The 72,089-nt window shown below is 49.7% G+C and overlaps 1 protein-coding gene across 4 annotated transcripts; it reads left to right on the top strand.

Annotated features, from left to right (window-relative positions):
• Positions 1 to 28,296: 28,296 nt before the first annotated feature.
• On the top strand, positions 28,297 to 69,120 carry LOC100136119 (platelet-derived growth factor subunit A). 4 transcript variants are annotated; one of them, XM_090194476.1, is made up of 7 exons: positions 28,329 to 29,191; positions 30,243 to 30,342; positions 41,330 to 41,455; positions 43,240 to 43,427; positions 64,329 to 64,455; positions 65,328 to 65,459; positions 66,678 to 69,120. In XM_090194476.1, the coding sequence occupies exons 1-6, from the start codon at positions 29,129 to 29,131 to the stop codon at positions 65,402 to 65,404; spliced, it is 681 nt and encodes a 226-aa protein (XP_090050602.1). In that variant the 5' UTR covers positions 28,329 to 29,128; the 3' UTR covers positions 65,405 to 65,459; positions 66,678 to 69,120. The 4 variants fall into 4 exon arrangements, with proteins under 4 accessions (XP_036797633.1, XP_090050602.1, XP_090050604.1 ...); XM_090194477.1 differs by lacking the exon at positions 28,329 to 29,191 and adding an exon at positions 29,842 to 30,088; XM_036941738.2 differs by lacking the exon at positions 65,328 to 65,459 and having other exon boundaries at positions 28,297 to 29,191.
• Positions 69,121 to 72,089: the final 2,969 nt, after the last annotated feature.

Below are 72,089 nucleotides of genomic sequence, written 5' to 3'. Positions count from 1 at the left end.
TCGGTCACAAAAACAAGTGGGCTGAAGGAGGACAGAGTATGAGGAGAGGAGGACAATATGAATGGAAATATCAAACTATTGCTCTTTGCCCGTATTCATAGAGCACCTCAGAGTAGGAGTGCTGATCTAGGACCAGGTCCTCCCTGTCCATGTGCTCTTATTCTTGATGATTTAAATACATCTCAGAGTAGGAGTGCTGATCTAGGACCAGGTCCACCCTGTCCATGTGCTCTTATTCATTATGATTTAAATACATCTCAGAGTAGGAGTGCTTATCTAGGACCAGGTCCTCCCTGTCCATGTGCTCTTATTCATTATGATTTAAATACATCTCAGAGTAGGAGTGCTGATCTAGGACCAGGTCCTCCCTGTCCATGTGCTCTTATTCATTATGATTTAAATACATCTCAGAGTAGGAGTGCTGATCTAGGACCAGGTCCTCCCTGTCCATGTGCTCTTATTCATGAGGATCTAAATGGTGAAAGTGTTCCTGCAGTACAGTATATCAGCACATATAGGTCAAGACTTTGTGTCAGGTTCTGTCTGAGCATTTTCTCTGTGGGAGAACCTCCAACAGCTACAACATTATGTAAGGCTGGTATTGGTGCAGCATTGCTTGGTTCTGAAGAGGGTAAGACTAAAGCAGCTCCTAGATCAGATCTGACATGATTACAGTTTTTTGCGATTGCTGACACACTTGTTGCAGAATTTGGCTCATACACACAAGCCAAATAAGACACAACACTTGGAGATAAACATCTCACAACTATGTCAAAATACAACTCTGCAATCAAAACCAAACAATCCTTTTTCAAAATAGCATTTTTTTGCAACAAAATGATACACACGTGCACCATTTGAATAACTCTTTCAAAGCAGCAACACATTGATGTACTTCATACAAAACACTGCTGTCTTTCGTACTCTGTAAACCTTTTGACTGTTCTCATACAGGCTGCTGTGAAAGATTGTTCCAGTACAGTACATCTAGTCACATTTCAATCAACACAACAATAGAAAGGCTTCAGAAAACAATATATATACAGCTTATTTTTGCCATTGCAGGTTTTTACAACAACAAAACACAAAGAAAAGTAGAATTACAGTACAGTAATCAATACAATATGTTACTGTAAACTCACAGAAACAAAAATTATTACAGTAAAATTACAGTGTAATGGTAAACGAAAAATAGTAATGTAAGGGATTGTAAGGGATGGGGTGGATGATTTATGGATCCAACCTTCTGTTAGGGTCTGGCCACATCACCTCATCCACATCACAAGCAATGTCATCCCTGGCTAGGCAACAGGGAAAATATCTCCTTGCGTGCCATATCCAACACGGGACAGACCCCACCTCAATGTCTCTGCATGCCTCTCCCCTTGCTTACAGAAGAGGCCTGCGGGCCTGTGGTTGGCCAAGACGAAAATAATACCTCAACCGGTTTGAGAAATGGGGAGTAAGGGGGCAAGTGTACAACTGTGAAGTTGTGGTTGGTGAACCAGTCCCTGACCAGAGCAGCCCGGTAGAAACTAACATTATCCCACATGACAACAAACCTGGGCTGCTCTGGTCCGTCCTGTACAACTGTGAAGTTGTGGCTGGTGAACCAGTCCCTGACCAGAGCAGCCCGGTAGAAACTAACATTATCCCACATGACAACAAACCTGGGCTGCTCTGGTCCGTCCTGTACAACTGTGAAGTTGTGGTTGGTGAACCAGTCCCTGACCAGAGCAGCCCGGTAGAAACTAACATTATCCCACATGACAACAAACCTGGGCTGCTCTGGTCCGTCCTGTACAACTGTGAAGTTGTGGTTGGTGAACCAGTCCCTGACCAGAGCAGCCCGGTAGAAACTAACATTATCCCACATTCAATCAAGCTTTATTTATACTGCACATTTCAGACAATGCAATGTCCTTCACAGGAAAGAACGAATAAAAAACAATAAAAGTTTAAATATTTACTACACTACAAACATATGATAAAAAACAAGAAAAATAACTTTATATAACCAAGATATGAGACTGTGTGTGTGTGTGTGTGTGTGTGTGTGTGTGTGTGTGTGTGTGTGTGTGTGTGTGTGTGTGTGTGTGTGTGTGTGTGTGTGTGTGTGTGTGTGTGTGTGTGTGTGTGTGTGTGTGTGTCTGTGTGTCTGTGTGTGTTGTGTGTGTGTGTGTGTGTGTGTGTGTGTGCAGATGTCTAGTTGTTGCATCTCTTAAACCAGACACAGCATCCTCGGTCTCGTGAGAAGATGTTTTATTTGGTTGCTCAGTTTTAGCTCTGGCAAGAGACTAGTGAACACAGCCTCCGGGCCTGCGATCCAAGCCCCCTCTGTCTTTCTCTCTCACTATCTTTTGTTTCTAGCCCTCCTCTCCTCCTGTACTTTTTCCCCATAGCAGTCATCCTCTGCACCCCTCTGTCCCTTGTCTGGAAGACCCAGGCTAATTAAAATGCTTGCCACCAGATTCACCGCCATGACCCAGAGAAGGGAGGGGGACCTGGGGCTATAGACCCCAGAGAAGGAAGTGGGACATGGGGCTAGAGAGACCAGAGAAGGGAGGGGAACCAGGGGCTAGAGAGACCCACAACCCCTTGAAAGAAGTTAACCCCCAACCGTCTCTCCTAATGACCAGTCCTTTGATATGGTCATCCAGCTGGTCTGGCTCTAAAGGCTGAGGTGGGTTACCATGTTAGTGACCTGCCAGGCCAATCCCACTCTCAGGTCAGAGATGAGCTTAGCCTGGCTGGACCTCAGACATCTCCGCCTGGTTCCCATACTCTTATTCAGTTTTTTTTTTTAATCCTGACCTGACGACGTCAGAGTTCAACACCCAGGCAGGGGTCACAGGTGATTGAGCATTGGATTGGCTGATGCAATTGGGAGGAGTTTAGGGATGGGGGGGTCCAGACAGGGCGGTCTGTGGGGATGGAAAACCAAAGACCAGACCAGATCAGGAGACCAGGTCAGGAGATCAACCACAAGTTTCAGTTCAGCGGTCCACCCCCAGCTCAGCGGTCCACCCCCAGCTCAGCAGTCCACCCCCAGCTCAGCGGTCCACCCCCAGCTCAGCGGTCCACCCCCAGCTCAGCGGTCCACCCCCAGCTCAGCGGTCCACCCCCAGCTCAGCGGTCCACCCCCAGCTCAGCGGTCCACCCCCAGTTCAGCGGTCCACCCCCAGCTCAGCGGTTGGTTTGAGATGACAGTCGTCCCAGAGTGAATGTGGGATTGAGTTGGTAGTTCTAATGCATGTTTAAAATTGTGGTGGATGACACTATGATGCAAATGGACTCATGACCCGGTCTGAGATCAGATTGTAGTGTCTGTAGAGTTGGACTCTGTACAGCTGAGGACTTCATGACCCGGTCTGAGATCAGACTGTAGTGTCTGTAGAGATGGACTCTGTACAGCTGAGGACTTCATGACCTGGTCTGAGATCAGACTGTAGTGTCTGTAGAGATGAGAGACAGTAGAGAGGCTATCATGTTGAGAGTTGAACGTTTTTTGAACATGGTCCTGGAAACTTCACTTGAAAACTTGAGTCCCCCGACGATGACTAACGTCTCAAGCATCGGAATGAGTGAGATGAAAAAGAAGAGGAAGAAAGAAAGGAGGAAGATAGCATCTGTTTGTTTTTCTCTCTTTCTTTCCCAAGCTTGTTATCGTTCCTCATTTCCTGCTGGACGACAAGTAAATAATTCACATGTTCTGCATGTTCAACACTGGGATGTGTGTGTTAGTGTGTGTGTGTGTTAGTGTGTGTGCCTGTGTGTGTGTGGGTGCGTGCAGGACCAAATTGAACCCAACCACCCCCCTCTGTGTGTGTGTGGGTGCGTGCGTGGGTGGGTGCAAGTTTTGTGCGTGCATGCAGAACCAAATTGAACCCAACTACCCCCCTCTGTGCCTTGGTTGACTTCTGTCAGAGAAATGTCTTTATAAACTGTCCCACAAGTCATCTAGAAACCATGGAGGGAGAGATGGGGAGAGAGAGTGAGAGAGGGGGAGAGACAAGACCTCTTCTTTGAGGCAGAAAAATGAGGTCATCATTCTGAATTGTGAGATGTTCCCAATGCACCATGCTGGATTCACATGACTCTGCACATTCCTGCCCACATACAGTGCAATGTGCATGTATGCAGGGACACACACATATCCCCCCCCCCCCCAATCCACTCCAGTCCCCAGGGGAGACAGCCAAGGGATTGTCTCAATCAGTCTTTCATTGTGACCCTGGAGTTCCTACTCTCTCAGGGACAGAGAGAGGATTGACAGTTTAACCATAGATCATAACAGTGCTCAGACAGTGGTCAAAAATCACCTCTTTAGGAGATGGTAGAGAAATGAAGCAGACCTGGGTTCAAATACTATTTGAAGTCATTTAAAATACTATTTCTGTGCTTGATAGCCTGTGACAATAAAACCAATAGAAAAGTCCTGAAAGTGTAAATCAGATATCTCTCAGATGGTCGACGAACAGGGTTAACTTCTGCATCAGCACATGACTAGCTGGCACAACTGGGGGCGGCCATGGAAGAGGTTATTTACAGTTTTCAGTGTCTCAAGCGTTGCCCGTTATCCCTCCCAGAGAAATATGATGGTACCCTATCCAAATGCTGTGGCTTCCTACTTCAGTGCTCCCTTTATTTTACACACCAGATGGGAGCCCCCACCACCGAGAGGTGTAAGGTTGCCACGGTTATTTCTCTGCTGACGTCTGGGAGAGAGGAGGAGCTAAATTCCTATGAGGGGTTCATGGCACTGTTTAAATGTATTTTCGATCAGTCCAATCATCGGGAGAATATCCCCTTCATCACCAATGCACCAGTTCACAAGAACATCCTCGGCCTCCCTTAGCTTCAATGCCATAAACCCACCATTTATTTCATGGTCGAGGATGAGAATCACAGACTGGTCACCTGAATGCCGGAGGACCCGCTTCCCTGTTCCCTGTGGTTCCATGTCGGTTGTGAGTCCTTTGTTTGCCCTTCAGCCCAACATCCCGTAGGTATAACAGGATCTGAGAGAGGTATTCTCCAAGACCCGGACACCTGTCTCCCTCCTCATCATCCCTGGGACTGTGCCATTGACCTGCTTGCTGATGCAACACCTCCGCACAGATGCATCTACCCTCTGTCTGTGCCTGAGCTCCAACAGGGGTTCATCCGCACGTCCACTTCTCCTGCGTTCAGCTGGTTTCATCTTCGTGGCCAAGAAGGATGGAGGATTACGCCCTTGCATTGATTACAGAGGACTCCATGAAATGACCAATGAAGTATTGGTACCGCTTACCGTTGGTGCCATCGAGCAGCTCCGTGGGGCCCGGTTCTTCACCAAACTGGACCTACGGAGTGCCTATAATCTCATCCTGGAGGGGGATGAGTGGAAGACGGCGTTCAGCACAATGTCTGCTCACTACGAGTACTTGGTCATGCCCTTTGGCTTAGCCAATGCTCCGTCAGTGTTCCAGAAATTTGTTAATAAGGTGTTCAGGGACATGCTCGGACGCCAGGTGATCGTATATATTGACATCTTGATCTACTCAGTTTATCTGGAGGATCACATCACACACATTGGAGCAGTCCTGGAACGCTTCCTGGCCCATCACCTGTTCGACAAAGTGTCAAATTGTCTATTCCATCAGAGGGTGGTCTCCTTCTTGGGTTACCAAATCCGCCCGCAGGGAGTGAAGATGGATGACAAGAAGGTAGATGCAGTCAGGTCATGGCCAGTCCCAACAATGGTTTTTGGGGTTTGCCAACTTCTACCGTCGTTTCATCAGGAATTTCAGCTCTGTTGCCGCTCCTCCCACATCTCTCCTTAAGGGAGGCCCCCGTAGGTTGGTGTGGGGTCCATCAGCCAACGAGGCGTTCCGTCTTCTCAAGGGTCGTTTCACCTCTGCCCCAGTGCTGAAACATCCAGATCCCACAATATACTTTGTGGGTGAGGTGGACGCTTCCGAGGTAGGCGCGGGGGAAGTTTTGTCTCAACGACAGGGGAACCCACAGAAGTTGTACCCATGTGCGTTTTATTCTAAGGAGCTATGACGTCGGTGATCGGGACCTCCTGGTGGTGAAGTTGGCATTAGAGGAGTATAGACACTGGCTGGAAGGCGCCAAGGAACCATTCATCATTCTCACCGACCACAGGAATCTGGAGTACATTAGGAAAAGCGAGGAGGCTGAATCCGCGCCAAGCAAGGGGGCCGCTTTTCTTCACAAGGTTTAACTTCACGCTAACCTATCGTTCAAAGAACACAAAGGTCGATGCCTGGTCCCGCCTCTACGATTCGGGAGAGGGCCCTGTCCTGAGTGAGCCAAAAATCCCATCCTCCCGAGTCGTAGCTCCTGTGGTCCGGGAGGGAGATGTGGAGATCCGCCAGGCTCTGGAGAGGGAGCCCGCACCCCTGAACTGTCCTCCCGTACGCATCTACGTTCCCACAGGGATAAGGGATCGGCTGTTGACCTGGGCACACACAGCTGTCTCAGGACATCCAGGTATTTCTCACTCCATCGCTGAGAAGTACTGGTGACCCACCATGGTGCAGGATGTCAGTCGATATGTCAACTCCTGTTCCGTATGTGCCTAAAAAAAGTCTCCCCGGAATGCTCCAGCAGGGAAGCTCCTACCATTTCCCATGCCTCAGCGACCTTGGTCTCATCTATCCATTGACTTTGTAACCAATCTCCCCTCCTCTGACAGGTTTCACCACCATTTGAGGTAGTGGATAGATTTCAGTCATGTCATTTAGTTCCTCTTCCTGGTCTCCCCACTGCTCTCTAGATCGCTGAGGCACTCGTCCAGCAGGTCTTCCAGCATTATGGCCTTCCGGAGGACATTGTCTCTGACCATGGCCTCCAATTCAAATCAGTTTGACGGCCTTCATGGAGAAGCTCGGGGTCACGGTCAGCCTCACTTCCAGGTACCAGCCTCAGTCCAATGGGCAGGTGGAGAGGATGAACCAGGATGTTCCTGAGGAGTCACTGTCTGGACCGGCAGGGTGAGTGGGCACGATTCCTTCCATGGGCAGAGTATGCCTAGAATTCTCTGCATCACTCCACTGGGTTGACTCCCAGTGTGTTCTGGGTTTTCAGATGGCCCTGGCTCCGTGGACTCCGGGCCAGACTGAGGCTCCTGCGGTTGAGTGGTTCCGGCGCGCAGAACAAGTGTGGAGCGACGCTCACGTGAGACTCCATCGTCGAAAAGAACAGGCAGACCGCCATCACAGTGAGACCCCTGTGTTCTATCCTGGGGATTGCGTCTGGCTCTCTACCAGGAACTTCCCACTCTGCCTGTCCTACAAGAAACAGAGCCCCCGATTTGTGGGTCCGTTAAAGGTTCTCTGGCAGGTCAACGAGGTGATGAAAAGGTTACAACTGCCCAGTCACTACCATATCTCACCCTTGTTTTCATGTCTCCCTTCTCAGGCCGGTGATTCCTGGTCCCCTAGCTGATGCAGTCCCCCACGACACCCCACCACCCCCCCTCGAGGGCAGTCCGGCGTATGCTGTCAGATCTCTGCTGGACACCCGGCGTCGTGGGGGGTCGGCTCCAGTATCTGGTAGACTGGAAGCGGTACGGCCCTTAGGAGCGGTGTTGGGGCATTCTGGATCCCAACATAATCCGTGATTTCCCAGGGTCCGTGCGTCAGAGGGGGGGTCACGTTCACATCTGCTCCTCCCCTCCGGGGTGCGACATTACCGGAATACTAACCACTGGTTCTGGGACTCGTCATGATTCACACCTGGACCTCATTACTTCCCCTTATAGGTCCCTTCCTTTTGTTCATTCCTCAGTTGGTATTGATCCTGTGTTCATGCCATCTCGCTTCTGTTACACTGTCTTGTTTCATGTTTTTCATTTCATTAAACGTTCCACCTGTACCTCCTTCTCGACTCCGTGTCATTGTTACAGTAGTGGACACACAGGTCTGTAGTGAGCTACCGATCCATAGAGAGTAGTTAAAGATAGAGTCAACAACATTCTTTCAGTGCAGCTCTCTAAATCGGCTTTAAAAACATTTTTTTTTTAGAACTGACAGCCCTACTTATTCAGATATTTATTTTCAGATATCCGGGTCATGATGATCCAAACCAGTCTGTCTAGCCATGTTTAAGCAGTCCTGAAAAGCCATCTGGTCAGGAACACTTAAGTGGATATAGTCCCTAGATGTTCTACTAGCTCTAGGCTATACTATACCAACTAGGCTATACTATACTATACCAACTAGGCTATACTATACTATACCAACTAGGCTATACTATACTATACCAACTAGGCTATACTATACTATACCAACTAGGCTATACTATACCAACTAGACTATACTATACCAACTAGGCTATACTATACCAACTAGGCTATACTTTACCAACTAGGCTATACTATACCAACTAGGCTATACTATACCAACTAGGCTATACTATACCAACTAGGATATACGTATCTCAGTTGGTAGGGCATAGAGATTACAGGGGCAGGATAGTAGGTTAGATTCCCAGAACCACCCGTACGCAAAAATGTATGCACGCATAAGTCGCTTTTGTTAAAGTGTTGGCTAAATGTCAAATACTATATCTACATGGTCACTCATTGGGTCTATACATCCCTTGCCTATTGAACTGACAGCCATGAACTCTCTATGGGATAGTCCTAGATAAGTGCAGGTGTCCTACGTCACATGACAGTGGACTGTCAGTTGTTTCCCTGATTGTCAGCCCACCCCAGACATCCCCCTACCCCCTTCTTTCCCCCTGGGAGCCCCAGGATCCCACCTGATATCCTGATCAATGCCCCTTCGGCAGCTAGTCCCGGCTCCCCCTTTAAACCCTGGTGGAATGTGTGGATTTGAGTGAGAGCTGTAACCAGAGAGCAGCATTCTTCTTTCTAAGCCCATAATGGAGCAACTCTCTTCACTTCCTGTTGTTAATCAGTTTGTTTTGATTTCTTGAGGTTTTGACACTTTGAGATCTTTGGGAGAGAGGAAGTACGAGGGAGAGGAGAGAAGGAGAGAGGGAGGGGAGATTTGGGAGAGGGGAAGGGGAGAGAAGAGAAGGACCATGACATTATTCCTACTGGTGTGTTTCTGTGTGGGGGATAGGTGGTGTTTTCCATATAACATAGTACACACACAGAGTCCACTCTTCCCCCAGTCCCCCTACCTCATCATCATTACCTATATGGGACTCCCACCTCCTGCCAGCACCATTTGCACTAAATTCCAGATGAGAAGCTTGCCAGTGGAGGGGTGCATAAAAAGGTAGAGGGGGTCTACCTCACCTCTCTCAGGCATGCATACCCCCCATCTCAACTTCCCCGTTCCCCACCTCTTTACGGCTCCAATAATAAACAACAATAAAATAATCCAAAGCTAGTCTAATTAGTTTTTAAAAGCAGCCGTAGCCTTACAACTTCCAGAGCAGCGAAGGCTAATGGCCGCAGGGGGGAATCACATTAAACACAGTTAATCGCTACCATGATGCGTGCGAAAACACACTGTCATGTTATGGCCCGTAAACTGTGTAGGGTGGTTCTCACTCGGAGGTAAAGTGCTTCCATGGTTTCATCAGGTGTGGTATAGCAGGGTTGGGGAGTAACTGATTACATACAGTTTTATAACCCATCCTCTCCTTCTCCTCTTCTCCTCCTCCTCTTCTCTTCCTCCCCTCCTCCTCCCCTCCTCCTCACCATCCCCTCCTCCTCCTCTTCTCCTCCTCCCCTCCTCCTCACCATCCCCTCCTCCTTCTCTTCTCCTCCTCACCTCGTCCTCACCATCCCCTCCTCCTCCCCTCCTCCTCACCATCCTCTCCTCCTCCTCCTCACCATCCCCTCCTCCTCCTCTACTCCTCCTCACCATCCCCTCCTCCTCTTCTCCTCCTCCTCCTCTTCTCCTCCTCTTCTCCTCCTCCTCCTCCTCCTCACCATCTCCTCCTCCTCCTCTTCTCCTCCTCTACTCCTCCTCACCATCTGCTCCTCTTCTCCTCCTCTCCTCCTCCTCACCATCCCCCTCCTCCTATTCTCCTCCTCCTCCTCACCATTTCCTCCTCCTCCTCTTCTCCTCCTCTCCTCGTCCTCTCCTCCCCCTCCTCTCCTCTCTCCCCTTTAACCTTATCCTCCACATCCTCTGCTCCCCCTCCTCTCCTTTCCTTCCCCCTCCTCTCCGTCTCCCTCCTCTCGTCTCCTCACCCCTCCTCCCTCCCCCCACCTCTCCTTCCCGTCTTTTCCTCTAATCCCCTCTTCTCCTCTCCTCCCATCTCCTGTTCTCCACTCTCTGTGGTGCAGTCCTGTCAGTCCCTGCCTGCCTAGCAGATCTCCAGTGAGGCATGGGGAAATCCTGCCTTAATCCTCCCCAGCACACCAACACCATTAGGACTGTAGCCTGGAACTAGGGACCAGAAGGATTGGAAGGAGGAGAACAAGAAGAGAATGAAGTGAAAGCCCCACCTGGCATGCCAATTGGAGGAGTCATTATAGGCTTATAGGGACCTAATACATTTCTAATACATTTCTGAGGACAGCTGTTCCCCTCCTGTAGAGGTATCCAGGAATTATTAGCTGGGTCCCTCTCACCCTCAACCCCGAAATCTGCCACTGATTAACCCCAGTCCACATCATTGTTGCCTCCCACCCTCCTCCCTAACCACATAACTCCACATCTCATTCCAAACAGTTTGTTACAAATGGATCTTAAGTTGGGTTGGATCCACTGGGACCAGCGACACAGAACGCTCAAGAATCATTGCGCTCCCGGGTAGCGCAGCGGTCTAAGGCACTGCGCCTCAGTGCTTGAGGCGTCACTACAGACAACCTGGTTCGATTCCAGGCTGTATCACAACCGGCCGTGATGGGTAGTCCCATAAGGCGGCGCACAATTGGCTCAGCGTCGTCCGGGTTTGGCCGTTGTAGGCCGTCATTGTAAATAAGATTTTGTTCCTAACTGACCAGCCTAGTTAAATAAAGGTTACATTTTTTAAATAAAAAAATCCAGTCTTCTCTTGTTCATAAGGGCACAACGTTTTGCAACGGTCAATGAAAACTAAAGTTTCTCTCCAACCTGCTCCCTCCCTAATCCCTCCCAACCATAGTGTGATTCCAGTGTTGGCTGGTGGTACTTTAAATGGGGAGGACGGGTTTATAGTAATGGCTGGAACATTCCATTCACTCTGTTCCATTCATTATTATGAGCCATCCTCCCCTCACCAGCCTCCTCTGTGTGATTTGTGGGTTTGCAGACATCTCCATATTCCCCCAATCCCCACACCCCCGCCACTCAGCATGTGGACTCTCCCAGTGGGGGAGTTCCCATGGTTAGGGGGGTCAGACCACCATGGTGTAGAGGGGAGACCCGAGACCCCTGTCTTCCTCTGAACCGGTTCCCAGCAGTCTCTACACAGCCACACACATGTTGAAAAGGTCAGGGCTTGATAGACAACAGAGCACCAGCCATTACACTGCTATATCTCAAGCCCCTCTGTTTCTCTCTTGCTTCTATGCTGGAAGTCCCCCTGTTTCGTGTGACTGTGTGTTTTTTTAGCCAGCCAGTGAATAAAGAGGTAGTGTTTTAGGGTGTGAGACCCACCAAGGGGGGAACAGGGGGAACTGACTTAACTGCATGTTAAGGCTTGTCCTAGGCTGAATGGCTGCATGTCTGTGTGTGTGTGTGTGTGTGTGTGTGTGTGTGTGTGTGTGTGTGTGTGTGTGTGTGTGTGTGTGTGTGTGTGTGTGTGTGTGTGTGTGTGTGTGTGTGTGTGTGTGTGTGTGTGTGTGTGTGTGTGTGTGTGTGTGTGTGTGTGTGTGTGCGTGTTGGGTTGCGCATGCCTGCGAGTGCACGTGTGTGTGTGATTCCCACTGCTCAGTTCTGGTCAGCTGAGGTTGGTGTCTGCTGCTTCCCAGTTCCCACCCAGTGTAGTGGTCAGCCACTGTGGTCAGCGCTCCCTCCTCTGCCCCAGCAGCAGGGGTCAACCAAGAGCACTGGAACACATGACTGAAACCCACACTGGAACTGGACACAACGGACTGAGGCCAAGCGCGCACACACACACACACACACACACACACACACACACACACACACACACACACACAGGAACCGGACACAAAGGACAAAGGCCAAGCATACACACATTCCTTCATTCCTTCCACATTTCTCTCCATTCTTTCACTGTTATTTCATTTTGTACACACAGACGTCCTTATTTCTAGCCCTTGCCGATCTCTTGCATCAGAGGGCAGCCTGTGGAAAGGTTGTGGGAGAGGTATGACAAGAGATGACCGTAGGCTGACAGGGCTGGAGCTTCACACATCCAAGACACCATCATCACTTAGCTGGACTTAATAATGAAATATTTAGCAGCTGTAGAAAGGCAGCAGTGTGGCATATCGGTGAACCTGTACCCGTACCCGTACCTTGACCACAAACCACCAACCTCACCCTAACTCTGGCAAGGGGGGACTGGGGGTTCTGCTCAACAAAATAACAGGTGTTTGTGGGGAGAGGATGTGTGTGTGCGTGTGTGTGCTTGTGTGTGTGTGTGTGTGTGTGCGTGCGTGCGTGTGTGGCACAGTAAACCACTCCAACCTCCTGTCCCTCTCTAATGTTCCATCGCTCCTATTCAGTACAGACCAGACAGGTGAGTGAACTAATTAATGCAAGAAGAGGGATGGAAGGGAGGGGTGGAGGGACAAAGTGAGGAAGGGAGGGGGATGGTGTGTGTGTGTGCTGAGAGATTAAGAAGTGCTAAGTGCATAATGCATAATGATAATAAGCCAGGTATATTCACCTAGTCTCTAAGTCCATTCCTTATACAGTATAACACCTCTGTCTGGAATGTGCCTTTGCTCAGGGAAACTCTGCTGAATCATCTCCTTAGCAGTGAGTAATCCCAAAGGTGTGGTCCTATGGTGTCCAATAGGACTAGAGCATTATACACTGGTGTGTTTAACAGTGAATGATACACAAAGCCGTCTTCATGTGTCAAAACAATAACCACTAATGGTATCTGCTTTATCATCATAGACACAGACTGATGTGGTGGTTGGAGCTTTGGTCCTGGGTGGTTTAGCCCAGAGAGATGGAAGGAGGAGATAGAGTACTGTATATCCCACCACTGTGATCCTCTGGTCTAGCTCATGACATAATGGTAGGCAGGGAGACACCAACATTTTACAATGGAAAACAAAAACAAACATTTCTTATTGGGACAACTCGAGGTAGTCCCTATACCTGTTTCAGTACGTTATGTTCCGTTTGGTGCCTAATGAACATGCCCCAGCTCCGTATGATGCAACCTCTGGTAAGATGAGGGGTGGGGGTGTGTGTCTATTTGTCAATAACAGCTGGTGCGCAATATCTAATATTAAAGAAGTCTCGAGGTATTGCTCGCCTGAGGTAGAGTACCTTATGAGAAGCTGTAGACCACACTATCTACCAAGAGAGTTCTCATCTATATTATTCGTAGCCATCTATTTACCACCACAGAGTGAAGCTGGCACTAAAACCGCTCTCAAACAACTCTATAAGGCCATAAGCAAAGAAGAAAATGCTCACCCAGAAGCGGCGCTCCTAGTGGCCGGGGACTTTAATGCAGGCCAACTTAAATCAGTTTTACCAAATTTTTACCAGCATGTCACATGTGCAACCAGATAAAAAATATCCCAGACCACCTTTACTCCACACACAGAGATGCATACAAAGCTCTCCCCCGCCCTCCATTTGGCAAATCTGACCATAATCCTATCCTCCTGATTCCTGCTTACAAACAAAAACTAAAGCAGGAAGTACCAGTGATTCGCTCAATATGGAAGTGGTCAGATGATGTGGATGCTACACTATAAGACTGTTTTGGCTAGCACAGACTGGAATATGTTCTGGGATTCATCCAATGGCATTGAGGAGTTCACCACCTCAGTCATCGGCTTCATTAAAAAGTGCATCGACGACGTCATCCTCACATCCTCTCAATCGCACTCCACACTGCCCTTTCTCACCTGGACAAAAGGAACACCTATGTGAGAATGCTGTTCATTGATTACAGCTCAGCGTCCAACACTATAGTGCCCACAAAGCTCATCACTAAGCTAAGGACTCTGGGACTAAACACCTCCCTCTGCAGCTGGATCCTGGAATTTCTGACGGGCCACACCTAGGTGGTAAGAGTAGGCAACAACACGTCTGCCACGCTGATCCTTAACACTGGGACCCCTCAGTGGTGTGTACTTAGGCCCCTCCTGTATTCCCTGTTCACCCACGACTGCGTGGCCAAACACCATCATTAATTTAGCTGATGACACAACAGTGGTAGGCCTGATCAACGACGAGACAGCCTATAGGGAGGAGGTCAGAGAACTGGCAGTGTAGTGCCAGGACAACAACCTCTCCCTCAATGTGAGCAAGACAAAGGAGCTGATCGTGGACTACAGGAAAAGACAGGCCGAACAGGCCCCCATTAACATCAATGGGGCTGTAGTGGAGCGGGTCGAGAGTTTCAAATTCCTTGGTGTCCACATCACCAACAAACTATCATGGTCCAAACATACCAAGACAGTTGTGAAGAGGGCACAACAAAACCTTTTCCCCCTCAGGAGACTGAACAGATTTGGCATGGGTCCCCAGATCCTCAAAAGGTTCTACAGCTGCACCATTGAGAGCATCCTGACCGGTTGCATCACTGCCTGGTATGGCAACTGCTCGGCATCTGAGTTAGGCGTTACATAGGGTTGTGCGAACGGCCCAGTACATCACTGGGGCCAAGCTTCCTGCCATCCAGGACCTATATAATAGGTGGTGTCAGAGGAAAGCCCATAAAATTGTCAGAGACTCCAGTCACCCAAGTTATAGACTGTTTTCTCTGCTACTGCACCGCAAGCGGTACCAGAGTGCTAAGTCTAGGACCAAAAGGCTCCTCAACAACTTCTACCCCCAAGCCATAAGACTGCTGAACAATTAATAAAATCACCACCGGACAATTTACATTGACCCCCCCCCCTCCCTTTTGTACACTGCTGCTACTCTCTGTTTATTGCATAGTCACTTGCATAGTCACTTCACCCCCACCTACATGTACAAATTACCTCAACTATCCTGTACCCCTGCACACTGACTCGGTACCGGTGCCCCCTGTATATTGCCTCGTTATTCTTATTCTTATTGTGTTACTTTTTATTATTACTTTTTACTTTAGTCTACAGTACTTGGTCAATATTTTCTTAACTCTTCTTGAACTGCATTGATGGTTAAGGGCTTGTAAAGTCAGCATTTCATGGTAAAGTCTACACCTGTTGTATTCGGCGCATGTGACAAAGAAAGTTTGATTTGATTTGACAAGGAATGCCAGCATTCTCCTTTGTTTAATCAGCACAATGTCTGTGTTGCTACACTGTAAAATGCCTGACATTTCTACGGTAAAGAACTGTGGATAACAGAAAATGATCTTCTACACAGACATGGATGGTTGAACTTAGTGGTATTTAGTCAACTAGAGTGTGATGATGACTGTGGGGATTACGCTGGGTATGTACATATAGCATTCCTGTCCTCTATCGGTTGTGTCTTCTCTGACACGTCTATAGTATGAGAATCGTGGGTTCAGTTCCAGGTGGTTGAGAGTATTAGATGAACTGAGCTGAGAGGAAGATAGTCTTCTGGTCAAGATAGTGTGTTTGTTATAACGCCTAATGATAAATAGACCACGGCCAAGAGGTCCATCCATCACTGACTCAGCAACACTGACTTGTCATTCTATTTGTCTGCTCTCCTCCGCATCCACAGGTCGGACGGACTGACAGAACGGACATTCCCATTCAAGTCAAGTGGTGGATTTTCTGTAGTATTTATAATTCTCTGCTCTTCTCCACACTCCCAGGTCAGACAGACTCATATCCACCACATCCACTACTTTCCGGAGCAGGAATTCTTTCCTTTTCCCACTCCCTCTTCCCTCCTCCCAGTTGGGAGCTGTGCTATGTGTGGCCCGGGGAGAAACAGGAGTCATCTCCTTACTCAGAGAACATGTCTTCTCTTCCGCCACGTCTTTATGGCCACAGGTTTACTGTGCAGCCAGCTTCCATAAAACTATTTATTGGGGTTGATGTTGTTAGGTACACAGACCTCAGTTGCCAGTAAACATGTTGTTAAATAGCCAGTGGAGGGGGAGACTGAAGGAGAGAATGAGAGAGGGGGCTAGATGGAGAGAATGAGAGAGGGGGCTAGATGGAGAGAATGAGAGAGGGGGCTAGATGGAGAGAACTGCCAGCCCCCCCCCCCCCCCCCCCCAGACTTCTTACTACTCATCTCATCTCCTTTCCGTTCCTATCCTCATCTCACCATTCCACCTTATTATTGTTCTACTCCTCTTATCTCCTTTCCGTTCCTGTCCTCATCTCACCATTCCACCTTATTATTGTTCTACTCTTCTCATCTCCTTTCCGTTCCTATCCTCATCTCACCATTCCACCTTATTATTGTTCTACTCCTCTCATCTATTCTGTGATGATCCCCCTCTCTTCCTCCTCTATCTTCTCTTACAACCTCTCAGTTTCCCTCCAATCTCCACCTCCACTCCCCACCTCTACTCCCCACCTCCACTCCCCACCTCTACTCCCCACCTCCCCACCTCTACTCCCCACCTCCACTCCACACCTCTACTCCACCTCTACTCCCCACCTCTACTCCCCACCTCCCCACCTCCCCACCTCCCCACCTCTACTCCCCACCTCCCCACCTCTACTCCCCACCTCCCCACCTCTACTCCCCACCTCCCCACCTCTACTCCCCACCTCCCCACCTCTACTCCCCACCTCTACTCCCCACCTCTACTCCCCACCTCCACTCCCCACCTCTACTCCCCACCTCTACTCCCCACCTCTACTCCCCACCTCTACTCCCCACCTCTACTCCCCACCTCCCCACCTCTACTCCCCACCTCTACTCCCCACCTCTACTCCCCACCTCTACTCCCCACCTCTACTCCCCACCTCCACTCCCCACCTCTACTCCCCACCTCCACTCCACACCTCTACTCCCCACCTCTACTCCCCACCACTCAACACCTCTACTCCCCACCTCTACTCCCCACCTCTACTCCCCACCACTCCACACCTCTACTCCCCACCTCTACTCCCCACCTCCCCACCTCTACTCCCCACCTCCACTCCCCACCTCTACTCCCCACCTCCACTCCACACCTCTACTCCCCACCTCCCCACCTCTACTCCCCACCTCTACTCCCCACCTCTACTCCCCACCACTCCACACCTCTACTCCCCACCTCTACTCCCCACCACTCCACACCTCTACTCCCCACCTCTACTCCCCACCTCTACTCCCCACCTCCCCTCCTCTACTCCCCACCTCCACTCCCCACCTCTACTCCCCACCTCCACTCAACACCTCTACTCCCCACCTCTACTCCCCACCTCTACTCCCCACCACTCCACACCTCTACTCCCCACCACTCAACACCTCTACTCCCCACCTCTACTCCCCACCTCTACTCCCCACCACTCCACACCTCTACTCCCCACCTCTACTCCCCACCACTCCACACCTCTACTCCCCACCTCTACTCCCCACCTCTACTCCCCACCTCTACTCCCCACCTCTACTCCCCACCTCCACTCCCCACCTCTACTCCCCACCTCTACTCCCCACCTCTACTCCCCACCTCTACTCCCCACCTCTACTCCCCACCTCCCCACCTCTACTCCCCACCTCTACTCCCCACCTCTACTCCCCACCTCTACTCCCCACCTCTACTCCCCACCTCCACTCCCCACCTCTACTCCCCACCTCCACTCCACACCTCTACTCCCCACCTCTACTCCCCACCACTCAACACCTCTACTCCCCACCTCTACTCCCCACCTCTACTCCCCACCTCTACTCCCCACCACTCCACACCTCTACTCCCCACCTCTACTCCCCACCTCCCCACCTCTACTCCCCACCTCCACTCCCCACCTCTACTCCCCACCTCCACTCCACACCTCTACTCCCCACCTCCCACCTCTACTCCCCACCTCTACTCCCCACCTCTACTCCCCACCACTCCACACCTCTACTCCCCACCTCTACTCCCCACCACTCCACACCTCTACTCCCCACCTCTACTCCCCACCTCTACTCCCCACCTCTACTCCCCACCTCCCCACCTCTACTCCGCACCTCCACTCCCCACCTCTACTCCCCACCTCCACTCAACACCTCTACTCCCCACCTCTACTCCCACCTCTACTCCCCACCACTCACACCTCTACTCCCCACCACTCAACACCTCTACTCCCCACCTCTACTCCCCACCTCTACTCCCCACCACTCCACACCTCTACTCCCCACCTCTACCTCCCCACCACTCCACACCTCTACTCCCCACCTCTACTCCCCACCTCTACTCCCCACCTCTACTCCCACACCCCACCTCTACTCCCCACCTCCACTCCCCCACCTCTACTCCCCACCTCCACTCCCCACCTCTACTCCCCACCTCCACTCAACACCTCTACTCCCCACCTCTACTCCCAACCTCTACTCCCCACCTCCACTCAACACCTCTACTTCCCCACCTCTACCCCAACCTCTACTCCCCACCTCTACTCAACACCTCTACTCCCACCTCTACTCCCCACCTCTACTCCACCTCTACTCCCCACCTCTACTCCACCTCTACTCCCCACCTCTACTCCCCACCTCTACTCCCCACCTCTACTCAACACCTCTACTCCCCACCTCTACTCCCCACCTCTACTCCACCTCTACTCCCCACCTCTACTCCACCTCTACTCCCCACCTCTACTCCCCACCTCTACTCAACACCTCTACTCCCCACCTCTACTCAACACCTCTACTCCCCACCTCTACTCCCCACCTCTACTCCCCACCTCCACTCCCCACCTCTACTCCCCACCTCCACTCAACACCTCTACTCCCCACCACTCACACCTCTACTCCCCACCTCTACTCCCCACCACTACACACCTCTACTCCCCACCTCTACTCCCCACCTCTACTCCCCACCTCTACTCCCCACCTCCCCACCTCTACTCCCCACCTCCACTCCCCACCTCTACTCCCCACCTCCACTCAACACCTCTACTCCCCACCTCTACTCCCCACCTCTACTCCCCACCACTCCACACCTCTACTCCCCACCACTCAACACCTCTACTCCCCACCTCTACTCCCCACCTCTACTCCCCACCACTCCACACCTCTACTCCCCACCTCTACTCCCCACCACTCCACACCTCTACTCCCCACCTCTACTCCCCACCTCTACTCCCCACCTCCCCACCTCTACTCCCCACCTCCACTCCCCACCTCTACTCCCCACCTCCACTCCCCAACCTCTACTCCCCACCTCCACTCAACACCTCTACTCCCCACCACTCAACACCTCTACTCCCCACCTCTCTCCCCACCTCCACTCCCCACCTCTACTCCCCACCCTCTACTCCCCACCTCTACTCCCCACCACTCCACACCTCTACTACCCCCACCTCTACTCCCCACCACTCCCACACCTCTACTCCCCACCTCTCTCCCCCACCTCTACTTCCCACCTCCCCACCTCTCTCCCCACCTCCACTCCCCACCTCTCTCCCCACCTCCACTCCCCACCTCTACTCCCCACCTCCACTAGACACCTCTACTCCCCACCTCTACTCCCCACCTCTACTCCCCACCTCTACTCCCCACCTCTACTCCCCCACCTCTACTCCCCACCTCTACTCCACCTCTACTCCCCACCTCTACTCCACCTCTACTCAACACCTCTACTCCCCACCTCTACACCCACCTCTACTCCACCTCTACTCCCCACCTCTACTCCCCACCTCTACTCCACACCTCTACTCCCCACCTCTACTCCCCACCTCTACTCCCCACCTCTACTCCCCACCTCTTCTCCCCACCTCCCCACCTCTACTCCACCTCTCTCCCCCACCCTCTACTCCCCACCCTCTACTCCACCTCTACTCCCCACCTCTACTCCCCACCACTCAACACCTCTACTCCCCACCTCTACTCCCCACCTCTCTCAACACCTCTACTCCCCCACCCTCTACTCCCCACCTCTACTCCCCACCTCTACTCCCCACCTACTCCCCACCTCCACTCCACACCTCTACTCCACCTCTACTCCCCACCTCTACTCTCCCCACCACTCAACACCTCTCTCCCCACCTCTACTTCCCACCTCTACTCCCCACCTCTACTCCCCACCACTCAACACCTCTACTCCCCACCTCTACTCCCCACCTCTACTCAACACCTCTACTCCCCACCACTCAACACCTCTACTCCCCCACCTCTACTCCCCACCTCTCTCCCCACCTCTACTCCCCACCTCTACTCCCCACCACTCAACACCTCTACTCCCCACCTCTATTCAACACCTCTACTTCCACCCTCCACTCCACCTTCTCTCCCCACCTCTACTCAACACCTCTACTCCCCACCTCCACTCCCCACCTCTACTCCCCACCCTCTACTCCCCACCTCCCCACCTCTACTCCCCACCTCCACTCCCCACCTCTACTCCCCACCTCCACTCCCCACCTCTCTCCCCACCTCCACTCAACACCTCTACTCCCCACCACTCAACACCTCTACTCCCCACCTCTACTCCCCCACCTCCACTCCCCACCTCTCTCCCCCACCTCTACTCCCCACCTCTACTCCCCACCACTCCACACCTCTACTCCCCACCTCTACTCCCCACCACTCCACACCTCTCTCCACCTCTCTCCCACCTCTACTCCCCACCTCCCCACCTCTCTCCCCACCTCCACTCCCCCACCTCTACTCCCCACCTCCACTCCCCACCTCTACTCCCCACCTCCACTCAACACCTCTACTCCCCACCTCTACTCCCCACCTCTACTCCCCACCTCTACTCCCCACCTCTACTCCCCACCTCTACTCCCCCACCTCTACTCCCCACCTCTACTCCACCTCTACTCCCCACCTCTACTCCACCTCTACTCAACACCTCTACTCCCCACCTCTACACCCCACCTCTACTCCACCTCTACTCCCCACCTCTACTCCCCACCTCTACTCCACACCTCTACTCCCCACCTCTACTCCCCACCTCTACTCCCCACCTCCTCTACTCCCCACCTCCCCACCTCTACTCCACCTCTACTCCCCCACCTCTACTCCCCAGCCTGTCCCTCCACCTACTGCCCACCCTGCTCCCCACACTCAACACCTCTCCTCCCCACCTCTGCCTCCCCACCTCTACTCAACACCTCTACTCCCCACCTCTACTCCCCACCTCTACTCCCCACCTCTACTCCCCACCTCTACTCCCCACCTCCACTCCACACCTCTACTCCACCTCTACTCCCCACCTCTACTCCCCACCACTGAGCACCTCTACTCCCCACCTCTCTCCCACCCTCTACTCCCCACCTCTACTCCCCACCACTCAACACCTCTACTCCCCCACCTCTACTCCCCACCTCTACTCAACACCTCTACTTCCCCACCACTCAACACCTCTACTCCCCACCTCTACTCCCCACCTCTCTCCCCACCTCTTGCTCCCCACCTCTCCCCACCACTCAACACCTCTACTCCCCACCTCTACTCAACACCTCTACTCCCCACCTCCACTCCACACCTCTACTCCCCACCTCTACTCAACACCTCTACTCCCCACCTCCACTCCACACCTCTACTCCCCACCTCTACTCAACACCTTACTCCCCACCTCTACTCCCCACCACTCAACACCTCTACTCCCCACCTCTACTCAACACTCTGCCACCTCCACTCCACACCTCTACTCCCCACCTCTCTCAACACCTACTTCCCACCTCCACTCCACACCTCTACTCAACACCTCTACTCCCCACCTCTACTCAACACCTCTACTCCCCACCTCCACTCCACACCTCTACTCCCACCTCTACTCAACACCTCTACTCCCCACCTCTACTCAACACCTCTACTCCCCACCTCCACTCCACACCTCTACTCCCCACCTCTACTCAACACCTCTACTCCCCACCTCTACTCCCCACCTCTACTCCCCACCTCTACTCCCCACCTCTACTCAACACCTCTACTCCCCACCTCCACTCCACACCTCTACTCCACCTCTACTCCCCACCTCTACTCCCCACCTCTACTCCCCACCTCCCCACCTCTACTCCACCCTCTACTCCCACCTCTACTCCCCACCACTCCACACCTCTACTCCACCTCTACTCCCCACCTCTACTCAACACCTCTACTCCCCACCTCCCCACCTCTACTCCACCTCTACTCCTCACCTCTACTCCCCACCACTCAACACCTCTCTCCCCACCACTCCACACCTCTACTCCCCACCTCTACTCCCCACCTCTACTCAACACCTCTACTCCCCACCTCCCCACCTCTACTCCCCACCTCCACTCCACACCTCTACTCCACCTCTACTCCCCACCTCTACTCCCCACCTCCCCACCTCTACTCCCCACCTCCACTCCACACCTCTACTCCACCTCTACTCCCCACCTCTACTCCCCACCACTCCACACCTCTACTCCCCACCTCTACTCCCCACCTCTACTCCCCACCTCTACTCCCCACCTCCCCACCTCTACTCCCCACCTCCACTCCACACCTCTACTCCCCACCTCTACTCCCCACCTCTACTCCCCACCTCCACTCCACACCTCTACTCCACCTCTACTCCACCTCTACTCCCCACCTCTACTCCCCACCTCTACTCCACCCTCTACCCACCTCCACCTCTACTCCACACCTCTACTCCCCACCTCTACTCCCCACCTCTACTCCACCTCTACTCCACCTCTACTCCACACCTCTACTCCCCACCTCTACTCCCCACCTCTACTCCCCACCTCTACTCCCCACCTCTCTCCCCACCTCTACTCCCCATCTCTACTCCACCTCTACTCCACACCTCTACTCCCCACCTCTACTCCCCACCTCTACTCCACCTCTACTCCACACCTCTACTCCCCACCTCTACTCCCCACCTCTACTCCACCTCTACTCCACCTCTACTCCACCTCTACTCAACACCTCTACTCCCCACCTCTACTCCACCTCTACTCCACCTCTACTCAACACCTCTACTCCCCACCACTACTCCCCACCTCCCCACCTCTACTCCCCACCTCCACTCCACACCTCTACTCCACCTCTACTCCACCTCTACTCAACACCTCTACTCCCCACCTCTACTCCCCACCTCCCCACCTCTACTCCCCACCTCCACTCCACACCTCTACTCCACCTCTACTCCCCACCCTCTACTCCCCACCACTACTCCACCTCTACTCCACCTCTACTCAACACCTCTACTCCCCACCTCTACTCCCCACCTCCACTCCACACCTCTACTCCACCTCTACTCCACCTCTACTCAACACCTCTACTCCCCACCCTCTACTCCACCTCTACTCCACCTCTACTCAACACCTCTACTCCCACCTCTACTCCCCACCTCCCACCTCTCTCCCCACCTCCACTCCACACCTCTACTCCACCTCTACTCCCCACCTCTACTCCCCACCACTCCACACCTCTACTCCCACCTCTCTCCCACCTCTACTCCCCACCTCTACTTCCCACCTCCCCACCTCTACTCCCCACCTCCACTCCACACCTCTCTCCCCACCTCTACTCCCCACCTCTACTCCCCACCTCCACTCCACACCTCTACTCCACCTCTACTCCACCTCTACTCCACACCTCTACTCCCCACCTCTACTCCCCACCTCTACTCCCCACCTCTACTCAACACCTCTACTCCCCACCTCTACTCCCCACCTCTACTCCACCTCTACTCCACACCTCTACTCCCCACCTCTACTCCCCACCTCTACTCCACCTCTACTCCACCTCTCTCCACCTCTACTCCACCTCTCTCCCACCTCTACTCCACCTCTCTCCACCTCTACTCCCCACCTCTACTCCCCACCTCTACTCCACACCTCTACTCCACCTCTACTCCACACCTCTACTCCACCTCTACTCCACACCTCTACTCCCCACCTCTACTCAACACCTCTACTCCCCACCTCTACTCAACACCTCTACTCCCCACCTCCACTCCACACCTCTACTCCCCACCTCTACTCCACACCTCTACTCCCCACCTCTACTCAACACCTCTACTCCCCACCTCTACTCAACACCTCTTACTCCCCACCTCCACTCCACACCTCTACTCCCCACCTCTACTCCACACCTCTACTCCCCACCTCTACTCAACACCTCTACTCCCCACCTCCACTCCACACCTCTACTCCCCACCTCTACTCAACACCTCTACTCCCCACCTCCACTCCACACCTCTACTCCCCACCTCTACTCAACACCTCTACTCCCCACCTCCACTCCACACCTCTACTCCCCACCTCTACTCAACACCTCTACTCCCCACCTCTACTCCCCACCTCTACTCAACACCTCTACTCCCCACCTCCACTCCACACCTCTCTCCCCACCTCTACTCCCCACCTCTACTCCCCCACCTCTACTCAACACCTCTACTCCCCACCTCTACTCAACACCTCTACTCCCCACCTCTACTCCCCACCTCTACTCCCCACCTCTACTCCCCACCTCCCCACCTCTACTCCCCACCTCCACTCCACACCTCTACTCCCCACCTCTACTCAACACCTCTACTCCCCACCTCTACTCAACACCTCTACTCAACACCTCTACTCCCCACCTCCACTCCACACCTCCACTCCACACCTCTACTCCCCACCTCTACTACCCACCTCTACTCCCCACCTCTACTCAACACCTCTACTCCCCACCTCTACTCAACACCTCTACTCAACACCTCTACTCCCCACCTCTACTCCCCACCTCTCTCCCACCTCTACTCCCCACCTCTACTCCCCACCTCTACTCAACACCTACTCTCCACCTCTACTCCCCACCTCCACTCCACACCTCTACTCCACCTCTACTCCCCACCTCCCCACCTCTACTCCCCACCTCCACTCCACACCTCTACTCCACCTCTACTCCCCACCTCTACTCCCCACCTCCCCACCTCTACTCCCCACCTCCACTCCACACCTCTACTCCACCTCTACTCCCCACCTCTACTCCCCACCACTCAACACCTCTACTCCCCACCTCTCTCCCACCTCTACTCCCACCTCTACTCCCCACCTCTACTCCCCACCTCTATTCCCCACCTCCCCACCTCTACTCCCCACCTCCACTCCACACCTCTACTCCACCTCTACTCCCCACCTCTACTCCCCACCACTCCACACCTCTACTCCCCACCTCTCTCCCACCTCTACTCAACACCTCTACTCCCCACCTCCCCACCTCTACTCCCCACCTCCACTCCACACCTCTACTCCCCACCTCTACTCCCCACCTCTACTCCCCACCTCCACTCCACACCTCTACTCCCCACCTCTACTCCCCACCTCTACTCCCCACCTCCTCTCCCCATCTCTACTCCCCACCTCTACTCCACCTCTACTTCCCCACCTCTACTCCCCATCTCTACTCCCCACCTCTGACCTGTGATGTAACAAAATGATTGTGTATGACGTTGGCGACCTCATGGGGGCTATATAAGGAACCTGCTCATCAGTCATTAGTCATATACCAGAGCCCATAGTCTCATCTCTCTGGGCCTGACTTATGCAATAGAAAGCTATGGGGGCATGAGCAACCACTGCCATGACAAGTATTATGGGGGAAGGTGCTGCACATGGCAGAGAAATAACTATGTTACTGTAGTAGCCTAGAGTTTAATGACTACAGGTCAATAGTATGTATGCAGGAAGGTTGTACTCTGGAATCCAAACTGAATATTTACCCTTTTTCTCAATTTCTATTTTTTTCCCTCTGTTTAACTTTTTCTCCATATCTCTCTGTTTTCACTTCCCTTATTCAGGTGAAATATTAGGTTGCAATATTAGGTTTATATTCCAGGCTCGGAAAGTTGCTGTGATACCTTTTGCTGCGATGCAAATCTATCGTGAAATTGGGGGCCACTATTTCACTTGAGTCAGTGATGTGAAACAAGAGAGATATTTGGTTTGGATTTCAGGCTGGGAAGAAGTTGTGATCATAAGGGCCACCCTGTTTTATTTAACTTGTGAAGTGAAACCATGGGGAAACTGAGTGATATTCACTTTGTATTTCAGGCTATAGGGAAGTTGTTCTCTGATATAAGCATTGAGGCTGAGGCCACACCTGTGGCCAGTGGTGGTGTGTCCAGTCCTGGATGTCCTGGACTTTAACCATGCCCCCAAGGGCTTTTCCAACCAGGACCTACCAAATAAACCCCTCTACTCTAGAGTGAATGGTGACTTCCTCTGAGCAAGTTTAGACCAGTCAGTCTCTTGTTAACCAGACAGTGGGTTGTGGGTTCCTCCTCTTGTTAACCAGACAGTGGGTTGTGGGTTCCTCCTCTTGTTAACCAGACAGTGGGTTGTGGATTCCTCCTCTTGTTAACCAGACAGTGGGTTGTGGGTTCCTCCTCTTGTTAACCAGACAGTGGGTTGTGGGTTCCTCCTCTTGTTTAAAAGTCCAATGCAGCCATCTTTATCTCAATATCAAATTATTTCTGGGTAACAATGAAGTACCTTATTGTGATTGTTTTCAATAAAAATGCCCCCCCTCCATTTTCTCAAGCAAGAATTTAGCTAGGACTGTCTGGGAGTGGTCTGAATGGGGAGGGGGAAACTGAAAATGATCTGTTATTGGCAAAAAGGTTTGGAACTCTCTTTCTTATTGGTCTAATAACTCATTAGATCACATGGTGATGTCACAAGGCTGGCCAAAACTCCATCCCACCAAAACGGTGAAATCTTGCATGGAGCCCCAGATCGAGGGAGATTATCAGTGGTCTTGTATGTCTTCCATTTCCTAATAATTGCCCCCACAGTTGATTTCCTCAAAACAAGCTGCTTACCTATTGCAGATTCAGTCTTCCCAGCCTGGTGCAGGTCTACAATTTTGTTTCTGGTGTCCTTTGACAGCTCTTTGGTCTTGGCCATAGTGGAGTTTGGAGTGTGACTGTTTGAGGTTGTGGACAGGTGTCTTTTATACTGATAACAAGTTCAAACAGGTGCCATTAATACAGGTAACGAGTGGAGGACAGAGGAGCCTCTTAAAGAAGAAGTTACAGGTCTGTGAGAGCCAGAAATCTTGCTTGTTTGTAGGTGACTAAATACGTATTTTCCACCATAATTTGCAAATAAATTCATTTAAAATCCTACAATGTGATTTTCTGGATTTTTTTTCGCATTTTGTCTGTCATAGTTGAAGTGTACCTATGATGAAAATTACAGGCCTCTCTCATATTTTTAAGTGGGAGAACTTGCACAATTGGTGGCTGACTAAATACTTTTTTGCCCCACTGTAAAACACAGGAAATGATGTTTGTGACTGCACTGGGGCTTTAAACTGATGGTCTTACTCTCAGACATTATTATTATTATTTTAATTTTAAATTTCACCTTTATTTAACCAGGTAGGCCAGTTGAGAACAAGTTCTCATTTACAACTGCGACCTGGCCAAGATAAAGCAAAGCAGTTTGACACCAACAACAACACAGAGTTACACATGGAATAAACAAACACACAGTCAATAACACAATAGAAAAAAGGTCTACATACAGTGTGTACAAATGAGGTAAGATAAGGGAGGTAAGGCAATAAATAGGCCATAGTGGCAAAGTAATTACAATTTAGCAATTAAACACTGGAATAATAGCTGTGCAGAAGATGAATGTGCAAGTAGAGATACTGGGGTGCAAATGAGCCCAAAAAAATAAAAGGATGGGGATGAGGTCTTTGGATGGGCTATGTACAGATGGGCTATGTACAGGTCCAGTGATCTGTGAGCTGCTCTGACAGCTGGTGCTTAAAGTTAGAGACGGAGATATGAATCTCCAGCTTCAGTGATTTTTGCTATTCTTATTAAGCCTACACCTTTTGTTTACTAAGCATGTGACAAATAACATTTGATGTGATGATTTGAGTGACATAGGCTTGGATAAAAGTTTGTTAAATGGATCACTCACATGCATGATACTGTGTTGTAACAGTTGGTTACTCTCTGTGTATCATAAGGAAGATGAGTGATGGTCAAAGGCATGGGCTTTATCATCTTCATCATCATTAAATATATATATTTTATTATGTTCAATTCTTTATTTTAGATGTAGTTTGTTAATATGTAGCAAAATCAATAGTATATACGTGTGTTTTTTGTAGGTGACGTCATGGTGGGGGTAGGAGGTACAGGAGGATATATTCTTAAATCATCCGCCAACCAACCAGCTCCCTGGCCTAGTGAATTGATGGGAGAGTACCACCGGAGCGCGAGGGGAGGCGCATCGGGCACGCGGCTCACCCAACTCCCACAGCTCGAGCTCACTATATTCAGCGGCTCCGGTGCGCTCGAAACTTTATTCACTCCAGAGTCCAACACAGAGACGGACCTGTCGAGCTCTCTCTATTCCCCACTGCAAGCTAAGCACTCACTGGATAGAACACACGGACAACTTTTTACAGAGCTATTTCCGCCTCTCTATTTTTGGTTTTCATTACGGGACTTAAACCTGGGATTGTACCATTTAAAAAAGACGCACTTTTTGTTGTTGAAATATTTAAATGTCATGGTTTTTCATGTTCATTGTATAAATCATAATTTTTGGGTATAGTACTCGAAATATTTGAGAACAAGGGAAACTGTTACACATGTTTTCCAACCTCTGAAGAAGACTTAACAAGTTACTCGTCCTTGGGGGTTCGATAACAAGTGCAATGATTGCCAAGGTCTTCTGTTGGGATTGCCTTACTGCTCAACTCGTCTAAGGAGCCAGCCATGTCCTTTTGTCTGCTCTACTTCTGTCACGGAGAGAGGGCTCGGAGTGGCGGACGCGCACGAATGTGAATTACATTGCAGTCAACTACCCTACTTCAAAGCACTTCAGATATCCGCACAGTTCCCCAAACAAGTGTTTAGGAGTTGTACCGCGGGCGACTGAACGGGACTACTCACATGTTCCTCTCTCCAAGGGATGGTTCATGATCATCCGCGGGCAGGAGCGACTTTGCGGCTCCTACAGCAGGAGACGTTTTCTTGTTTTGGGGGAAATCGGAATTAAAGGGAAATGAGACCTGTACTTTGCTACTTCCTGCTCTGTACATCGTACCTGCTGAATGCTGTTGCTGAGGTATGATAGACATAAGGGCTTTTCGCAACCACTTTCTACGGGTTTGAATAAGACTATCCATGGTGGCAGGCTACAGTCAGGCACAGTGCATGCCTCTCTCTCTCGCTGTCACACTCTTGCTGGCGCGGGGGGTCGTTTTGCGGGGTTGAGTGTGGGGGCGAATGGGTAGAGGGTAGTCTAGGGACTTCGGGGTCCTGGTGCTGTCCTTAGCGCGCATTTGTTCTGGAGAAGGGGCTTTGCTTGCCAGTAGTCGACATTGTTGCATGTTGTTTTACAAGTTGTGGGACACAACTATTTATAGACTTAACAATTGAGTAATACGGTACTTGTCACAAAGTGCATAGATTTAGCATATTTTGGATACACGTTATTTTGATTTTGCAAACATATTAGGTCTACTTGTATTTATATATAAAATGTTATTTCTCAACCATTTTGTGCTGACTTTGTGCATATTAAGTCATAAAAGACTATTAGATTTTTTTTTGTGCTATTTAATCTGCTAAAAAACGAACAAACAAGAAGCAAACTTGTAGCCCTGAGGCGACACAAATGTTTTGCAATATCAGCACCACCCCACTTGCCATATGAATGCATTGCATAGAACGCTTTCAGAAACAAGCATTGTAACTGCACCAAGAAACATATTTGACTTCTTTTTGGCGGTCGATCCAAATCTGTTTATGCGTGAGCCAACTGTGACAACGTTATGGTTGAGCCAGCCAAACGCTTTCATGGGAACCGCACTTGGGATATATAAATAGCCTAGGCTCTGTCGCTGTGAGGCCGAACACTCCTTCCAGCTTTAGAGAGAAACCTAGTATCCGCAACAAGTCACAAGTGCAAGTGTAGCGGACGGCCTGTGAACAAGACTCAAGAGAGCCGAACATGCATGCTGTAATGGGCACACCTTTGCGTCATTTTTCCTCTCCATTAACCTGCATTAATAAGTCAATAATAGATAATGACGCAATGTATGCGTTCTTTTACAGTCCATGTGTGTCTTTAATCTTCATTGTAATCGTTTTGTCTTGATTTTGTGTGTGTGTAGGAAGTCCCGCAGGAGTTGATAGAGAGACTGTCCCACAGCGAAATCCACAGCATCAGCGACCTCCAGCGGCTATTGGACTCCGAGATAGACGCCCCCGTAGGTAAATTCTGTCTCTTGATACTTTCACGCACACGAACTGTGATTCCATTCCACTGAACTTTGCTCGAACCCCAATCTGTCGCACTGGGCGATACCAGAAAGGTGTTTACTTGTATTTATAAGTCACTTAGAACGGTGTCATAAAATTGACTAGGGGAAAGAACGATGATACCGAATGTATGAAGGTCGTACAGACGCAGCAGACATTATTTGGGCATACCCGATTGGATAGAGTTACTGATTCAGCGGCAGCAAATGCATGTTTTAGTTATTCTCTTGATTCACTGAGTGGGAGTTGCCGGAGCCTGTGGTGCTCTCCGTATCATTCTTACCTTGGGATCTCAGCAGCCAGTCAGCATGCTTCTTCAACAACTGTTGCTATGAAATGAATGGACTGACTGGTCAAGCTGCTCTCGGCACCGAGCGCGTAAAATGCTTTGTGCCCCGCTGCTCGGCCCGGAGACATTTGGCGGGGATTATATGTATTCATTTGGGTCTTTTTAATTAGCTCATTGAAAACTGACAAACAAACAACAACGACACGGGAGCGTGTTAAGGCAGGGTCTCGTGGAGGAAATGCTCCCGGATTTGTACTCGAGGCCAGGGATGAGGGAAGGCCAGGTTTTCTGGAACAGAAAGTGGTGCATCCTACTTGGGAACTGATAACGAAAACACCAGCGCGAGATAAGACGCGTCTGACTCTGTAGTGTACACATGTGACATAGAAGGTGGACTTTCACCGCGGTATTTATTTTCCCGGACTCTATTTAGCAGTTGTCACCCACACTATGCTGGCTTTATGGTACTCAGGGTGCTGTGGCTGTAAACGAATAGGGACATGCGGCGCGTTGAACGGTGGCTGTAAACGGATAGGCGCATGCGGCGCACAGGGTGCAGCGAGCACAGCTTTTCTGCCGCAGTCATGTTCATTGGCATTGGAGGTGGTTGTCTCTTGTCGAGAGCAATCTAGCTGTCTGTCTCTGGCTCTTTTGAAGGGGAGATTCGGTTACAAGGGTGCGCTGGCACAAACTGTTTGAGTTCACATGAGCCACTATTTACACAGGCCACCCGCCATATATCAAATCTGGGCTTTCCCCAAGTCTGTCTTGTGGATGGAAATGGATAATTATATAATTGGCTTTTTAAACACCTGTGTTGGTAATGGAAGGTCTAGCTCATATACCAACTATGATTTCTATTAACCATATGATTCATGTTGGTGCTGTTGCTCCAAGAAACATTTGCTCCTATTCACTAATTAAATAGCCAATGGGCTTTTCTTTGGTTTGACTTATATACAGGGTTCATTACATCACTCACACCTATGTTGGGGTACAGATACAGGCCTATGTCATTGGTCATTTTATCATTAGACATAGTTTCATATATGTTATTACTGATGTTGTCTGTCTGTTTTATCCACATTTCCTATTGGCAAATTCAGTTAACTTTATTGAATCACCAATGGTTAAACTTGTCTTGTGTCTCCTATCAGATCAACATAGCAATAACATTTCCTTGGATTATCACAACACACAAACACAGCACATGTGGAATATAGCAGGCCTACATTATGAAAGGACTTTTCCTCCACAATTCAGCTCGTCATCATATCGGTTGGACTGAGTGGAGTCTGAAATAGGTCTCAGTAGGGCTGGTTCTAGCAGCTAGCCTTAGCATGAGAGGATGTGTTTATAATTTAATTGAAATGCCTCCCTTCAAACAGTGGAATGTGTTCTGTTACCTGCCTGATTATTACTACCAGTACATACATCTGTCTGGAGGCCAACAGACTGCCTGATTATTATTACCAGTACATACATCTGTCTGGAGGCCAACAGACTGCCTGATTATTATTACCAGTACATACATCTGTCTGGAGACCAACAGACTGCCTGATTATTACTACCAGTACATACAATCTGTCTGGAGGCCAACAGACTGCCTGATTATTACTACCAGTACATACATCTGTCTGGAGGCCAACAGACTGCCTGATTATTACTACCAGTACATACAATCTGTCTGGAGGCCAACAGACTGCCTGATTATTATTACCAGTACATACATCTGCCTGGAGACCAACAGACTGCCTGATTATTATTACCAGTACATACATCTGCCTGGAGACCAACAGACTGCCTGATTATTATTACCAGTACATACATCTGTCTGGAGACCAACAGACTGCCTGATTATTACTACCAGTACATACATCTGTCTGGAGGCCAACAGACTGCCTGATTATTATTACCAGTACATACATCTGTCTGGAGGCCAACAGACTGCCTGATTATTATTACCAGTACATACATCTGCCTGGAGGCCAACAGACTGCCTGATTATTACTACCAGTACATACAATCTGTCTGGAGGCCAACAGACTGCCTGATTATTATTACCAGTACATACATCTGCCTGGAGACCAACAGACTGCCTGATTATTATTACCAGTACATACATCTGCCTGGAGACCAACAGACTGCCTGATTATTATTACCAGTACATACATCTGTCTGGAGACCAACAGACTGCCTGATTATTACTACCAGTACATACATCTGTCTGGAGGCCAACAGACTGCCTGATTATTATTACCAGTACATACATCTGTCTGGAGGCCAACAGACTGCCTGATTATTATTACCAGTACATACATCTGCCTGGAGGCCAACAAGACTGCCTGATTATTACTACCAGTACATACATCTGTCTGGAGGCCAACAGACTGCCTGATTATTATTACCAGTACATACATCTGCCTGGAGGCCAACAGACTGCCTGATTATTATTACCAGTACATACATCTGCCTGGAGGCCAACAGACTGCCTGATTATTACTACCAGTACATACATCTGTCTGGAGACCAACAGACTGCCTGATTATTACTACCAGTACATACATCTGTCTGGAGGCCAACAGACTGCCTGATTATTACTACCAGTACATACATCTGCCTGGAGGCCAACAGACTGCCTGATTATTACTACCAGTACATACATCTGCCTGGAGGCCAACAGACTGCCTGATTATTACTACCAGTACATACATTTGTCTGGAGGCCAACAGACTGCCTGATTATTACTACCAGTACATACATCTGTCTGGAGGCCAACAGACTGCCTGATTATTATTACCAGTACATACATCTGCCTGGAGGCCAACAGACTGCCTGATTATTACTACCAGTACATACATCTGCCTGGAGGCCAACAGACTGCCTGATTATTATTACCAGTACATACATCTGTCTGGAGGCCAACAGACTGCCTGATTATTACTACCAGTACATACATCTGTCTGGAGGCCAACAGACTGCCTGATTATTATTACCAGTACATACATCTGCCTGGAGGCCAACAGACTGCCTGATTATTATTACCAGTACATACATCTGCCTGGAGGCCAACAGACTGCCTGATTATTACTACCAGTACATACATCTGTCTGGAGACCAACAGACTGCCTGATTATTACTACCAGTACATACATCTGTCTGGAGGCCAACAGACTGCCTGATTATTATTACCAGTACATACATCTGCCTGGAGGCCAACAGACTGCCTGATTATTACTACCAGTACATACATCTGCCTGGAGGCCAACAGACTGCCTGATTATTACTACCAGTACATACATCTGCCTGGAGGCCAACAGACTGCCTGATTATTATTACCAGTACATACATCTGCCTGGAGGCCAACAGACTGCCTGATTATTACTACCAGTACATACATTTGTCTGGAGGCCAACAGACTGCCTGATTATTACTACCAGTACATACATCTGTCTGGAGGCCAACAGACTGCCTGATTATTATTACCAGTACATACATCTGCCTGGAGGCCAACAGACTGCCTGATTATTACTACCAGTACATACATCTGCCTGGAGGCCAACAGACTGCCTGATTATTATTGCCAGTACATACATCTGTCTGGAGGCCAACAGACTGCCTGATTATTACTACCAGTACATACATCTGCCTGGAGACCAACAGACTGCCTGATTATTATTACCAGTACATACATCTGCCTGGAGGCCAACAGACTGCCTGATTATTACTACCAGTACATACATCTGCCTGGAGGCCAACAGACTGCCTGATTATTATTGCCAGTACATACATCTGTCTGGAGGCCAACAGACTGCCTGATTATTACTACCAGTACATACATCTGTCTGGAGGCCAACAGACTGCCTGATGGGCCAGTAGGCTGCCAGGCAGGCCATTGAAAGACCTTAGACGCCAGCCAGAGGTGTATTTTCAGAGCTTTTGTTGTGAACGGCAGGACAGTAAAGCTAGTTACAGGAGAGAGGGACTGTACAAGGGACTGGGTCCTGCCTGTCAGAAAGTAGAGGGGGGGGGTGAGAGAGAGAGATGGAGAGAGAGATGGAGAGAGAGAGAGATGGAGAGAGAGGGAGAGAGAGAGAGATATGGAGAGAGACGGAGAGAGAGAGAGATATGGAGAGAGAGCGAGAGAGAGAGATGGAGAGAGAGAGAGAGAGAACTGTCAGTTATCTATATCTGTTTGTCCCATGGCATATGTTGCAACCATTGCATCCTAAACCCTTAACCCCTAGCCACTTCTTGAACTCTTATACCTTGTTGACAGATAGGAGTTCTCACCCTCTTCAACTTTGGGAGAAGGGAGGGATGTGTCAGTGTCATTTAGAAAGAGACCTTCAGGGCTTATCTGGTCTTGGCGTGTGTTTTATATGGGTCTGTGCAGTGATGAGAGTCTGCAGTGATGAGAGTCTGCAGTGATGAGAGTCTGCAGTGATGAGAGTCTGCAGTATTGAGAGTCTGCAGTGTCGAGAGCCTGCAGTGTCGAGAGCCTGCAGTGTCGAGAGCAGCCTCAGGGGCATGTAGGAGGTCCATGGTGGACGGGAGGGTGATTGTGTGTGTGTGTGTGTGTGTGTGTGTGTGTGTGTGTGTGTGTGTGTGTGTGTGTGTGTGTGTGTGTGAACATGCACGTGTATGTGTTTTGGCGTGTATGCGCTTGTGTGTGTATGTCAGGGAGTCAGTGAAGAGCAGTCAGCAAGGTGATGGTCTCTTCAGACAGGGTGACAGCTGAGATGACCTGCTGAAGTCTCGCCCCCCTGTCCCCCCTGGAGCCAGTCTCCTCTCCCCCTCTCCTCTCATCTTCCCCAGCCTCTTGGTCTGGCCTGTTCTTATCTGTCTATACTGAAGGAATGACAGAAAGGGGAACCTGACTCCTGACATGAGGCCTGAGGTGGAGAGGTGGAGTATCTGTAGCCTGTATTCCTGGCTGCACTTCACTCTACAGGGAAAGGTTGTGCAACAACAACCTGAACCTACAGCTCTGCGCTGCCTGTTTACCTACAGTTGGCAAAAGTTCAGGGCCTGTATTCTCAAAGCTTCTCAGAGTTCTGATCTAGGATCAGTCTTTGCCTTTTAATAAGATTATATGGACATGGGGGACCTGATTCTAGATCAGCATTCCTACTCCGATTAAGACAAAATACTCCCACTGGGGAAAAACTGGTTGAATCAACATTGTTTCCACTTCATTTCAACCCAAAAAATTAATGGAATGATGTTGAATCAATGTGGAAATCTGGTTGGATTACAAAAAAGTAATGACAACTCAACCCAATGTAAATTAAAACTAGACATTGAACTGACGCCTGTGCTCAGTGGGCTGATACACTATCTCACAGGAAGAACCATTTCCATTTCTCCATGACCAGGGTGTGAGGAATGCCTACTGGAGGCAGAGAAGTCAGGCGCAGGAGAGCAGACGGTGTTACAACGGTGCAGTTTCATAATAAAAATCACAGTGAACAAAAACAATAGATACAATGGGACAGAACCCCTTGGTGCGCCAGACATAACGTGCACATAGACTTACAATAAACAATTCCAGACAAGGACATGTGGGGAACAGAGGGTTAAATACACAACATGTAATTATGGAATTGGAACCAGGTGTGTGGGAAGACAAGACAAAACAAATGGAAAATGAAAGGTGGATCGGCGATGGCTAGAATGCCGGCGATGCCGACCGCCGAATGCCGCACGAACAAGGAGAGGGACTGACTTCGGTGGAAGTCGTGACACAGGGCCTGTATTCATAAGATGTCTCAGAGTAGGAAAGGCAACACTGATCCTAGATCAGCACTCCTACTCTGAGATACTTTATGAAAACAGGTCCAGAAGTGTTGTGTCAGCAGGTAGCATGCTGACAGTGAAAGGGGGAGTCAAACATAGAGAGAGAGAGAGACAGAGAGAGAGAGAGACACACAGAGAGAGAGAGAGAGACAGAGAGAGAGAGAGAGACAGTCTCCTACCTAATAGAGGGAGTAATTTAGGAGTCATCAGAGGCAGTGTGATTCATGGCTGGAGACTGAGAAGGCTGCTGCAGGCAGCAGGCGTGTCATTACCAACAAGCCTTTACCTAAACCTTACCTGGAGTAGACAGGAGAGAGGAGGAGGGGGGTTCCTTACAGAGGTAGCATTATATCTTTCTCTGTTTTTTCTTGTTTACTGTCTGTCTCTTCCTCTCTCTCCTTTCTTTTTTCTTTCTCTCTCTTGCTCATTCAGTCTGCTTCTGTGTCTTCATGCTTGCCTCTCTCTCGGTCTATCCATATCCGTTTCTCTCTTCTCCCCTGTCTCTGTCTATCCTTCTCTCTCTCTCGCTCTAATCACTATGTCCATCCATCTCCCTCCCTTCCCCCTCCCTCTCTCTTTCTCTCCCAGCCTGCTTTCTTCATGTAGAAAGGAAAACAACAGAAAGGTCTTTTGTGATGCTGAAAAAGCAGTAGTCAGTCCATAAAGGACTCCTTTATATGGCGTCTCCTTTTCTCTCTCCAGCCACTCTGACATGGCCTGTCTCCTCCCAGTGTCCATTGCCGTGACGCCCTCCCTGCTTGTCTTCCTTCTTCTCTGCCTGCCCCTCCCTCCCTCCCTCCCTCCCTCCCTCCCTCCCTCCCTCCCTCCCTCCCTCCCTCCCTCCCTCCCTCCCTCCCACTGCCTGCCTCCCCCTCTCCTTCCCTCCCTCCCTGCCTGCCTCCCCCTCTCCTTCCCTCCCTGCCTGCCTGCCTGCCTCCCCCTCTCCTTCCCTCCCTCCTTGCCTGCCTCCCCCTATCCTTCCTTTCCTCCCTCCCAACCTGCCTGCCTCCCCCTCTCCTTCACTCCCTTCCTCCCTGCCTGCCTCCCCCTCTCCTTCCCTCCCTGCCTGCCTGCCTCCCCCTCTCCTTCACTCCCTCCCTCCCTGCCTGCCTCCCCCTCTCCTTCCCTCCCTGCCTGCCTGCCCCCCCTCTCCTTTCCTCCCTCCTTGCCTGCGTCCCCCATCCTTCCTTCACTCCCTCCCTCCCCCTATCCTTCCTTTCCTCCCTCCCAACCTGCCTGCCTCCCCCTCTCCTTCACTCCCTTCCCACCTAGAGAGAGAAAGGGGGAGACTAGATAGAGAGAAATTAAGGGGGATTGAGAGGTAGAGAGGTAGGGGGTAGAGAGATAAAAAGGGAGAGAGAGAGACGGGGAAAGGTAGAGAGAGATAAAGAGAGGGAGAGCAAGAGAAGGAGGGATGGAGGAAGAGAGAAGGGTAAACGGAGAAAGGTTAAGGGGCGAGTGAGAGAGAGACAGAAAGAGAAGCAGGCTGGGAGTTCTGTCAGTGACCCAAAGCGTTAAAAGGTTGTTAGGTGGAGACATCAGGCAGCTGTCACAACCTGTTTCACTGACAGGAGGGCAGACAGGACAGAGTGTGTGTGTGTTAGTGTGCGTGTCTGAATGTGTGCTTGCACGTCCTGCGTGTCCATGCGTGCATGTTTGTGTGTCTGACTGAGTGCATATGTGTGTGTGTCCGTGTATGCGTGCATGCGTGTTTTAGCGTGTGTGTTTGTGTGCCTTAGTGTACATGAGCCTACTTGACACAGTGATACCTATAGGTTTTGTGTTGGGCTAAACGGCAGGGAGACTGGGCTACCCAAGCAGAGCAGGTAAACATTAATCACTTCCTCTAGGGAGGGAAATCTTTTCTGGGTCACAGCTGTCTGACTGGGACGGTAGGTACCCTAGCTGTTATAAGCAAAAGATAGCTGGTTCAAATCCCAGAGCCGACTAGGTGAAAAAAATCTGTCAATGTGCCCTTGAGCAAGACATTTAACCCTATTTGCTCCTGTGGTTGCTCTGGATAAGAGGGTCTGCTAAATGACTTGAATGTAAATGACTGACTAGCTGGCAGAAGCAAAGGCCCGCTCTCTCTCTCTTCCCACTGCCTGGGAAATGTTTAGGCTTGACAAGGCCTCGAAATGCAGCATACAGATGTAAATAAATAAGCAAACAGAGGTTTATATAGACCTTGTACAGGAGAAGAAAAGCCTTTCAAACGTCTCATCTATAGCACAAAGGAGCTGTAAGTGAAGTCCTTGTGTTTACCTGAAGGCTTTGTCTAATGGTTGACTCTGGGCTTTACGTTGTTATGAGCATAGTGAGTTGAGTTCTGATGTGTGTGTGTTTAGGTTTCCGTTGTGTGTGTGTGTGTTCAGTATATGTGAACAGGTATGAGGTTGTGTCCCTTGAACAGGTGGGCTACCAGAGAGAGGACCCACCTGATCTGTAAACAGTGTCTCAGAAAGCTTCTGGACAGTCCAGCCTCTGTTCCCTGATCCACTGAACAGCCCTTTATCGTTTTACTGCTGTGTGTGTGTGTGTGCGTGCACGCCAGTCATGAGTGTGTGTGTGTGTGTGTGTGTGTGTGCGTGCACGCCAGTCATGAGTGTGTGTGTGTGTGTGTGTGTGTGTGTGTGTGTGTGTGTGTGTGCACGCCAGTCATGAGTGTGTGTGTGTGTGTTTGCGGTCTGTACCATGAGTGTGTGTTACTTTGGCACCAGATCCTATAATAAAATGCATACTCTGGGTGGGGACCAAAACAAGCTGGGATTATCAGATGACCATGACTGTAATAAGGTGAGCAAGCTACAGTAAACTGTTAGCATTCAGTTAGCTAACAGCCCTGCACTGTACTGTGGCACCATGACTGTAATAAGGTGAGCAAGCTACAGTAAACTGTTAGCGTTCAGTTAGCTAACAGCCCTGCACTGTACTGTGGCACCATGACTGTAATAATGTGAGCAAGCTACAGTAAACTGTTAGCGTTCAGTTAGCTAACAGCCCTGCACTGTACTGTGGCACCATGACTAAACATAATTGCACTCAACGTAATTGTACACTTTCTGCCAAAAGTCAACATTTAAGCAAACATTTCCTATAAATAGTGATGTAAAACCACTAATTAGACTACTTGGCTGATGGGGGTTGATGACCACCTGTGAAACGACCACCTTGGTTTACATTACAAGATGGCCACGTGTGTGACTCAACTGTAGCCGCTGCATTCCTTCTGTGAAAGTCTCCCCCTCCTCCCACTGTGTTTAGTAATGGGTGAATAAGACTGAGCATGTAATTACACACTAAGAAAAGAGGCTTCCCTAAAGGTTATTTTGGAAGGGTGATGGTTCTATGCGGAACCATAAGGATTCAATGAACCCATTGAGCCCTTCGATGGTTCTTTGCAGTTCAGAAAAGGGTTTCTCTGTTAGTGATAATTAAAATGTAGGGGTGGTGGCTCATTAGAATATTTCGGGGCATGGTTTGCTCAAAGCTCATTTTGTACAACCGTGAGTGAGAGTGTCATTCCAGTTGATATCACCTGTGTTGTTATGACGTATCATTGCAAATCTGACTATGTCCAGTGACTGTGCCTTGTGACAGACTCACATATGGCCTTATGTCAACTGAGAACTGTTGTCTACCTCAGTTCTCACTTTTCTCCTCAGCGAGTCCCAGCAGTTCCAGGCCTAGCACACCTGATCCAACTTGTCAATTACCACAATAATAACACCTATGGGATTCAAACAATATAATATGGCTAACTAAAATTACAACATTTATGGTTCTTCAAACAGTACTACATAGAACATTTAAGATTGATGAAGGTTCTTTATAGAACCATTGTCCATAAAGGTTCTATAAAGAACCTTAAAAAGGGCTCTGTATAGCTCCAAAATGGGTTGTAACCATAGCGGAACCCTTTTTTGGTGCTATATAGAACCTTTGATTAATGGTTCTGTATAGAACCTTAGGAAAGGGTTCTATATAGCACCAACAAGGGATCCTGCATCAATCTTAAATGTTCTTTGTAGTACCGTTTGAAGAACCATACAGGTTTTTAAGCAAAAGAACCCTATTTATCATTATTTAGAAGCATTTCGTTTTAGTGTGTACATTAAGGTCTATGGCATGGTTTGAAACATACTATCTAGATCATGTTTAGTGTGTACATTAAGGTCTATGGCATGGTTTGAAACACACTATCTAGATCATGTTTGTTGTAACCCCTACTGGAGGAGGCTTGTGGTCGACTGTTTTGCAGCTGAACAACTATGATGATGGTGATTATTGTCGAGGTATGACATCATCAACCGTCTGCCAAGCCAATAAAGGCGGTTCATTTAACTCATTAAGCCGGTGACTAGGAATGTTTGTTGTGTAGAAGCAGGCTCCATAAAACATCAATGGAGGAAATGACGTAGTCTTTAGGTGAGGACCACACTAGCCACTTGTACCACAATGTAATTCACCTCCAATTAATTAAGCTCTAGTGGGCTTGTAAAGTGTCACTAATGTAGGCTTGAGTGGTGAAACTGGGGTGAACGTGCTTGGTTGAGTAAGCTTCCTTTCTCTGTGTGTGTTTGTGTGTGTTTGTGTGTGTGTGTGTGTGTGTGTGTGTGTGTGTGTGTGTGTGTGTGTGTGTGTGTGTGTGTGTGTGTGTGTGTGTGTGTGTGTGTGTGTGTGTGTGTGTGTACGTGTGTGTACGTGTGTACGTGTGGATGAGTGAGTCTCTGCGACTGTGTGTGTCCGTGTGTTTGTGTGTGTGGGCGTGAGTGTCTGCGACTGTGTATGTGTGTGCGTATGTGTGTGTCGAGACATTGCATTAACACGGCTGCCTTCTGTTTTGACGAGGTGCGGAAAATGAGGTCATCGAAGAGACCAAGCCGATGCAGAAGCATCATAAGAACTACTCCCAACAGCATGGCTACTCAGACCTGAAGAGCTCACAGATACACAGCCGACGCAAGAGGAGCGTTGGTAGGTCTGCAACGCCACACAATCATCACATTACAACACATTACAACACAATACAGGGTTCACACACACAGGCTACATTTGAACCAAGGCATGACAATGAATGGATATGATGTTAGGTTGTGTTTACTGAGGCACTTATAATGAAGACAAGACATCTATCTACCAAATGTTTACCCTAGGATTCATGGGAGATTATCGCTGGTGAGGAAAGGGAGGGGTTACCGGTCTAGGGGAGCCTATGATTGGCTGTGGCGTGTAGATCTAAGACACACATGTCGGGAGGAGAAAGAAGTATCCTTAAGCGAGGAAATTCCAGGCATTCAGTGTTCATGTCTCAACTCGCCGGGCCTTGACTTGTATTACCTGGGAGAGTGCCACGCGGGTATAGGCATCCTCTGATAGAGGTCTGGAGAGGAGCCTAGTGTGTCGCTTGTAGGGATGTGTGACGGACGGGGTTCGAACCCGGGTCTTCCATATGACTGTATTAGCCCACTAAGCCACTCTTCAGGTACTCCTCACACAAGAAGTCTCCGGGCCTTAGTTACAGCCTGTAACTATGGGTTCTTCCTGGTTAGATTATGTACCATACCAAGAGGATGAGTAGTACTGCAGATGTTGTTGGCATCCAAACAAGCACTCACTCACTGTACTGTGTGCACGCGCACCAGCCTCGTTGTATAATGGTGGCATATTGTACTCGGTACTCTATTCTTTCTGGAGCACACCACAGGCTTCTCGGGGCATCACGTCTCAAATGAAGGGCTGGTCATGCCTTGCCTGCTGTTTGAATATACGTGCCAGTCACAGGAGGTTGGTGGCACCTTACTTGGGGAGGACGGGATCGTGGTAATGGCTGGAATGTTATCAAACACATGGTTTCCATGGTGCCAGTCCATTTGCTCCGTTCCAGCCATTATTATGAGCCGTCCTCCCCTCAGCAGCCTCCACTGGTGTCAGCACCCTTAGAAACAGGCGCATTATTCATGTCCTTTATCATAAGCCCTACATGCAGACATAAGGCTGTTTGGCCTAATCTAGCTGCATTAGAGCAGAACAAAGGAGCAGTCTTTCTCTAGAGTCTCCACTCACTCAGTTACTACCCAAACTCCTCAGGTCATAGGTCACGTCTCTTTATGTGGATTTGTCATCTTTTCCTTTGTGAATCTTCCTGGATCAGCCTTTAGTGCTGGTTAGGGTTTGAATGTGGTTAGGAGCTGATCCTGAATCAGTGATCAGTGATGTAGATGACATACTTAAGGGTGCTCAGAGATCTGAGTGTGTGTAGGGGTGAAAGATAAGAATAGCATACGTTCTGAAAGTAGTGTATCGTCCGATGGTCAGAAAACCAATGTACTGCTTCTAGCCAGTTCAATGATACAGCATCTAACAACCATTATAAACTGGGTAGAACGAGCGCTGAATGCTGATTGTCTGAAAGCCGTGGTATTTTACGTATTTTATTAGGATCCCCATTAGCTGCTACAAAAGCAGCAGCTACTCTTCCTGGGGTCCTCACAAAACACGAGACAGTATACCAGGGGTATGACAAAACATTTATTTTTACTGTTCTAAATACGTTTGTAACCAGTTTATAACAGCAATATGGCACCTCGGGGGTTTGTGGTATATCTCCAATATAGAACAGTCCTTAGCCGTGGTATATTGGCCATATACCGCATCCCCTCGTGCCTTATTGCTTAACTGTACTACATCGTTTCATTAAAAATCATCTGAGTGTATATCTAAGTACCTCTCTTTCTCCTCCCCCCTCTCTCTCTCTCCAGAGGAGGCGGTGCCTGCGGTGTGTAAGACGCGGACGGTGATCTATGAGATCCCGCGCAGCCAGGTGGACCCCACGGCTGCCAACTTCCTGATATGGCCGCCGTGCGTGGAGGTCAAGAGGTGCACGGGATGCTGCAACACCAGCAACATGCGCTGCCACCCCTCACGCAGGCACCACCGCACCGTTAAGGTGAGAGAGGAATGCAGTTTTCACACACGCACACGCACGCACGCGCACACACACACACACACACACACACACACACACACACACACACACACACACACACACACACACACACACACACACACACACACACACACACACACACACTTTCCTCCCATTCACTTGGGTAAGTGTACAGTAAATCATGCAGGTTGATTCAGTACAAAAGAAGTGCTTAGGACATGTTCCCTCCCTCCCTCCCTCTGTCTCTGTCTCCATCCCCCTTCACCAGGCATTTGGCCTTCTCCCAAAATGTATTGTATACTCCCACACTCCGTTTTAGCCCCCTCGACGCCACCTCTCCCTCCCTCTCTCCCTCCATCTCTTGGTTGGTGAGGGTCCAGGGTGTCTGTGCCAGGCAGGGAGAGACGGTACTTGGGTGGGAGGGAGGTAGTAAGGGTAGAGGGCTACAGCTAGGGCAGCAGCTGGAGGGTAGATCAAGGAGCACCAGCAGAGAGAGAAAGAGGGAGAGGTGAATGAGACAGAGGAGAGAGAGAGGGGGAGGGAAAGAGAGAGATGGGAGAGAGAGAGAGAGAAAGAGAGGGAAGGAAAGAGAGAGAGAGATGGGATAGAGGAGAGAGAGAGGAAGGGAAGGAGAGAGAGAGGGAGGGAAAGAGAGAGAGGGGAGAAAGAGAGAGAGATGAGGGCAGAGAGAGAGGGAGGAAGAGAGAGAGAGAGAGAGAGAGGCCAGAGAGATAAATATGGCGACAGAGATAGAAGCAGACAGAGAGAGACAGAAATACAGCAGTGTATGGTATGGTAAACAGGTTGTAAAGCCCAGTTGCCATCTGTGTGTCTTGACTGTCCTGCGTGTCCCATTCCGGCAAGCCCCTGTCACAACTCTCTGCCTGTGTTCCTGTAAGCAGGCAGAGAGAGAGAGAGAGGGAGGGAGAGAGAAGGAGTGTTGGGTGGGGGGAGTGTTCTAGCAGTATTTTACGGTAACTAACACCCCTTGTTAGTCTGAAAAACCCCCTGCCTCTGTTTCTCCTCAGAGGAGACACCGCTGACTTCAGTTGGGATGTGTTCCTGGTCTATTTACACTTCAGCTTGTTACTGCTTCTGGTCCCTGTGTGTTTATCTATCATGGAAGCAAGCAAAGTACTGTGCAGTGTAGGATGGCTGGGAACGAATAGGGGGAGCATAGGAGCACATCCTGTTCTTAAATATCTCTTGAATGTGTGTCTTTGCTGATCTTGTGTGTGTGTATGAGACAGTATCGCTGTACTCTATCCATCGTGCTGATCTTGCCTGGTCACATGCTGGTGAGACATGGTTATCAGCTGTCATGCAAACCTCCACTGCTGCACCATGCCAGGGCTTCAGCTTTGGAGATAGCGCCGCGATATCCGCTAGCCAGAGTAATAACAAAAATACCATCACCAGTTTCCTGGCTCAGCAGTACTGGCCAGTCAGCTTTCAAAGGGATAGGCGGCCATTTTGTGTCAGGACATTGGCTATCTGGGGTGCAGTTGCAGAAGTGGTCTAGCGTTCTCCATAGAGGACTGAGTGACTGGGAGGAACAAGTGGTCCACTGTGGCTCTCAGTGGGTACGGCAGTGCTTAGTCATGATGTCTGAGTGGCCTCCACTGTAGTCTCTCCCTCACCTGGCCTGTCTGCTTGCTTGTCTGTCTGCCTCCTTGACAGCTCACTGTCCTTCTGTCTGTCTGTCCACTCCTTAAAAGAAGCCCAGGGGGAAAACACTACAATGTTAAGCTATGCTTTCAGTGAGAGGGTTATGAGGACTGGTGTGGAGAAAGAGCAGAAGATGGACAGAGGGTTGGGTCTGGGACAGTGTCTCAGAATGCCCTCTCTTGTGGTCGCCCTCCGTGTCCTCCTCCTGACCCCCTTGGATCCCTTTCTTCATACAACACAGGGACAGGGAGCAGGGGGGAACCCTGGAGCCAGCCGTGGGCGGCGGTTTTGTGGGGAGGTTTTCCGTGTTGGACCAGGGAGGGAGCTGAGAGAGAGAGGCTCTATCCCGGTAAAGGTCAACCGACGGGGGTTTTGTGGGGAGGTTTTCCGTGTTGGACCAGGGAGGGAGCTGAGAGAGAGAGGCTCTATCCCGGTAAAGGTCAACCGACGGGGGTGACTCCAGTCAGCAGACATTCAGGATATTTGGTGTGAAGAACATTGTCTCCTCCTGCCAAATGTTTTCTTTCCCGTCTTTAGGAATAGAGCTGAATGGGGTCCTCTCTCTCTAACTCTAGGTCTCGCCAGCCCCAGATGTTTTCCTTGTGCTAGATGTGAGGGATGGAGGGTTGGAGGGATGGGAAAAGAACGCATTGTGGGTTTCTTTCCACCTTGTGCCGTGATGGATTTCAGTATTGGAGCTAAATGCACTTTATTTATTTTTCCCTTTTCTTTCTCCTTCCATTTCTCTCAGTAAAGAGTCTGTCGCCCTGCTGCTGTACGTTTCTCTCAGTAAAGAGTCTGTGTCGCCCTGCTGCTGTACGTTTCTCTCAGTAAAGAGTCTGTCGGCCTGCTGCTGTACGTTTCTCTCAGTAAAGAGTCTGTCGCCCTGCTGCTGTACGTTTCTCTCAGTAAAGAGTCTGTGTCGGCCTGCTGCTGTACGTTTCTCTCAGTAAAGAGTCTGTCGCCCTGCTGCTGTACGTTTCTCTCAGTAAAGAGTCTGTCGCCCTGCTGCTGTACGTTTCTCTCAGTAAAGAGTCTGTGTCGGCCTGCTGCTGTACGTTTCTCTCAGTAAAGAGTCTGTGTCGCCCTGCTGCTGTACGTTTCTCTCAGTAAAGAGTCTGTGTCGCCCTGCTGCTGTACTGTGTCGCCCTGCTGCTGTACGTTTCTCTCAGTAAAGAGTCTGTGTCGCCCTGCTGCTGTACGTTTCTCTCAGTAAAGAGTCTGTGTCGGCCTGCTGCTGTACGTTTCTCTCAGTAAAGAGTCTGTGTCGCCCTGCTGCTGTACGTTTCTCTCAGTAAAGAGTCTGTGTCGCCCTGCTGCTGTACGTTTCTCTCAGTAAAGAGTCTGTGTCGCCCTGCTGCTGTACGTTTCTCTCAGTAAAGAGTCTGTGTCGCCCTGCTGCTGTACTGTGTCGGCCTGCTGCTGTACGTTTCTCTCAGTAAAGAGTCTGTGTCGCCCTGCTGCTGTACTGTGTCGGCCTGCTGCTGTACGTTTCTCTCAGTAAAGAGTCTGTGTCGCCCTGCTGCTGTATGTTTCTCTCAGTAAAGAGTCTGTGTCGGCCTGCTGCTGTATGTTTCTCTCAGTAAAGAGTCTGTGTCGGCCTGCTGCTGTATGTTTCTCTCAGTATAGAGTCTGTGTCGCCCTGCTGCTGTACGTTTCTCTCAGTAAAGAGTCTGTGTCGGCCTGCTGCTGTATGTTTCTCTCAGTAAAGAGTCTGTCGCCCTGCTGCTGTACGTTTCTCTCAGTATAGAGTCTGTGTCGGCCTGCTGCTGTACGTTTCTCTCAGTAAAGAGTCTGTCGCCCTGCTGCTGTACGTTTCTCTCAGTAAAGAGTCTGTGTCGGCCTGCTGCTGTATGTTTCTCTCAGTAAAGAGTCTGTCGCCCTGCTGCTGTACGTTTCTCTCAGTAAAGAGTCTGTGTCGGCCTGCTGCTGTACGTTTCTCTCAGTAAAGAGTCTGTCGCCCTGCTGCTGTACGTTTCTCTCAGTAAAGAGTCTGTGTCGCCCTGCTGCTGTACTGTGTCGCCCTGCTGCTGTACGTTTCTCTCAGTAAAGAGTCTGTGTCGCCCTGCTGCTGTACGTTTCTCTCAGTAAAGAGTCTGTGTCGCCCTGCTGCTGTACGTTTCTCTCAGTAAAGAGTCTGTCGGCCTGCTGCTGTACGTTTCTCTCAGTAAAGAGTCTGTGTCGCCCTGCTGCTGTACGTTTCTCTCAGTAAAGAGTCTGTGTCGCCCTGCTGCTGTACGTTTCTCTCAGTAAAGAGTCTGTGTCGGCCTGCTGCTGTACGTTTCTCTCAGTAAAGAGTCTGTGTCACCCTGCTGCTGTACGTTTCTCTCAGTAAAGAGTCTGTGTCGGCCTGCTGCTGTACGTTTCTCTCAGTAAAGAGTCTGTGTCACCCTGCTGCTGTACGTTTCTCTCAGTAAAGAGTCTGTGTCGGCCTGCTGCTGTACGTTTCTCTCAGTAAAGAGTCTGTGTCGCCCTGCTGCTGTATGTTTCTCTCAGTAAAGAGTCTGTGTCGGCCTGCTGCTGTACGTTTCTCTCAGTAAAGAGTCTGTCGCCCTGCTGCTGTACGTTTCTCTCAGTAAAGAGTCTGTGTCGCCCTGCTGCTGTACGTTTCTCTCAGTAAAGAGTCTGTGTCGACCTGCTGCTGTACGTTTCTCTCAGTAAAGAGTCTGTGTCGCCCTGCTGCTGTACGTTTCTCTCAGTAAAGAGTCTGTGTCGCCCTGCTGCTGTATGTTTCTCTCAGTAAAGAGTCTGTGTCGGCCTGCTGCTGTACGTTTCTCTCAGTAAAGAGTCTGTGTCGGCCTGCTGCTGTACGTTTCTCTCAGTAAAGAGTCTGTGTCGCCCTGCTGCTGTACGTTTCTCTCAGTAAAGAGTCTGTGTCGCCCTGCTGCTGTACGTTTCTCTCAGTAAAGAGTCTGTGTCGCCCTGCTGCTGTACTGTGTCGGCCTGCTGCTGTACGTTTCTCTCAGTAAAGAGTCTGTGTCGCCCTGCTGCTGTACGTTTCTCTCAGTAAAGAGTCTGTGTCGGCCTGCTGCTGTATGTTTCTCTCAGTAAAGAGTCTGTCGCCCTGCTGCTGTACGTTTCTCTCAGTAAAGAGTCTGTGTCGCCCTGCTGCTGTACGTTTCTCTCAGTAAAGAGTCTGTGTCGCCCTGCTGCTGTACGTTTCTCTCAGTAAAGAGTCTGTGTCGCCCTGCTGCTGTACGTTTCTCTCAGTAAAGAGTCTGTGTCGCCCTGCTGCTGTACGTTTCTCTCAGTAAAGAGTCTGTGTCGCCCTGCTGCTGTACGTTTCTCTCAGTAAAGAGTCTGTGTCGCCCTGCTGCTGTATGTTTCTCTCAGTAAAGAGTCTGTGTCGCCCTGCTGCTGTACGTTTCTCTCAGTAAAGAGTCTGTGTCGGCCTGCTGCTGTACGTTTCTCTCAGTAAAGAGTCTGTGTCGCCCTGCTGCTGTATGTTTCTCTCAGTAAAGAGTCTGTGTCGGCCTGCTGCTGTACGTTTCTCTCAGTAAAGAGTCTGTCGGCCTGCTGCTGTACGTTTCTCTCAGTAAAGAGTCTGTGTCGCCCTGCTGCTGTACGTTTCTCTCAGTAAAGAGTCTGTGTCGCCCTGCTGCTGTACTGTGTCGCCCTGCTGCTGTACGTTTCTCTCAGTAAAGAGTCTGTGTCGCCCTGCTGCTGTACGTTTCTCTCAGTAAAGAGTCTGTGTCGCCCTGCTGCTGTACTGTGTCGCCCTGCTGCTGTACGTTTCTCTCAGTAAAGAGTCTGTCGGCCTGCTGCTGTATGTTTCTCTCAGTAAAGAGTCTGTGTCGCCCTGCTGCTGTACGTTTCTCTCAGTAAAGAGTCTGTGTCGCCCTGCTGCTGTACGTTTCTCTCAGTAAAGAGTCTGTGTCGCCCTGCTGCTGTACTGTGTCGCCCTGCTGCTGTACGTTTCTCTCAGTAAAGAGTCTGTCGGCCTGCTGCTGTATGTTTCTCTCAGTAAAGAGTCTGTGTCGCCCTGCTGCTGTACGTTTCTCTCAGTAAAGAGTCTGTGTCGCCCTGCTGCTGTATGTTTCTCTCAGTAAAGAGTCTGTGTCGCCCTGCTGCTGTACGTTTCTCTCAGTAAAGAGTCTGTGTCGCCCTGCTGCTGTATGTTTCTCTCAGTAAAGAGTCTGTGTCGCCCTGCTGCTGTACGTTTCTCTCAGTAAAGAGTCTGTGTCGCCCTGCTGCTGTACGTTTCTCTCAGTAAAGAGTCTGTGTCGGCCTGCTGCTGTACGTTTCTCTCAGTATAGAGTCTGTGTCGGCCTGCTGCTGTACGTTTCTCTCAGTAAAGAGTCTGTGTCGCCCTGCTGCTGTACGTTTCTCTCAGTAAAGAGTCTGTGTCGACCTGCTGCTGTACGTTTCTCTCAGTAAAGAGTCTGTGTCGGCCTGCTGCTGTACGTTTCTCTCAGTAAAGAGTCTGTGTCGGCCTGCTGCTGTACGTTTCTCTCAGTAAAGAGTCTGTGTCGCCCTGCTGCTGTACGTTTCTCTCAGTAAAGAGTCTGTGTCGCCCTGCTGCTGTACGTTTCTCTCAGTAAAGAGTCTGTGTCGACCTGCTGCTGTACGTTTCTCTCAGTAAAGAGTCTGTGTCGGCCCTGCTGCTGTACAAGCCTGGTTTATTCACTGGCCAAGTCATCAAAAAGTCTAACTTTAAATAGGCTTGGCCTGGGGGGATCATGGCAGATCTATTCTCTCTCTCTCTTTCTTTCCAGTGCTTTGGTCCATTACTGATAAGCCAGACAGTGTGTGTGTGACAATGAGAGGGGGAGTCGGCCTAATAGCCCTCCATGGTACTGTGGGCTATATTAGGATCTGGCTCTGGCAGTGATTGTAGAACTGCTGTAGATGCAATTCAATGGTCAGACATGTCAACAAAGGATTAAAGGAATTAGAGAGAGAGAGAAAGTGGGGGAGTGGGGAATGAGAGAAGAAGAGAAACAGAGAGGGGATAATGAATGAGAAAAAGAGAGAGAGAAGTGGTGATGAGGAATAACAGAGAAAGATAGAATGAGATAAATAAAAATACAGAGACTGTTTAAGTAGTCAGCTCCATCATCATAGCATTACCATAACTCTCCCCTTATTTATCCTTCTCCCTCACTCCCCTCTCCATCCCTCCCTCTCTCTCTCTCTCTCTCTCTCTCTCTCCCTCACTCCCCTCTCTGTCCCTCACTCCCTTCTCCATCCCTCCCTCTCTCTCTCACTCCTCTCTCCATCCCTCCCTCTCTCTCTCTCTCTCACTCCCCTCTCCGTCCCTCTCTCTCTCTGTCTCTCCATCTCTCTCTCTTACCCTCACTCCCCTCTCCGTCCCTCTCTCTCTCTCTCTCTCTCTCTCTCTCTCTCTCTCTCACTCCCCTCTCCTCTCCATCCCTCTCTCTCTCTCTCTCCCTCACTCCCCATTCCTTCGCTCCCCTGCTCCCTCTTCTTCCCACCATCTCTCTCTCCCCCTTCTTCCCTCCCTCTCTCTCTCCCCCTCTCTCGCTCTCTCTCTATCCCCCTCTCTCTACCCTCTCTCTCTCTCTCCCCCTCTCCTTCCCTCCCTCTCTGCCTCTCCCTCTCCTTCCTTTCCCCTCGCCTATCTCCTTCTCTCCCCTGCACCCTCTCTCCCTCCCCCTTCTTCCCTCCCTCTCTCCCCCTATCTCGCTCTCTCTCTACCCCCCTCTCTCTTCCCTCTCTCTGTCTCGCTCACTCTCTCTCTCTTTATATCCATATCCTCTCTATATCCCTTTTTCTCTAGTCTATATCACTTTCTCTCTATTTTTTTATTCCCCACCTCAACCCCTCTCCTTTCTCTGCTCCATCTTTCCCATCTTTTTCCATCTCCTCCTGTGTGAGTGTGTGTATTCAAGGTCCCAGCTGTGGTGATGAGCTGTGGTGCACTGCATTGCATTACAAGGTTCTGATAGGTTCGTCAGTGCTGCTTGCCCGGGCCTGCTGGTTAGATACAGTCATCTGTAAAACAACAGGGGGTTCTGGGAAGCAGACCCTGCTCTGAGGACAAGCAGTCCTCTAGTGAGGACTGTGTGTGTGTGTGTTCTCCCACAGGCTAAAGCAAAGAGTCAGTCAGACTGACAGAGAATAGAGCTGTCACTTCCCTCTTTTAGTTGTAGTTTGACCACTAACTAGTCTTGGATATCCCAGACATTGGAGCAACGTCAGCTAGGCAACGACACTAGGACTGGGGAGGATGTCGGCTTCTCTCTGACAATTCAAAAAGGGGGGGGGGGGGGGGGGGTCGTTCTGGGGAGGGTCCTCTTCAGACAGATAACCTTCTCAACAAAAGAGACCACAGAGAACACTAGTCTAGTAGGACATTGGGGAGTAATGGACCAGCAATCAGAAAGACTAGGAGTAGGAGAGGGTTACCTCATCTGCCTGGCTGGCTCAGTCTCTGTGGGAGTGTGTGTAACAAGTATTCCCGTTTACTGTGTGTGTGTGCGTGCGTGCGCCTGTGTGCACATGCTTGCGCCTGTCTGCCTGTGTGTGTGTGTGTTGCTCCTCTGTGCCGCGTGTTCTCCCCTAACGCGCTGCCTGGGACAAGACCATTAGTGTTGAGGCAGCAGCAGTAGAGAGATGAGAGTGCTACTGAGGGGAGCCGAGGGGAAGAGAGGCCACAGAGTAATGAAGTGTTGATGCCTGTTGGATCAAAGCTGGAGGCTAGAGGGTCAGGAGGATATAGGTGCAGGATCCACACGTCTCTACTGACCCTGACTTTAAGGAGCCTCCTCTGACCTTTTGACCTCCACACACACACACACACACACACACACACACACACACACACACACACACACACACACACACACACACACACACACACACACACACACACACACACACACACACGCACACACACTTCATTTCCCTCATTCATCAGACAGTCAGTCAGTCAGTCAGGACAGAGGCAGTAGCTACTAGCCGGGGCCTGTCCTCGTGTGGGACCTGGTTGCGGGGTGTTTCATAAATAAAGGGACGAGTTGACGGCCATACAGTCAGTGTGATTAATGTGTGTGTGAGGCGTCCTGTGGATTACGTGAGAGAGGGATGAGGGGGATGGAGGGGGGAGAGGGGAAGTGAAGGGGGTCCCTGTTTGAAGTTGGTGCAGCTGTGAAGTATTTTCATTTTGATTTGGTCCCAGATTTTCTGCTAAATGGTGAGGGTTAGTGTGTGTATGTGTGTGTGTGTGTGTGTGTGTGTGTGTGTGTGTGTATCTGGGGGCCACTGTGTGCCAGAGACCATGAAGCTGGACAGATTCTAGAACTTGGGCCAGATCTGGACCGTCTGGAAATCATCTGCTGAAATAAGAAATGTAATTCAACATTTTTTTAAATGTATTTTTATTCTTTCTTCATTTCCATCCCTCCTTTCCACTCCTCGTCTCCTGTCCTCCCTTTTGAACTTCTGCTTTGACTTCATCCTCTCTCTTGCTCTCGCCCTCAGAGTTTAAAGCTGTTTCTCTCTATCAAACCTGAGTTCAAATATTATACATTTGAAATCTTTCAAATACATTGAGTGTTTGCTTTAGCCTGCCTTGAGTGCCAGGTTTGCACTTTTGGGACATTTTTATTGGTTCCATTACAAGTTCAATAAAGTACAGCTAAAGTATATAAAATGATTTCTAATAGTATTTGAACCCAGTTGTGGTCTGTTTGATGTTAGTTACCTACATGTTGCATGTGTTCTGTGACTCTTCCTGCTTTAAAGGGTGTCAAGGCCCATTCTGTTTGCTGTGCTTATCAGTGTCCCAGAGCCCAGCCCTGCTGGGGAACACACCACTAGACTACACCCCTACACTACACCACTAAACTACACCACACTACACCACTACACTACACCACTACACTACACCACTACACTACACCACTACACTACACCACTACACCACTAAACTACACCACACTACACCACTACACTACACCACTACACCACTACACTACACTACACCACTACACTACACCCCTACACTACACCACTACACTACACCACTACACTACACCACTACACCACTAAACTACACCACACTACACCACTACACTACACCACTACACTACACCACTACAGTACACTACACCACTACACTACACCACTACACTACACCACTACACTACACTACACCACTACACTACACCCCTACACTACACCACTACACTACACCACTACACTACACCACTACACTACACCACTACACTACACTACACCACTACACTACACCCCTACACTACACCACTACACTACACCACTACACTACACCACTACAGTACACTACACCACTACACTACACCACTACACTACACCACTACACTACACTACACCACTACACTACACCCCTACACTACACCACTACACTACACCACTACACTACACCACTACACTACACCACTACACTACACTACACCACTACACTACACCCCTACACTACACCACTACACTACACCACTACACTACACCACTACACTACACCACTACACCACTACACTACACCACTACGCCACTACACTACACCACTACACCACTAAACTACACCACTACACCACTAAACTACACCACTAAACTACACCACTAAACTACACCACTAAACTACACCACTACACTACACCACACTACACCACTACTCCACTAAACTACACCACACTACACCACTACACCTCTACGCTCCTCGCCACTACACTACACCACTACACTACACCACTACACCACTAAACTACACCACACTACACCTCTACGCTCCTCGCCACTACACTACACCACTACACCACTACACTACACCACTACACTACACCACTACACCACTACACTACACCACTACACCACTAAACTACACCACACTACACCACTACACTACACCACTACACCACTAAACTACACCACACTACACCACTAAACTACACCACACTACACCACTACACTACACCACACTACACTACACTACACCACTACACTACACTACACCACTACACTACACCACTAGACTACACCACTACACTACACCACTACACTACACCACTACACCACTACGCTACATCACTACACTACACCACTACACTACACCACTACGCCACTACACTACACCACTAGACTACACCACTACACTACACCACTACACTACACTACACCACTACACTACACCACTACACTACACCACTACACTACACTACACCACTACACTACACCACTACACCACAACACTAGACTACACCCCTACACTACACCACTACACTACACCACCACACCACTCCACTACACCACTACACTACACCACTACCTTACACCACTACACTACACCAATAGACTACACCACTACAATACACCACTACACTACACCACTACCCTACACCACTACACCACTACACTCCTCGCCACTACATGTTGGATCTTCATTTGATCACCCTGTTGTTGCAGGATTTATTCTGCACAGCAGGAAATGCACATTTATAGTGAATTAGAGGTTTAAAAAGGCTTCTAAAGTTTATAATTTCTACTTTAAAATGTCAGACTTGATTTGCCTTAACTGAAAATCTATCAGCCTCAACAAAAATTCACATTTCCTGTTGCTGCAGGATAATTTTCCTGCTTTGAGAAACTGGTCAAATTAAGATCCAACATTTGTACCTACTCTCTCTATTGGATAGACTAAACTAAAATCTGTAGCATTTTTATTCCAGTTTGCTTAAAAACCCCATCAACATTTCAGTCCATAGGACATTCATCAGAATGGTAGAAAACATGAAAAGATAAAGACAAGGTAATATGGGGTGTTTTCGCTGTCATCCCATACTTGTGCCCACAGGACCTCGACAGGGTAGTGATTACCTGTCAGACCACTGTCAGGCCAAACACTTCATATAAACACCACTCTTACCTAGCTCTAATTACCATTTATGATAAAGGAGAACATTCCCTCTTCACCTCTATCTCGTTACCTCTCTCTATGTTGTTCTTTCTATGTCTGTCTCCATCTCCTTCCCTTCCTTCCTCTCTTTCTGTCTGCCTTTCTGTCTCTTTCTCTCTGTCGCTCTCTCTGTCGCTCTCTCGCTCAATTCAAAGGGCTTTATTGGCATGGGAAACATATGTTTACATTGCCAAAGCAAGTGAAATAGACTAGAAACAAAAGTGAAATAAACAATCTCTCTCTCTCTCTCTCTCTACCTCTATATCCTTCCCTCTACCACCTTGTTTACATTTTCTAGTCTATCATTTTTTATCATTTTCACCTCCCTTTCTGGGAGAGTGTTTTACTCTTCATTTCTGGTTTCTGGCAAAGAGTGGTTTCCAATTTCCACTACTATCAGTAGGAGTACTCTTTAGATTGAGTCACAGCCTAAGTAATGAAAAGCATCTTGTGCAAGGTGGTATGGTGTGTGAGTTCTGGTGTGAGGACATGGGAAGGAGCAGGAAAGGAATGCAGGAGAAATGACATCTCTTATTGGACGCTTTGATGTTGGATATTTGATGATGGTCATGCTTGGTGACAGTAGGAAGGAGAGGCAGACAGTCTGCGGTCGAGACGATCTCCACATACACATTTGGTGACACACTGGGAGCTGAGAGAGAGAGACTGGTGTGAAGAAATCAAGTGCTTTTTCTCAGCTCTCCCATTGGTTTCCATTGGCATTCCTGCCTGTGTGCCTATGATAAATGCTCTTCTTGTTTCCTTTCTTCACCCCACACCCTAATCCCCCCTCAGCACCCCTTATAACCCCCCATCCGCCCCTAATCCCCCCTCAGCACCCCTTATAACCCCCCATCCGCCCCTAATCCCCCCTCAGCACCCCTTATAACCCCCCATCCGCCCCTAATCCCCCCTCAGCACTACTTATAACCCCTCATCCGCCCTTAATCCCCCCTCAGCACCCCTTATAACCCTCCATCCGCCCCTAATCCCCCTCAGCACCCCTTATAACCCTCCATCCGCCCTTAATCCCCCCTCAGCACCCCTTATAACCCCCCATCCGCCCCTAATCCCCCCTCAGCACCCCTTAAAACACCCCATCTACCCATAAATCCCCTCTTCTCAGAGTCGAAAGCGTTGGGGGATTTGCTGCCTGCCTGTCTGTCCATCACTTTCAAAGCCCTGGTCATTGAGTTCCTCATGAGGATCACCCTTTACGGAGGAGGAGGGAATCTATTCCTTTTTCCATTAAAACCAGACTGTCAGACAGACAGATAGAGAGACAGCCCCCTCTATCTCCCTCCTGCCTTCTCTGCCCCTTATACCCCCCTTGTAGCTCACAATGAGCAGGGTTAGAAGGGTTTTCCTCAGTATGTCTGATGTCTGGTGTCTGGTGTTGGGACTCGGCCACTTAATTTATCCTGTGACAGATGAATTGCGTATCCCCCACTCTCCCCTCCTCCTTCACCCCTCCCTTCTTACTCTCCCCCCTCCTCCCCAATCTTATTTATTTTCCTTTATTGCGGTGTTGTTCCCATTCCTAACTACCCGTGGTGCACATCCACATCTAAGCCTTGTTTTCCTTGGATCGCCGAGCCCAAACTTTCCTTTCCACACTCTGGCACTCCCATCGGGGGAAATCCCAATTAACCCAGCCAGGACAATCGGCTTCAGAACTGGGAGAGGCTGGGATAGAGACTAGAGAGAGAGACTGGAAAGAGAGACTGGAGAGAGAGACTGGGATAGAAACTGGGATAGAGAATGGAGAGAGAGACTGGGATAGAGACTGGGATAGAGACTGGAGAGAGAGACTGGAGAGAGAGACTGGAGAGAGAGACTGGAGAGAGAGACTGGAATAGAAACTGGGATAGTAACTGGGATAGAGAATGGAGAGAGAGACTGGAGAGAGGGACTGGAGAGAGAGACTGGGATAGAGACTGGGATAGAGACTGGAGAGAGAGACTGGGATAGAAACTGGGATAGAGACTGGAGAGAGAGACTGGAGAGAGAGACTGGAGAGAGAGACTGGAGAGAGAGACTGGGATAGAAACTGGGATAGAGAGACTGGGATAGAGACTGGAGAGAGAGAATGGGATAGAGACTGGAGAGAGAGAGACTGGGATAGAGACTGGAGAGAGAGACTGGGATAGAGACTGGAGAGAGAGACCGGGAAGATACTGAATAGAGACTGGAGAGAGAGAATGGGATAGAGACTGGAGAGAGGGAATGGGATAGAGACTGGAGAGAGAGAATGGGATAGAGACTTGAGAGAGAGAATGGGATAGAGACTGAATAGAGACTGGAGAGAGGGAATTGGATAGAGACTGGAGAGAGAGAATGGGATAGAGACTGGAGAGAGAGAATGGGATAGAGACTTGAGAGAGAGACTGGAGAGAGACTGGGATAGAGACTGGAGAGAGAGAATGGGATAGAGACTGGAAAGAGAGAATGGGATAGAGACTGGAGAGAGAGACTGGAGAGAGACTGGAGAGAGAGAATGGGATAGAGACTGGAGAGAGAGAATGGGATAGAGACTGGAGAGAATGGCATAGAGACTAGAGAGAGAGACTGGTATAGAGAGACTGGTATAGAGACTGGAGAGAGAATGGGATAGAGACTGAAGAGAGAGAATGGGATAGAGACTGGGAGAGAGAGAATGGGATAGAGACTGGGATACAGACTGGAGAGAGACTGGGAGAGAGACTGGAGAGAGAGAGAGACTGGAGAGAGAGAATGGGATAGAGACTGGACAGAGAGAATGGGATAGAGACTGGGAGAGAGACTGGGAGAGAGAATGTCGATAGAGAATGGGATAGAGACTGGGAGAGAGACTGGGATAGAGACTGGAATAGAGAATGGGATAGAGAATGGGATAGAGACTGGGAGAGAGACTGGGAGAGAGACTGGGATAGAGACTGGGATAGAGACTGGGATAGAGAATGGGATAGAGAATGTGATAGAGACTGGGAGAGAGACTGGGAGAGAGACTGGGATAGAGAATGGGAGAGAGACTGGGAGAGAGACTGGGAGAGAGACTGTGATAGAGAATGGGATAGAGACTGGGAGAGAGACTTGGAGAGAGACTGGGATAGAGACTGGGAGAGAGACTGGGATAGAGACTGGGAGAGAGACTGGGATAGAGACTGGGATAGAGACTGGGAGAGAGACTAGGAGAGAGACTGGGATAGAGACTGGGAGAGAGACTGGGATAGAGACTGGGAGAGAGACTGGGAGAGAGGCTGGGATAGAGACTGGGATAGAGACTGGGAGAGAGACTAGGAGAGAGACTGGGAGAGAGATTGGGAGAGAGACTGGGAGAGAGACTGGGAGAGAGACTGGGAGAGAGAATGGGATAGAGACTGGGAGAGAGACTGGGAGAGAGACTGGGAGAGAGAATGGGATAGAGACTGGGAGAGAGACTGTGAGAGAGACTGGGAGAGAGACTGGGAGAGAGACTGGGAGAGAGACTGTGATAGAGACTGGGAGAGAGACTGGGAGAGAGACTGGGAGAGAGACTGGGAGAGAGACTGGGAGAGAGAATGGGATAGAGACTGGGAGAGAGACTGTGAGAGAGACTGGGAGAGAGACTGGGAGAGAGACTGGGATAGAGACTGGGATAGAGACTGGGATAGAGACTGGGATAGAGACTGGGAGAGAGACTAGGAGAGAGACTGGGATAGAGACTGGGAGAGAGACTGGGATAGAGACTGGGAGAGAGACTGGGAGAGAGGCTGGGATAGAGACTGGGATAGAGACTGGGAGAGAGACTAGGAGAGAGACTGGGAGAGAGATTGGGAGAGAGACTGGGAGAGAGACTGGGAGAGAGACTGGGAGAGAGAATGGGATAGAGACTGGGAGAGAGACTGGGAGAGAGACTGGGAGAGAGAATGGGATAGAGACTGGGAGAGAGACTGTGAGAGAGACTGGGAGAGAGACTGGGAGAGAGACTGGGAGAGAGACTGGGATAGAGACTGGGAGAGAGACTGGGAGAGAGGCTGTGATAGAGACTGGGAGAGAGACTGGGAGAGAGACTGGGAGAGAGACTGGGAGAGAGACTGGGATACACCCTTTAAACCCTCCGTTGCTCTGTCTCTCTGACCGGATCGGATATAATTTCATAACCTGACCGGGATTCTTTCCCAGGCCCGGCTTTCTGACAGAGTTTAGAGGTTGATGATTTATATATAGAGTGTGTGGGGCCCCTTCGGTTGCACCACGGGGTCTTCTATGGTGTGTCTAGCTGCTGTGGAAGTGGGCTCTGAGACGGGACTTGAGTGGGTTCAATGAAAGGAGGATTGAATTAACTATGAATGTCAATATTTCTGGGGAGTCAGAAAGTGTCATGACAGGACACAGACAGGCTGACATGGTGACAGGGACACAGACAGGCTGACAGGGACACAGACAGGCTTACAGGGACACATACAGGCTGACAGGGACACAGACAGGCTGACATGGTGACAGGGACACAGACAGGGACACAGACAGGCTTACAGGGACACATACAGGCTGACAGGGACACATACAGGCTGACAGGGACACAGACAGGCTGACATGGTGACTGGGACACAGACATGGACACAGACAGGCTTACAGGGACACATACAGGCTGACAGGGACACAGACAGGCTGACATGGTGACAGGGACACAGACAGACTGACATGGTGACAGGGACACATACAGGCTGACAGGGACACAGACAGGCTGACATGGTGACAGGGACACAGACAGACTGACATGGTGACAGGGACACAGACAGGCTGACATGGTGACAGGGACACAGACAGTCTGACATGGTGACAGGGACACAGACAGGCTCACATGGTGACAGGGACACAGCCGTGGTGACAGGGACACAGACAGGCTGACATGGTGACAGGGACACAGACAGGCTGACATGGTGACAGGGACACAGACAGGCTGACAGGGACACAGACAGGCTGACATGGTGACAGGGACACAGACAGGCTGACATGGTGACAGGGACACATACTTGTTGACATGGTGACAGGGACACAGACTTGCTGACATGGTGACAGGGACACAGACTTGCTGACATGGTGACAGGGACACAGACTTGCTGACATGGTGACAGGGACACAGACATGCTGCCATGGTGACAGGGACACAGACATGCTCACATGGTGGCAGGGACACAGACAGGCTGACATGGTGACAGGGACACAGACAGGGACACAGACAGGCTCACATGGTGACAGGGACACAGACGTGGTGACAGGGACACAGACAGGCTGACATGGTGACAGGGACACAGACATGGTGACAGGGACACAGGCATGGTGACAGGAACACAGACAGGGACACAGACAGGCTCACATGGTGACAGGGACACAGACGTGGTGACAGGGACACAGACAGGCTGACATGGTGACAGGGACACAGACATGGTGACAGGGACACAGGCATGGTGACAGGGACACAGACAGGGACACAGACAGGCTCACATGGTGACAGGGACACAGACATGGTGACAGGGACACAGACAGGCTGACATGGTGACAGGGGTACACACATGCTGCCATGGTGACAGGGACACAGACAGGCTGCCATGGTGACAGGGACACAGACATGGTGACAGGGACACAGACAGGCTGACATGGTGACAGGACACAGACAGACTGACATGGTGACAGGGGGACATAGAGGGGGATGTGGAGGAGGGAGCAGGGCTGTTTGCGTGTTACCCAGTACTGAACTGAACACCCCTCCCCCTCCTCTCCACCTCCTAATTCCAGTATCAGTCTATTGTCATACTCTGACTCTGGGAATGTGCACTGGCTGTGTACAAGGAGACAAGTGAAGGGAGGGAGAGAATGACAAGGAGGAGATGGGAAGTGTAGAGGAAGACGGTGACTAAACAAGAGAACGCTTGCTGTTGACAAAGTGGGAAGAGCAGAGGGAGAGTACGTAACTTCATTGGTAGAGACAAGTTAAAAAACAGCCACACACTCAGAGGAGGGAAGGGTTTAGGTGCTGCTCTGCTCTGTGTGTCTTTAACCCTGCTGTGTTGAGTAACAGACCTACTGCTGGCCTCTCTGTCACACACACACACCACTTTATCCTCTTGTCCATGTGTGTTTGTTTGTGCGATTGTGTGTGCGTGTATCATTTGTCATTAGGCTCCGCCACAGTAGTAACTGTCAGGCACCGCTGACTCTCCCTGTTTCTGGTTGGCCGACCCCTGACCCCCTAGACATTCTGGTAACCAACAGCAGCGGAGACGGGCACAGAGACAGCTGCAGCCCCTGTGAGCATCCAGCTCTGATTCCACTGTCACACACACTGGCTAGTGACAAGCAGTGCGTTTCCTTTGGCTTGTTTTGCTCAGGAAACACTATCGATTCATCAGGCCTATATTAGTCACCGGTGTCCTTGAGGATTACACAGAACTAGACCGAGTTTATAGGTTACGTATGAATGAGACTTAATGCTACCCACGATCACGTTCAGTGTGCTGTCCCCCTCCTTTAAAGACTCCCCCCTAAACACACACAACCCACCCCAAAATGACATGGTCCGTGGAATGTACACAAATCTAAAACCTCCCACCTCTGCAAACTTATGCGAAAGACACACAGGTTGAAATCATTCAGTTGTGCAACTCTCCCCCTCCACCCCCTCTTTCTCTCTCTCTTACTCCCTCTCCCTCTTCTTTCTCTCACCCATTCCCTCCTCTCTTCCCACCACTTCTCTCTTTTACCCATCTCCCCTCTCTCCCCCTCCACCCCCTCTCTCTCTCCACCCCTACTCAGTGTCTGCTCAGGCCCTCTCCCACTCCCTCTCCCTCTCTCTCCACCCCTACTCAGTGTCTGCTCAGGCCCTCTCCCACTCCCTCTCCCTCTCTCTCCACCCCTACTCAGTGTCTGCTCAGGCCCTCTCCCCTCCCACTCCCTCTCTCTCTCCACCCCTACTCAGTGTCTGCTCAGGCCCTCTCCCCCTCCCTCTCCCTCTCTCTCTCCACCCCTACTCAGTGTCTGCTCAGGCCCTCTCCCACTCCCTCTCCCTCTCTCTCTCCACCCCTACTCAGTGTCTGCTCAGGCCCTCTCACCCTCTGCTTCAGACCGGAGATAAGAGCAAACACACACCATAATGATTACCATCCAGACACCATTGTCCACTGTTTACCCACGGCATACCTCTGCTACTTAACCTCCTTTTCACTCCCTCTATCCCTGTTTTCTCTCTTTCTATCCCTTGTCTTGCCCCTTTTCCTCCCTTTCTAAAAGACACTGTTTCAAAGGAAGGATGCTGAATAGTGGATGCTGTGTACTCCCTAGCCTCTTTCTGGCCGCTCTGTGTCCAGCTCAGCCTACGTCTCTGTCTCACCCTGGGTTTATGTCTCCGAGACGTTACATCATTGCAGGGCCCAAACATTACAAGGTTATGTAGTATCAGAATGGTGTATTATTTGGGCTGTGTGACTAATTCACTGGGTAGAGCTTGACCTGGCTGGAGGCCAGAATGGGATTGAGAAAGAACTTTCCTTCTCTCCCATCTGTGTGTGTGTGTGTGTGTGTGTGTGTGTGTGTGTGTGTGTGTGTATATGTGTATGTGTGTGTGTGTGTGTGTGTGTGTGTGTGTGTGTGTGTGTGTGTGTGTGTGTGAGCTGTCCTGGCTGTGTAACAGCATTGTTCATAACACCGGAAAGCGTGAGGAGATTGCTGGTCAATATCCTGTCCCATGCCATGACCAGGAAGAGCACAGAAGCCTGATATATTGTTTCCATGTGGCCCAGGCCCAGGGTGTGTCTGTGTACCTGCCCTGGTCTTCAGATCAGAGATCGGAGAGAGGCATCACCTAACGCCATTTTACACATCCACCCAACAGCCCAACTACACCCACCACAGGCCCCTTGAAGTGGCTGGGTGGTGGGGAGTCAGTGTTGGGTTGGTGGAGTTATTGAATGGGTGTTTAGGTGGAGGTCTGTGTAAGATCTGACTGTGTGGCATAGTGTTGGGTTGGTGGAGGTCTGTGTAAGGTCTGGCTGTGTGGGATAGTGTTGGGTTGGTGGAGTTAAGATCTGGCTGTGTGGCATAGTGTTGGGTTGGTGGAGTTAAGATCTGGCTGTGTGGCATAGTGTTGGGTTGGTGGAGGTCTGTGTAAGATCTGGCTGTGTGGCATAGTGTTGGGTTGGTGGAGGTCTGTGTAAGATCTGACTGTGTGGCATAGTGTTGGGTTGGTGGAGTTAAGATCTGGCTGTGTGGCATAGTGTTGGGTTGGTGGAGGTCTGTGTAAGATCTGGCTGTGTGGCATAGTGTTGGGTTGGTGGAGGTCTGTGTAAGATCTGGCTGTGTGGCATAGTGTTGGGTTGGTGGAGGTCTGTGTAAGATCTGGCTGTGTGGGATAGTGTTGGGTTGGTGGAGGTCTGTGTAAGATCTGGCTGTGTGGCATAGTGTTGGGTTGGTGGAGTTATTGAATGGGTGTTTAGGTGGAGGTCTGTGTAAGATCTGGCTGTGTGGGATAGTGTTGGGTTGGGTTAAGTGCAAGGGTTTGGCTTGGCTACAGTAAATTAGTTGAGATGAGGTAGGGGTGCAGGTCAGGCACAGAGGCAGGGGGACCTCTCAAACTACTCCCCCTGGGCCTCCCGAGTGACGCAGTGGTCTAAGGCACTGCATCACAGTGCAAGCTGTGCCACTAGAGATCCTGGTTCGAGTCCAGGCTCTGTCGCAGCCGGGAGACCCATGGGGCAGCGCACAATTGGCCCATCGTCGTCTGGGTTAGGGGAGGGTTTGCGACTACTGTGACTGGCTGGGTGCAGTGCTCGCTGGCACGAGTGCCAGGTGTCCACATTGTTTAAGTGGGCATTGTGTGAAGAAGCAGTGTAGGTTGGTGTTTTGGAGGACGCACGGCTCTTGACCTTCACCTCTCCCGAGTCCGTACGGGAGTTGCTGGGATTTTAATAAAAATAAAAATAAGAATAATAAATAAATACAAATGTAATTGAATTTCTCCCCAGCCAGGCAGAACCTACACTGGGCCTCATGGTGCGTGTCACTCCCTCCTCCCTCCCTCTGCTCAATATTGACACACCTGATCACCAGGCCATAGAACGCTGCACCAATACATCAGCCCCAATGGAATGCTGCTGTCATACATCAAGCAGAGGGAGATGACGGTGGCTGTGCCTCTTGGCGTTAGAGAAGGAGGAGGAGGGAGCAGGGCTTTCTCTTTCTTTTCATTCATCCATCTCTCTTGATGTTAGCCAATGGAGAAAGAGTGAAAGGTGAATGAAGGGTACACAGGAAAAGCCTAAACGAGCCTAAATGGTGTTATTGTGCTAGTGTTGTTAACCTCTCTCTCTCTCCCTCCCTTCTTTCAGGTGGCCAAGGTAGAGTATGTGCGGAGGAAACCCAAGCTGAAGGAGGTCTTGGTCAGGTTAGAAGACCACCTGGAGTGTGTGTGCCAGTCACAACATCACGTGACCGAGCACTCAGACGCAGACACAGGTAAATAATATTTAAGGCCGACCGAATTTATCACAACTTTATTGTCTGATAGATGACCTTCAGAGACTGTTTTGGTTGGATGTCTGAGTATCTGAGTCCCGCCCCATTCAGTCATACCTTCCTACGCCTGGTCTCTTTATACTGCTAGTCTGTCTGTCTGTCTGCCTGCCTGCCTGCCTGCCTGCCTGCCTGCCTGCCTGCCTGACTGCCTGCCTGCCTGTCTGCCTGTCTGCCTGTCTGCCTGTCTGCCTGCCTGCCTGCCTGCCTGCCTGCCTGCCTGTCTGCCTGCCTGTCTGCCTGTCTGCCTGTCTGCCTGCTGGCCCCCATTGCTTGCACTGGATGACCTCTTGTATATGACTGTTGAGAAAACAGACACGCCTGCAAGCTAGACTTCTATTGCCAAACCTGCAAGGCCCCTTGTGTGTGTCTGATAGAAAGACAGTGTCAGTGTGTGTGAGGGTGTTTGTCTGTGTGAGGGTGTTTGTCTGTGTGAGGGTGTTTGTCTGTGTGTGTGTGTGTGTGTGTGTGTGTGTGTGCGTGCGTACGTGCGTGCGCGTGCGTGCGTACGCGTGCGTGCGTGTGTGTGTGTGTGTGTAAAGGGAGGGTGTCCAAAGGCTGCTTGGCTTGGACGGCAGGTAACAGTCCTTTCCCCTTGATCCAAAGCCTCCGTTGGGAAGAGATAAGAGGAACGATGTGGACTGATAAGGCATCTCAACTATTTATAGTGTCATTTCAAATCCTCTTGAATTATCTCTCTGTCGGGGGGCTTTTTATCTGCTTTCTGCTCGTTGTGTCGTAAACCTCCCTGTTTCCCCCTCTTGCTAACGCCTGTCCCTGTCCTCCTATCCTCCCTCCCCAACTTGTGTTTTCAGACCACCATACTAGGGCTAAAGGTAGGAAAAGGAAACCTAAAAAACTAAAGCTCAACAAGGATTTATTGGCGACATAATAAACTTGAACACATTATTCCAAAGTCCGACCGCCGGACCCCCCGGCTCCAACAGGTAGGAGGACTTTAGCACCAGCATGGCAATCCAACCAATTACCTACCTGCTGGTCACAAGCCCAATCAGGGGAGAGAAAGGGTTGCCAATCAGATCACAAACAAAGCCAAACCAAATCAGTGTGAGGAGAGGGAGGGCTGAAATGGGCCACACTCTGTGAATGCCACTGCATGATTTAGTGTGATTTTTATGCCTGCCTGCACACTGCATGTCCACTTTGTGTTATGTTTTATGCCTGTATGAGTTTATGAATGAGGATTTCAACCTCACCTTGTTCACCGACCAGTATTTGTCCTTCACTCCAGCTGTCTCTGTGTCTCTGTGTGTATCTGATTTCAAATACCATTCTAGATGACTCTACTTCCCATGCTCTCCTCTGTATTTCATGTTGCCTCTTTCTTTCTCTCTCATCCTCTCTGTCCATTTGTTGTCTGTCTGTCTGTCTGTCTGTCTGTCTGTCTGTCTGTCTGTCTGTCTGTCTGTCTGTCTGTCTGTCTGTCTGTCTGTCTGTATAATGTTCTGACTGTCTCTCTCTCTCTCTCTCTGTCTCTCTCTCTCTCTCTGTCTCACTCTCTCTGTCTTTCTGTCTGTCTCTGTCTCTCTCTCTCTCTGTCTCTCTCTCGCTCTCTCTGTCTCACTCTCTCTGTCTTTCTGTCTGTCTCTGTCTCTCTCTCTCTGTCTCTCTCTCTCTCTCGCTCTCTCTCTACCTCTCTCTCTCTCTGTCTCTCTCTCTCTCTCTGTCTCTCTCTGTCTCTCTCTGTCTCTTTCTTTCTCTCTCTCTCTCTCTCTGTCTCTCTCTGTCTGTCTTTCTGTCTGTCATTCCCTATGAGGGATTGTTTGTTGTCTATTGTGTGTTTTTAGATCTCTTCCACCTCACTTGCTTGTACTTTGTACTGAGTCACACACTCACTGAGTGGAAATGCATGGCCAGCACCTGGGATGATGACTGGTATATTTGATTACTCTGTTATTGAAATCAGGAGAAGGCTTATGCCAATGCAATTGGCTGTGTGGACATGGGTGTGTCCACCTGATGAGTTTATGACACACATTCAAATTGAACAAAATGGGGAACGAATATCACCTTTTACCTCTAACATGTTCAAATAATATGGGGATTAATGAAATGCTAATGCTAAAGCTAATGGTAATAGTAATTATCAGGCTAATGCTAATGAAATGCTAAATGTTAACGTCAGCTCTCTCTTTTCTCCACAGTGGACGTAAGGTGAGACCCCAGCAGCATTGGACTTCAGTGTGGAAGGGGCCAAAGAGAGGATGCTGCCATATTTGGACTGCTGACCTACCCCCTTCCCTGACCCCACCCCAAGCCACCTACCGCCTTTTAAAAACAAAGATTACTGTAAAGAGAAAAAAAGACAAAAAGTTAATAAAATGCCAAAGGTGCTTTTTTCTATTACCGTAAAAAGGAATGCAGAAGGTCTCTGCCAAGCGCAGCAGAACCAACCAATCAAACAATGACGCGGATGAGGATGGTGAAGCCAATAAAGAGCTGGGCAGAAAAGAGAGGAGGAGGAGGACAAGATGGGTTGTCGTTTGTTGAGGAAACAGGACAATTTGACGATCACAGAGAGAGATCCAGGATGGATTATTGGATTAAGCCTCGATGGGGGATCTGTCGACTGGATCCTAAAAGGACACAGAGAGGGACAATCAGTGGACTCTTCGGGACTTGTGGAGGCTTGCATGTTCCTAGCCGTTGGCCTAAGTGACACTTGCCTGGACAGTCAATGACTGACAGAGAGAGAGGGAGAGAGGGAAAGAGATGTTGAGAGAAGTTGTAGAGAGGTGTAGAAGGTACTGGTCGTGTTGCTTGTTGTTCCAGAACTTTCTGTACACTGTAGTGGAACTTGTGAACATTCTGGAACTCATAGAATGGTCGCCTATTTAGTCTATTTTGGATAAAGTGTTGGGAGAAGTGTTTGGAGTCATCAGGACCTGTTGTACCAAGATGTCTTCTCTGCTTCTCTCTCCTGGGTTCCCCTGTCTGCTCCTATTGGGATTGTGCCAGTCACCATATACACTACAGAACGATTCAGAAAGGAAGATTCATTCATTGCTACTAATAAACTATTTATACGTGTGAACGTTTTCCTTTCTCTCTCTCTCCCTCCAAGACATTATGTTTTCTGTGACATGTAAGATTCATGTTCTGTCTGATCTTCTGGTAGTGAATCTTCATGTCCACATGTTGTTTGTAGTTGTTACTCATGTTCAATGTTGCCTTATTATGTGCCAGTATATTATCTGAACAGTCTCAAGTCTAGTTGTATGGGCTGGAAATGTAAGGAAGCGTGAGAAGGAGGAGATGGGAGGACAGAGTCTGTACAAGTACAGGAAGATGCTTTATTTTTGTTAAAAATATATATTATGCTTACTTATATTCAAGCAGGAAGTATGTTTGTTATTTCTTTGTTTGTTGTGGTTGAATGCTTTTATTTAAACCATGGAAACGATGCAGGACTGGGGGTGGTGAAGTGTATCAGGCCCCAGCAATGCACCCTGTTTGGTGGTGTAGGGTAGGCTTACATCAGCAGTGCTGTACTGTATTATCTAGAGAGATGGATAGAGCTAACCTGGTCCCAGATCAGTTTGTGTTGTCCTGCAAACACATATAGTCATTGGCAAGGCAGCACAAACCGATCTGAGATCAGGTTAGTGGAGAGCTGGCTGAGGATAGACTCCGTCTGGGGCATCGTTGGACTGTCTCTTTAACCCAGTTATCTAGCCAACAGTTACACCCAGTAACCAGAGCGTCATTATACACAACAGAACGTTCAGCATGTGTGTGTGTAACCACTTTTAACCCACATCACACTCCTTTGATACGCTGGTGCCCAGTCCGCCCCACCAGCACACAAGCTGTTCTTAACGAGTACAAAGTCCATCTTGAACGAGAGAGTTTGTGAACAAATCAACATGAATGGTTCCCTAGTTAATCAAGCAGCAGTCTTCCATTGACACGTTAACAACGACGAAGACTGTTCCACTGTTGATGAGTGAAAGATTAAAAAAGAAGATACCACTGTTTATGGAGAGACTGACACCAAGTCTCTAACAACACCCTTTTTCCCGTACGGTGAAGTGCACTACTTTAGACCAGAGCCACTGGACCAAAAGTAGTGCGCTACATAGGGAATAGGTTGTCGTTTGGCATACACTGAATCAATAGAAAGACCTGGGCACTTTTCCAAAATGTCTCAGAGTAGGAGTGCTGTTCATCTTATACATTATGATCTAAACAGCTAAACTGATCCAAGATCAGCACTTTATGAAGTCCTGGGTGAGAGGCATGTTGAGAGAAAATAGATGACTGAAGAAGCAACAACACTGTATCTGCAGCTGCTTCGTGTTGTGGTAACAACATGTTCAGCTGCACTATACAGACTCCCAAGGTGATTCCATTGGTGCTGTATGTATAAAGGAAATCAGAAGAAGTTTCCCCACCATTTTGCAATGCATTCATTTATTCATTCATTGTCGATAGACCAGGGACCATTGCTTACAGTAACTAAAGAAACTACAACAACACAAGCTTATACCATTTTTTATTTGGGCCTCTATTGGATAAAAACAGCAATGATTATAATTTATATATTTATGTTTTCAATAATAAATACATTCTGCTTATCAAACTGTACACAGAATGTTGGGTCCTGTTTTTGGTGCGAGTTGGTACAGTCTGATATGTGCCACGTCTCTTTCTCAGTTGCTGTATAAATCAGTCCTTCCCTTGCTGAAGGAACTGTCCAGGTGAAAAGCCTACTCACTGGGCACAGACTTCAATTTAACATCTATTTCACATTGGTTCAATGTAACTTCATTGAAATGACATGAACACAATATTCAAGCAGTATGTCAACCAGTATGTGCTCAGTGGGGAATTATATATATATATTTTTTCATTTAACCTTTATTTAACTAGGCAACTCAGTTGAGAACAAATTATTATTTACAATGACGTCCTACTCCGGCCAAACCCGAATGACACTGGGGCAATTGTGCGCCTATGGGACTCTCAATCACGGCCGGTTGTGATACAGCCTGGATTCGAACCAGGGTGTCTGTAGCGATGCATCAAGCACTGAGATGCAGACCGGTGCGCCACTCGGGAGCCCCATGATGATGATGAGTTTCCACCATATTGTCTTCACCTTCCAAGTCAGTGCAGATGAAGAGGAGACGAGGACAGATCAGTGCAATGAAAGACAGGAGGAGAGGATGGAAGGTTAGACAACGGAGAAAGAGCTGTTGATGAGGCGACCCATCTGAATACTCATGTCCTGTAGTCCATCTGCATTCTCATGTCCTCTAGTTCATCTGCATCCTCATGTCCTCCAGTCTATCTGCATCCTCATGTCCTCTAGTTCATCTGAATCCTCATGTCCTCTAATCCATCTGCATCCTCATGTCCTCCAGTCCATCTGCATCCTCATGTCCTCTAGTTCATCTGAATCCTCATGTCCTCTAGTCCATCTGCATCCTCATGTCCTCTAGTCCACCTGCATCCTCGTGTCCTCTAGTCCATCTGCATCCTCATGTCCTATAGTCCATATGCATCCTCATGTCCTCTAGTCCAGCTGCATCCTCATGTCCTGTAGTCCAGCTGCATCCTCATGTCCTATAGTCCATCTGCATCCTCATGTCCTGTAGTCCATCTGCATCCTCATGTCCTGTTGTCCATCTGCATCATCAAATCAAATCAAATGTATTTATATAGCCCTTTGTACATCAGCTGATATCTCAAAGTGCTCTACAGAAACCCAGCCTAAAACCCCAAACAGCAAGCAATGCAGGTGTAGAAGCACGGTGGCTAGGAAAAACTCCCTAGAAAGGCCAAAATCATGTCCTCTAGTCCATCTGCATCCTCATGTCCTCCAGTCCATCTGCATCCTCATGTCCTCTAGTCCATCTGCATCCTCATGTCCTCTAGTCCATCTGCATCTTCCTGTCCTCTAGTCCATCTGCATCCTCATGTCCTCTAGTCCATCTGCATCCTTCTGTCCTGTAGTCCATCTAGTACCTGGAGGGTGTGGAGTGGACAGGCAGAAGGCATGTGGAGTGGACAGGCAGGAGGCGTGTGGAGTGGACAGGCAGAAGGCGTGTGGAGTGGATAGGCAGGAGTCATGTGGAGGAAATGTGAGCTTTCCTGGGGCCTGTGGAGCGAGCTGTGACTGGCCTCGCCTCCAAGATCCTCCAGAGCCAGGAGGATACTTTATTACTCTCTCCCTGAGATGCTCACCCTAATCCTGGGTTTAGAGGACATGAAAGGGTCGCCTACCCACCACTTCCCCCAGATACACACCCCCCGTTTATTAACCCTGAGAGGAGAGAGAAAGAAGAGAACATGAAAGAGCAGATCAGAGGAGGGACACCATCAAAGAAAGATCAACAGAGGGACATATCAAGGAAAGACAAGAACATGAGGATGTTATGTTTTTATAGTTTTTTATCTGACATGCTCTGGGTGTAGAGGAGAGTTCATTCAACAAGGGAGTGAGGGATGGACAGAGTGAGGGATGGAGGGAGTGGGGATGGAGGGATGGATGGAGTGAGGGATGGAGGGAGTGAGGGAGTGAGGGATGGATGGAAGGAGTGGGGATGGATGGAGTGGGGATGGAGGGAGTGAGGGATGGAGGGAGTGGGGATGGAGGGAGTGAGGGATGGAGGGAGTGAGGGATGGAAGGAGTGAGGGATGGAGGGAGTGAGGGATGGATGGAGTGTGGATGGAGGGAGTGAGGGATGGAGGGAGTGGGGATGGAGGGAGTGAGGGATGGAGGGAGTGAGGGATGGAGGGAGTGAGGGATGGAGGGAGTGGGGATGAAGGGAGTGAGGGATGGAGGGAGTGAGGGAGTTAGGGATGGATGGAGGGAGGGAGTGAGGAATGGAGGGATGGATGGAGTGAGGGATGGAGGGAGTGAGGGAGTGAGGGATGGAGTGAGGGAGTGAGGGATGGATGGAGTGAGGGAGTGAGGGATGGATGGAGGGAGTGAGGAATGGATGGAATGAGGGAGTGAGGGATGGATGGAGTGAGGGAGTGAGGGATGGATGGAGTGAGGGAGTGAGGGATGGATGGAGTGAGGGAGGGAGTGAGGGATGGATGGAGGGAGGGAGTGAGGGATGGATGGAGGGAGGGAGGGAGTGAGGGATGGAGGGATGGATGGAGTGAGGGAGTGAGGGATGGATGGAGGGAGGGAGTGAGGGATGGATGGAGTGAGGGAGTGAGGGATGGATGGAGGGAGGGAGTGAGGAATGGAGGGAAAGAGGGAAAAGGGAGGAGGGGAGGTGGAAGGAGAGGTATACTATATATACAAAAGTATGTGGACACCCCTTCAAATTAGTGGATTCGGCTATTTCAGCCACACCCGTTGCTGACATGTGTATAAAATTGAGCACACCGCCATGCAATCTCCATAGACAAAAATTGGCAGTAGAATGGCCTTAGCCACGAAGTGGTAGACCACACAAGCTCACAGAACGGGACCACCGAGTGCTGAAGCACATAGCGCATAAAAATCCTCTGTTCTGGTTGCAGCACTCACTACCGAGTTCCAAACTGCCTCTGGAAGCAATGTCAGCATAAGAACTGTTCGTCGGGAGCTTCAAGAA

This window comes from Oncorhynchus mykiss, chromosome 13, assembly GCF_057628025.1.
Source record: "Oncorhynchus mykiss isolate SJ-2025 chromosome 13, ASM5762802v1, whole genome shotgun sequence".
Classification (NCBI taxonomy): Eukaryota; Metazoa; Chordata; class Actinopteri; order Salmoniformes; family Salmonidae; genus Oncorhynchus; species Oncorhynchus mykiss.
This window is presented reverse-complemented; position numbering and strand designations above follow the sequence as displayed.

Coding starts and splice junctions, on each gene's coding strand:
- LOC100136119 (XM_090194476.1), top strand. CDS start 29,129: ATGAGACCTGTACTTTGCTACTTCCTGCTCTGTACATCGTACCTGCTG. Junction 30,343..41,329: donor CGAGATAGACGCCCCCGTAG/GTAAATTCTGTC, acceptor TGTTTTGACGAG/GTGCGGAAAATGAGGTCATC. Junction 41,456..43,239: donor CCGACGCAAGAGGAGCGTTG/GTAGGTCTGCAA, acceptor CTCTCTCTCCAG/AGGAGGCGGTGCCTGCGGTG.